The sequence below is a fragment of the Juglans microcarpa x Juglans regia genome, chromosome 8S, assembly GCF_004785595.1.
Source record: "Juglans microcarpa x Juglans regia isolate MS1-56 chromosome 8S, Jm3101_v1.0, whole genome shotgun sequence".
In the NCBI taxonomy this organism is placed as follows: Eukaryota; Viridiplantae; Streptophyta; class Magnoliopsida; order Fagales; family Juglandaceae; genus Juglans; species Juglans microcarpa x Juglans regia.
Window position 1 is genome coordinate 10,281,820 of NC_054609.1, and position 60,948 is coordinate 10,342,767.

The 60,948-nt window shown below is 37.3% G+C and overlaps 1 protein-coding gene across 2 annotated transcripts; it reads left to right on the plus strand.

The window, feature by feature from the left end:
• Positions 1 to 48,612: 48,612 nt before the first annotated feature.
• On the plus strand, positions 48,613 to 60,205 carry LOC121244865 (fatty-acid-binding protein 2). Of its 2 annotated transcripts, XM_041143092.1 has the most exons (13): positions 48,613 to 48,840; positions 55,320 to 55,680; positions 55,774 to 55,877; positions 56,002 to 56,224; positions 57,147 to 57,222; positions 57,323 to 57,425; positions 57,755 to 57,823; positions 58,797 to 58,833; positions 58,927 to 59,001; positions 59,075 to 59,126; positions 59,457 to 59,501; positions 59,761 to 59,851; positions 59,991 to 60,205. In XM_041143092.1, exons 2-13 carry the CDS (start codon positions 55,393 to 55,395, stop codon positions 60,013 to 60,015), a joined length of 1,188 nt encoding a protein of 395 aa, XP_040999026.1. In that variant the 5' UTR covers positions 48,613 to 48,840; positions 55,320 to 55,392; the 3' UTR covers positions 60,016 to 60,205. The 2 variants fall into 2 exon arrangements, with proteins under 2 accessions (XP_040999026.1, XP_040999025.1); XM_041143091.1 differs by having other exon boundaries at positions 48,616 to 48,840; positions 55,320 to 55,877.
• Positions 60,206 to 60,948: the final 743 nt, after the last annotated feature.

A 60,948-nucleotide genomic window follows, 5' to 3' on the forward strand; every position in this document is an offset into this window, starting at 1 on the left:
ACCCACGGTGATAGAAACTGCCGGCCGCCCTAGTCCCGTCGCACCCACTCCCTTCCGGGTAGCCTACCGCCGTCCGCCACCCTCACCTCACTCTTTTCCTCTCGGTAAACATCACTCTCTCTCTCTCTCTCTCTCTCTCTCTCGGTTGCACTGCCGCATGGTTCACTTCCTTCGGTGTCGCACCACCTCAGACGAGCCCCCAGTCGCGCCGCCGTGACCCCTGCCAGCAACCCAAAACCGCCGCACGTCAGCCTCTCTCTCGGTGAGTCCTCTGCCTCGCACGCATCTCCCGTTGCCTCTGTTTCTCTACATAACGTATTAGTTGCTTTTTAGGTTTATTTCACTCAGTGCAAGTGTTTAAAGGAGATTACTTTTATACCCTTTGTAACCCCTTCCCATAGTATCTTCAGTGTTTTTAAGTACGATTACATTTATAACTTATTGTTTAAGTGTATGTTAATTTATGAATATTAATATGTCATTGTATTGAAGTTGAGTTTATTTTATTAAATAAATATATTAGTCATGAGCTCATTTTACAAGAAAGTGTTTAAAGAATTGGAAATATATTTTTTAAGTATACTTTTAAGTCTAATATTTTAGTTAATATTTCCTTTATCAATTTAGTAAGATTTTAATAAAATTATTATGGTAAGAATATTTAATAGAATTTATTAGGTTTCTTATAAGATATAATTATTATGTTAAGAAGTAAAACTTAGTTAAGAATTTAAGTTTAATGAATTATTTTAAAATAGCTCGAGTATTCCACTATATTATAGATTAGTATTTTAGTAATTTAAATATTATGATTTATTGATTAAAGGGTTAAACAAAAGATTTGTTTGACTACCTATTATATTGTGAATTTGATTTAGTAGGATATTAGTACATATTGTTTCCAAACAGATTTAGTGATGGTTATTATTGCGTATAGGTGTTGAGTTACGAAGTGATATTCAGGAAGAGGCACAACGAGGTAAGTAATTTGATCATAAATTAGGATCATCACAATTAGTTTATATGTATGTATTATTGAAGCCAGTTCATTGACAGCCATTATTTATAGACCGCTCATATCATATGCAAACATGTCATCCAGCATAGCATACGATCATGTCATTCCGCATCATGTTTCAGATTTAGAAATTATAATTATGTATGTATTATGTCATGCATCTCATGTGTATAAGACACGTAAGCCATCTTAATTTCAAGTACAAGATAAGATCAGATCAGTTAATAAGATGGCCATTCAGATGCATGGTACCAATGCAGTTCAGTTCAGTTCAGTTCAGGGTGGTGTGCAAGCCATGAACTTAGTCGTGGTCCACCATAGTATGCTAGAATACTATCAACGGTTCCCTTTGCTGCAGCGGGATGTGGGGCCGGTGCACAACCTTGCACACAGGGTTAAGTGTGTTGGACAGTCAGATAAATCAGTTAAATCAGATAAACCAGTCAGATCAGTCAGTTAAAACAGTCATACATAGCATAATCATCAGTATGAACAGTCATGAATTTTAAGCTCAGCATGAAAGTTTTTATGAAAATCTTATGTTTATTACGTTTACGTTGTGATGGATTTCTTGCTGAGTCTTCGACTCATTTTAGTTTGTTTTCATGTTTTTTTTAACCACCCAGGTGAAGATGATGTTTACGAGCAGGCAGGCCAGGAGTAGAATGAGCTTTTATTTTAAGTTCAGACTTTCTAAAATAAAACATGTTTTTATGACATAAATTTATTCAGTTTATTTCATTAATGTTTTGGAAGACAGTTTCATTAGACTTTTTTCCGCTTAATAAATTTCAGTTTTTAAATTATGAAATTATGGGATCTATTGCCGGGTTTATTTTATGAAAAACACGTGACACACCTAGCCTACGGGAAGGGGGTGTTACATGATCTTTTGCTACATTATTATTTGAGAACATAATGCCGTCTTTAGATCTAAAATTCATTTTTATATATGAAAACTGTGGTTTGTAAATGGAGAATAGATTCTAGAATTAAATTTGAGAAAGTAAATGAATATAATTTCATATCTTCCAATTAGGAATTTGGTGCTATAATTCTTAATTGTGTATATAGTTTGAATTGAAAAAGTCAGAGTATTGGATCTGGTTGATGGAAGCCCAAATCTTTACTTGCCTTCTTATCCATGCCCTAATCCCATTCTAATTATGTGCTTTAGGTAGAATTTTCAGATTCTTGTCATATTGTAATTTGATCTTTCATTTTAAGCTTGCATCTTATTGTGTTTCTTTCAACTCCCTATGGATCGACACCCTGAACTATATTATAATATCGCATACTAGTTTGGGCGTAATCAGGTTACAAGGAACGTCAGTGTTTTCAAAGATAGATCTGCGATCAGGTTATCACCGGCTCAAGATCAAGGATCAGGATATACCTAAGACTGCCTTTCGAACTCGTTATGGACATTTTGAGTTCATAGTAATGCCTTTTGGATTGACGAATGCCCCCATCAACATTTATGGATTTGATTAATCGAATCGTTAGCTAGTACTTGGATAGTTTTATGGCAGTGTTCAGAGATGATATACTGGTATATTCTTGCAATGACGAGGAGCATAGGGAACATTTGAGGATAGTGTTGGAGACCTTGCAAGAGCATTGGCTTTACTCCAAACTTAGTAAGTATGAATCTTGGCTTCAAGAAGTGAAATTTTTGGGTCACGTCATTTCTAGTGGAGTTGTAGTAGACCCAACTAAGACAGAGGTTGTGACAAAATGGCAGAGACCTACCAATGTCTATGAGATATGTAGTTTCCTTGGTTTGGTAGGTGACTACCAAAGATTCGTAGAAGGATTTTCCAAACTCTCTAGTCCATTAACGACATTAACGAAGAAGAATGCCAAGTATGTTTGGTGCGAGGAGTGTGAAAGGAGTTTCCTGGAACTAAAGATGAGATTAACCACAACACCGATATTGGCTTTACCTGAAACGCATAAGCCTTAGGTGGTATACAATGATGCCTCTAAGGTGGGATTAGGATGTGTTTTGATGTGGGAAGGACAATTTGTCGGTTATGTCTCGTGACAACTCAAGGATCAGGAGCAGAATTATCCTACTCATGACCTAGAGTTAGCTGCAGTAGTCTTTGCATTAAAGATTTAGAGACATTACTTATATGGAGAAAAGTGCGAGGTATATACAGATCATAAAAGTCTCAAGTACTTGTTTAGTCAAAAGAACTTGAATATGAGATAGAGAAGATGGGTCGAGACGATTAGTGGTTATCAGTGTGAGACAAAATATCATCCTGGAAATGCCAATGTAGTAGCAGATGCGCTTAGTTGCAAGACTCAGGCTAACATGTCATCGATATTGGCAGGAATGAGGAATTTGTTGATCAGGAACCTGCCAAGAGATGTTGTGTTAACAGTAGTACAAGAGATTGTACCATTAACTGAGGTGGAGATCCTAGAAGGGCAGAGCAAGGATGATAAGCTGGAGAAGTTTCGATAAAGGATTTCAAGATCTGAAGGACTGCAGCATTTTACGATTGGAAGGGACGGAATGTTGTGTTACAAGGGTAGGAAAGTAGTTCCTAAAATCCCATAACTGAAGGAGAAAATCTTAAGGGAAGCATATTGTACCCCTTACACTGTTCATCCCTGCAGCACAAAGATGTATTGAGATCTGAAAAGTCAGTTTTGGTGGGACTGAACCAAAATGGATGTAGCAGAATTCATTGTGAAATGCTTAGTTTGCCAACTACTGAATGCTGAACATCAAAGGCCAGTTGGAGAATTACAACCATTGCCGATCCCAGAGTGGAAATGGGAGGATGTGTCAATGGGTTTTATGATAGGTTTGCCAAGAACTTCTTCAGGGAAGAATTCAATTTGGGTTAAAACCGATAGGCTTACGAAGAGTGCGCATTTTCTACCCATAGCTAATATAGACTCTATGGATAAGCTTTCTCAGATTTATGTCAAAGAAGTTGTTCGATTGCATGGAGTACCTACGTCCATAGTATCGGACCGAGATGCACGATTCACTTCACATTTTTGGCAGAGTTTGCAAAAGATGTTAGGCACGAATTTGAGATTTAGTAGTGCAGATCATTCACAAGCAGACGGACAAATTGAACGTACCATTCAAGCATTAGAAGATATGTTGCGTGCATGTGTGTTGTAACTAAGTGGTGATTGGGAAAGCCATTTGTTGTTGATATAGTTTGCTTACAACAACAACTTTCAAGCCACGATACAGATGGCGCCTTACGAAGTAATATATGAAAGAAAGTGTAGATCCTTGGGACGAAGTTAGAGAAAGGAAGATTGTAGGGATTGAATATTTATAGGAGGTATGAAAGCAAGTAACATTGATCCAAGAAAGGATGAAAGCGGCAAAAAGTAGACAAAAAAGTTACGCCGATAAAAGATGAAGAAATCTAGAGTTCATTGTAGGTGATTGGGTATATCTTAACATCTCACCTATGAAGGGAGTCATACGATTTGGCAAGAAAGGAAAATTGAGTCCCCGTTATGTAGGACCATATGAAGTCATGGAAAGAGTTAGTGTAGTGGCATATCGACTAGATCTACAAATCGAAATGCAAGGAGTGCATAATGGCTTTCACGTATGATCTTTAAAAAGAGCTTCGGAGAAAGAAGACCCATAGTGATGGAGCCTAGAAATATTCAGCTTCAACCTAACTTATCTTATGAGGAATGGCCAATGTAGATTGTGGATAGGAAGGAGCAAGAGCTAAGGAATTGAAAGATATCCTTAGTGAAAGTGCTCTGGAATAATCCAGATTTTCAAGAAGCGACTTGGGAAAGAGAGGACGTGATAAGGACTAACTACCCTCATTTGTTTGTATCTTAGATTTGAGTTTTTGTAAAAAAAGAAAAAAAAATATGTATTACTGATTGTACTTTGGTTTGTCTTTTACAAATTCTTGTTTGTTTTGATTGATCTCTTAGTGACGTTGTATGCACCAACCATACCAAGACATGGCACGAAATAAAAAAAACCCCACATATGTCTGTGTCCTCAATGACACAAATTAGAGAAAGATGAGAACGTAGTCGCAGGAACCAGCGTGAAAGAAGAGATCAAATGATGGCTGCTTACTAATGACAGATGGAAAAGTTTGAGTATCATCGCACCCATGTGATGGATGCGGATTTTCGAGAGAATATTTTCCTACGACAAGCATTACAACATGAGGAGTGACAACCTCCACACGACCCATTGGTAGGGAAGGACGCCGAGAGAATACGCTTGCTCAGACTTAATCAAGAAGCAGAGTCTAATCGTGCTGCTGAAGACCGCGCAAATAGACATACGCCTTTTGAGACCTCGAACACGTCTACTGATTGTATTCATTTTTGTGAAGAGGGTCAACCTATCGAAGATACCAAACTCGAGATAGAGCATAAGTTGAATGAGATGCGGGTGAACATGTATTTTGACTATGATCTAAACGCGATATTCTATTTTTCGCAAGATTCGGTGACAAAGGAGGAAAACGACATACCACCCCCATCATCATTTGAAGATTCTACGGCAGCTAGTGCTCGAGGTAAGGATCAAGGTTGTACATGCTACCAATTATTTTATTGGTGGTTACGGTGCCAATTTTGAGGACGAAATCTATTTTTAAGGGGGGAGGATGTGACATCCCGAACTTTGCCAAGTCCCCTTTCATATTTTTATTTGGATATTATTTTAGTTATTGGATCGTGCTAGGTGTTAGAGGAATGCATTGAGATATGTTCTATTTATTTGGACTTTAGAATCTTAAGCATAAGAGCCCACAAGAAAAAGAAGAGGAAAAAGCCAACAAAAAGGCCCATGTGGATTTCGGCTAACCAAGCTAGGATTAGAGTTTGGAAGCCCAATGTTGATCACTAAGGATAGAGGAGGAGCCACATGGTATGAGAAGATCTTTATGTTTTTCTGGAAGCTCATCATTTGAAACCTAGGAAAGTAGTAAAGTGTGACACTTTTCCAACATGCCACCTAGAAGGAATTGAGTGGCTGAGACAGAGAGAGAATTTAGCCACACATAGACATCATTCCCACCAACCATATGCCACGTGTGTCACATGCATAACTCACTTTTAGGTCACTTTGAATCTGGACGTGAAAGAAGGCAAGGGGAGTGAGAGAAGTTTAGGGTTTCGGTGAACCCAAGAGACCTACACGCCACCCACAGGGTTTTGGCAAGTTCCAATAAGCTTGTAATGATTTGAGAAGACAAAGAGGCACCTAGGAGCACTACAAATCAGATGGCACAAATACTAAGGAAGTTCTAGGGTTCGGCCATGGGGATTACACGCTCCACATGCAAGCCAACCATCTTGGTTGACACTTGTCATGCATGGAGGAAGGGTTTTAGAGTTCCAAGAGATTTTGCTTGAGAAGAGCAAGAGACTCGTGGGAAGACATGCACCTAGATTCTAGAATAATCTTTGTGGAGGGAAGTGCAAGGAGCGACGGCAAGGGCAAGCCAAAAGGCACACACCACCTACCCACCTAGGGAAGAAAATAGATTTTCTTGGGGAGGGGAAAGGGTTTTCGGCCAACCACAAGCACACACACACAACCCCACTTGCCACATGACAAACATGCACACATGTAGTGGTTCAAGATTAAGTTAGGATTTTGAGATTTAACTTTTTGCCACCAAGTACATTAAACCTAGACACATGAAGAAGGGCACGAAGGGAATTAGGGTTTTGGATTGAAGAGGCCACAAGCCACTTGTCCAAGAGGACCTTTAGTCTTCCAACACAATCCCATCATGAGAAAGAAGAAGGGATATGTGACACCCCGACTCCCACGTACAAAAGAACGAGAATCATGACGTCGGGATGATGACAATACGGTCACGCATCCCAACGAAATGTACTCAAGTGTGTGTGAAACATGCAAAGGTGCACAATAAAAATTCGCAGCGGATATTATAATAGTCAACTAAGTACCAGAATTTTAAATACAAATATTGAACACAATTTATCTTTAAAGAGTTATACAGTCATCCCAAATATATTACAAAGGCAATATATAAATTGATAAAAACATAACTCGCTAAACAGGAGCAATCCCAGATCACTCCACCAACGGAGCCAAGCTAAGGCTCGTCATCATCATCTGCATCAAAATCTGCGATACCATAAAATGGTACCACAGGTAAGTATAAACCAAACAACTCTCGGAATAAAAATACATTAATGCAACCAACAATATGACAAAATATATTTAGTCATAAAATACCATTTTTCCCAAAAAATGATTATTTCCAACACACGCCAAAAATCTCATTTTGGCCCAAAAATATAGTTTGTCATTTTCCCAGAAAATGATTCACACAAAACAAACCATTTATCGGACACTATAGGCGGGAATCGCAGGCGGGACTCTACCACCGTCCCTGCTTACCACCATCCCTACAGCGTGCACCGTAGGCGGGAATCACAGGCGGGACACAACCACCATCCCTGCTTACCACCATCCCTATCGCGTGCACCGTAGGCGGGAATCGCAGGCGGGACTCTACCACCATCCTTGCTTACCACCATCACTACAGTTCCTTTACACACAATGAATACTTAACAGAGCACTGTAGGCGGGAATCACAGGTGGGAATCTACCACCGTCCCTGCTTACCACCATCCCTACCGCGTGCACCGTAGGCGGGAATCGCAGGTGGGACACAACCACCGTCCTTGCTTACCACCATCCCTATCGCATGCACCTTAGGCGGGAATCGCAGGCGGGACTCTACCACCATCCCTGCTTACCACCATCCCTACAGTCTCTTTTCCTTTTAGTCACATGAGAATCCAATTTTCAATAAACACATGAACATGTATGCAATCATGCGAAAACCCAATTTTCTTTACAAACATGATCATGTGTGCAAAAGCAGTGAACAAGACACGACACCAATATCCAACAAATGTCAACACAATCCAATCACAAACCAAACATACAATCAACTCCGTCCGCAATCCATCCGACCCCCGAACTCCTCGGACTCAGTCCAACATAACCAACCAGTTCACAGTTAAAATAAGTTAGTGCAAAAATACATTTAAATCACGAAAGTTCTTTGAGAAAATACTTACAGCGTTATAATATGATTTCTGGAGGATTACGGAGTTGCAAAAGGTAGCGACTCAGCAACAACACAGTGTAAAATACACTGTGGCCGTGGGTCTCAAATACCCACTTTTCAACGGGGACAAACTAAGACCCAAAATTGATAGGGTAGGGCCTAGAGAGGTCGGTGAAGCCAATGGTGGTGGTAGTTTGCCGTGGGTGGCGGCGCAAGGGGTGGTTTTAGGCCAAAGATGCACAAATCGGAAATGGGCTTGGTGGGGCTTCACCGGTGACAGATCGGAGCTGGGGTTTGGTCCATTGGGTTGCTAGAAGGTCGGGATGAAGTAGTGAAGAAATGGTGGCCAGAGGTGGCGCGACGGAGGTGCAACGGGGCAAAGAATGCCGCGGCTTCGTAGGGTGCGTGCGGCTACCGGCGGCGAGGTAGGGGCTGGGATTTGGGGGTTGAGGTCACCGGAGGGAGGGGGAGCTGGTCGGCCGGGCGGTGTCGCGCATGGCGGCGCGACAGCGGCGGTCTGGGTGAAGGTGACGGACGCACGGGGAGAGAGAGGGAGAGAGAGGGAGCTGGGTCGCGCGGGGAGGGGGGGAAAGTAGGGGAAAAAGAAAAAAAAGAAAGGAAAAGAAAAAAAGAAAAAAAAGAAAGAAAAAAAAAAAGAGGAAAGAGAAAATGAAGTGAAAGAAATGAGGTCCAGTCCTCACATCTTGAGTCACGAAAATGATCCAACGGAAATGATTTTAAAACAGCAAATCAATTAAAATAATTTAAACGTAATGATACAATGAAAATAAAATAATTAAATTCCACAATCAATTAATTTTAAAGAAGAACAATTTAAATGTATAACAATAAATAAATATTAAGAAAACATAACAATTTAATTCCCACAATTTAAAGATCATAAAATAACCCATTTAAAATACCCGATAATTATAAAATAAGAGAATAAATTTTGAATAAATAAATAAAAATGCTTCATTAAAAATGCACTAATTTACGGGGTGTTACAGGATATTTCGGCCAAGGAGCCAAATGGCATCCATGCACCAAGGCTCTTGGTATTCCAAGGGGGGGAGACACCTATAAGAAGGTGGGAACCAAATGTGGGCACTCCTTTGGTCATTTTTAGATTTCTCTTGGTGAATCATGGCTACACCATTCTCTCCCACTTTTCATCACTTTCTCTCCAACCAAACATTACCCACATGCCAACCGTCTTCCTCCAACCACCGTTTCTAACTCACCAAGGAGTACCGACACCACCTACAAAGGAGAAGCACACGGGGTAAGAATCATTCTTCTGTTTTTTACACACACACACACACGACCAAAGAAAAAGAGAGTTTTAGACTTCAAGGGTGTTACATGCCCACGAACACCCACACACACAGTACTCTCTTGGAAAAAGCTACGGTTTCTGTTCAAGGGGGAGAAAGGGACCCAAACACCATTTGCCTTGAGCAAATAAAAGATGAAACTTTGAAGAGGAAGAGCCACAACCATTACACTTAGAAAAGTTAAGGTTTATTCTTACATGGAGTTTCGGTTTTGAGAAGCTGAAAGTGTTGGAGTTTTCTTACCGTAAGGATGGACCTCAAAAACCACATACTCAACTCACACATTCACCAATAAGATTATGGTTTTTCATATGACCTTGGCTAATGATCTTTGAATTATATTTTCAGCTTGCTATTTGCACTCTTGATAACACTTGTACATATATTGTGAACTTGTGTTTGATTATTCTTGTTTGAATCTAGTTTCTCTTGTATTGTATGTACTTGGTTTTCATTGGAAAGATATGACGCCCTGTTGTGGGGATTATTGGTTGAATATTATCTTCTAATATGCTATGTTTTGGTTTTGGTTTCTACATGTAAAGGTGTTTTGTTTGCTAATAAGATCAATCGAATGTGTAGAAGAATGAAAGCATATGTTGTGATGATGAAAATTTATGTTTTGAGGACCTATATGAATCAGCTAAGGCTAGAATTTGGGTTTTCAAATATGTTTTATGCTTCATTGATCATGAATTGGCTATGTTTCTACATATTCATCATGTGATTGCATGTTCTGATGGTTTCAGGCCTTATCACGAGATCATGTTGCTTCTTAGTGATTTTTGCATGTTTCATGAGCATGAGAGTGTACCATCATAAGTCCATGTCTCATGCATTTGGGTATATGTTTTTGAAAGAAGAGTCAAGGCATGTTTTGTCACGACCCCTAATTCTAGGACAGGGAAATGCCCTAGTGGAACTCCCTGTCCACTCTAGAGTGCTTACAGTCTTGTGGAGACCCCTAAATCAACGAAGCAAAGTCGATAGGTCTCAAATGGTTCCTTGAAAGCGAGGTTGTACCTAAAGTTAGTGGGTGCTACATGGTGAAAGCGAAATAAGCGAACTGTCGTAATGAATATGTTTAAGAATATGATGTAGTCACCTTGATCAAAGTGGGTCATTGGATGATGTGGTAACTAGCAAGGAACACACAGTGCTTAGAGGAGCCGTGAGGTGTCCAACCATGTGTTATAAGAAATGATTAAGGCATTTAAGCTCTGTGACATGATATGGTACGATATGTTATGATATATTATGATATGATATGAAATGACCTGAAATGATATGTTACGATCATGATATGGCATGATACGTTATGATAAGAAATGGCATGATATGTTATGACAAGAACAAGAACCCGAGCTCAAACGATATAAACATGTGTTAAGAGATTAAAAGATGTTTTAAGGTCTATGTTGCATATGCCAAGCTTTATGTCAAAGTACATGTCCATACATTCATTTGTGGTTCGCTCTTATATACTTATGATATCTGTCGTATGTTGCTTGTTTACTTACTAAGATTTCTTGAAATCTCACTGTGATAGCTTTCACTACCATTCTTCACCCGAAATGGTAGAAATTGTTACAGGACTGCAAGAAAGCGATCATGCGGAAGCTCAAGAGGCCGGCTCCCTGGATAGTCAAGGAGACCCTAAAGAGCTGTGAAAGCTCATCGAAGCCATCCTTACTAGATAGGTTGGAAGCCACCAACCAGTTCATCATTGAAGTTTTGCAGCTCTTTAAAGAGCTAAAAAGGATTTTGAACAAGGACAAAGTCGATTAGAGATGGCCTAGCAAGTTGTATTTTGAAAAGGGATCAAAAAGATAATGAAAGAAAAGAAAAATTCTTAAGGTTTATGGTGAAAATTAATCTTTAAAATGGTCTCGTGTTTTGAGAGACTTTTGAAAACAATATATATTTTGGGAGTACCTTAATGAAGTTCAAACTTTTGGGATGCTTACACTTTGGTACTATGATTATTACAGTACCACCAGTCCTATGTAGCTAAAAGAATTTTTTTCGCTACAAATTACTGCATACTACTAGATTTATAGGTGCATTGCATCTTATCTGTTATGTACGAGGGGTATGTAGGCTTGAGTTACATGCTTCGACGCTTCAGTCACCACCCAATCCCAAGCGGGGGCTGGGGGCGTCACAAATCACTTGAACAAACAAAGCTTAATATTGGTTCTTAAGATTTTCCAACCTGCAAATCTATCAATTTGTAGAAAATTCTAACTTGACATTCCTAGATAATTACAATGAAAAATATTATGTGTCACTTATTTGTCATGCGTGCTAAGTCCAATCCAATGAAAATACGTTGTTGGATATAAAATAAGCCCAAAAATAAGGCAAGTTGACTTAAACACGTACATGGAAAAGGCTTCATAAGGCTAATATGACTCAATCACTCTAAAGAAGGAAATATACCTCTATAAAGAGGGAGAATCTCCTTAGATTAGGAAGGAATCTACCACACACAATGACTCAAAAGATCTCCTCTCCTTAGAAGGATGGCATCTTCTTCAACTTCCAGAATTTCTAATTTCCTCTATTATATTGTGAGATAAGTAAAGCAATGAGAGACTGTAAAATCATCTATCATAGTAGATTTTACCTCCAAACAACTTGTGGACATAGGTTTTTATACAAAACCACGTATATCCATATGTCTCTCTATTTATATTTTACGTAATTAGTTATTGGTTACTACCATGGATGAACATTCAAGCATAGTATTGACTTTCAAACCACCATCGTGGGGAGCTTTTTGACTGCTTCATCATGGCACGAATCACCTTCGTCAGCTGGGGATGACTATTTCCTCCCGTTACTGCCTGTTGTGCAGATTTACACATTAACAATTGGCACCGTCTGTTGGATCGATTTATTCTTTACATTGGAAGTAAGAGAGGAATATTATCTACCAATAGGTCGGAACATGAGGAGAGAGTCATCTCCAATCAAAAAAGGTGATTGGTGCCATGATGATGCAATCTAAAAGCCCAAGATGGTGGTTTGAACGTCAATACCGTGCTTGAACGTTCATCCATGGGAGTAACCAATAAATAATTACATAAAATATAAATAGAGAGAGACACATGAATTTACACGGTTCGACATAAAAGCCTACGTCAACATGTTGTTTGGAGGCAAATCTACTATGATGGATGATTCTATAGTCTCTTATTGCCTAACTTATCTCTCAATACAATGGAGAAATTGGAAATTTTGGAAGTTGAAGAATATGACATTCTTATGAGGAGAGGAGATCTTTTGAGTCATTGTACGTAATAGAGTCCTTCCTAATCTAAGGAGACTCCCCTCTTTGTAGAGGTTTCTTTCATTCTTTGGAGTGATTGGCTCATATTTGCCTTATGAAACCTTTTCCTTGTACGTGTCTGACTCAACGTGCCTTATCTCTGGGTTTGGTTCTTGCCCTTATCTCTAGGCTTGATTTTTGGTTGTTGATTTTATACTAAACTGATGCCCGCGATTCTTAAGGTTGATTTATTCAACAAGAAGGTCTTGAGGGTCTTCAAGTCAACCATGATAGGGATAGCCTATAGAAATAAAATTTGGGATGTTTGTTTGCGTGAACGTTTTGCTAGTAATCGAGTGTTCAACAAGCAGAGATCTTTTGAGCCATCCTTTTGAGTAGTGGAGATCTTTTGAATCATTGTGCGTAGTAGATTTGCTCCTAATCTGAGGAGATTCCCCTTCCTTATAGAGGCTTCTTTCCTACTTTAGAGTGATTGACTCAACTTGCCTTATGAAGCTATTTTCTTGTACGTGTATGGCTCAACTTGCCTTGTCTTTGGGCTTGATTCTTGGGCTTATCTCTGGGCTTGATATTTGGTTGTTGATTTTATACACAACAAATGCCAGAGATTCTTAAGACTAATTAGTTCAATGAGAAAGCCTTGAGAATCTTCAAGTCAACCGTGATAGGGGCAGTTTATAAAAATAAATCTTGGGAAGTTTGTTTGCATGAATGTTTTCCTGGTAATCGAGTGTTCAGATGTGACTTTTTATTGTGAGCAAAGACATTTCCATATTTAGCAACATTTTTGTTTTTGTTGGTGCTAGTGGATTGTTTTGCCCCTTGAGGCAGTTTGTTGTTTGGAAGTTAGGGTGTGTTCATTGTAACCTGCACTTAGATAGTTAGGGAGCCCATCAACTCAATGGGTCTATTCTAAGAAATTGTTGAGCCCGTCGACTCATTCCTGAAGATAACTCATGTGATGCAATTGTGGAGCTCGGAAGCTCGTTTCTAGAGGTAACCCATGCAAGACGGTTGTCGTATGAGTGTCAACACTCAACATTTGTTGGCAATGTTGCTCGCCCGTTCTAGCGTTGATGACCAAGTGCGATTGTGAGAACACTTAACTTTGATGGGAGGCAGGATATGAGCTCGACCATGCTAATGGGTGAGTGATGCACTCAAGGGCATGGCATCATCCTTTGATAGCCAAGTGTGAGTGCGAGGGCACTCAGCTTTTAAGATAGGCGGGAGATGAGCTTAACCACGCTAATGAGCTAGGAATGATGTATTCAAGGGAGGGGTATTATCCTTTCATTTCCTAGTGCGAGTGTGAATACACTTGGCTTTTAAGTTAAGCAGGAGATGAGTACAACCGCGCTAATGGGCGAGGAATGATGCACTCAAGGAGTAGTATCATCCTTTAATCGTCAATTGCAAGTACGAGGGCACTCAGCTTTTAAGTTAGGCAGGATATGAGCTCGACCATGCTAATGGGTGAGGAGTGATGTACTCAAGGGAGTGACATCATCCTTTAATCACCAAGTGTGAGTTTGAGGGCACTCGGCTTTGTGGGCAAGGGGTGATGCACTCAAGGGAGCGTCATCACTCATTGATCACCAACTACGTGTGCGAAGGCACTCGACTTTGTGGGTGAGGAGTGATGCACTCAAGGGAACGTCATCACCCGTTGATCGCCAAGTGTGAGTGCGAGTGCAAGGGCACCCAACTTTGTTGGCGAGGAGTAAACCACTCAAGGGATTGTCATCACCTGTTGACCGCCAAGTGCGAGTGCGAGGGCACCCAACTTTGTGGGCGAGGAGTGAAGCACTCAAGGTAGTGTCATCACCCGTTGATTGCCAAGTGCGAGTGCGAGGTCACTCTTCTTTCACTAAAAGAGATGTTCGACCGGGTTAAAGGGCAACTCGTGTGCTCAAGTGGGGCTAGACTGGCGGCAGAGATGCTCGATTGCATTGAGGGAGGCTAGCCCAATTGCTCAAGTGTGTTTGAACCTAGTGGGAGAGATGCTCGACCACGTTGCTTCTGTAGGAGTCGTACTCGACCATGCTGTTGTGGCAAGAGGTAGAGTTCGACCTCTCTGTTGAGGTGGGTGGTGTACTTGACCACTCTATTGTTGTGACAAGAGGTAGAGTTCGACCTCTCTGTTGAGGTGGGTGGTGTACTTGACCACTCTATTGTGGCAAGAGGCATAGCTTGTCTGCACTGCTCCTATAGGAGACACACTCGACTGCGCCGCTATGGGAAAGCGATGCTCCACCACATCATTATGGCGAGAGACATACTCGATCGCCCTGAGAGGTTTTTTCCAAAAACCAAATTTGTTAGCATAAATAAAACTTAAATAGTGGGTTTGAGAAAAGTAAACCAGGGCAGAGTTAGCTGTTGCTTTCAACTCTTCCTTGAATGAGATTGTTTGCTGTTGAATGACTTTTGCATAGGAGAAGTTTTTGTCTTTAAGCACTTTTGTAGAGATGCAAATTGTCTAAGTCAAGCTTATCAAAATCTTATGTTTTTGTCTACATCCAACTGTTGAATTGTGTCGCCGAGCAAAATCCACCGTTCATAGGTTGGTGTGTTAATGCCCACCACCTTGGCACCTTGCACAAATTATATGGGTGAGAAACTGTGATGAGCAATTGGTTATGGGTGAGGAACACTATGTGGGCTAGCAACTATGGTGAGCAACTGGTTGTGGCCGAGGTTATGGTCGAGGAACACTATGTGGGCTAGCAACTATGATGAGCAACTGGTTGTGGCCGAGGAACACTATGTGGTGACCAACTGATTGTGGGCAAGGAACACTCTATGGGCGAGCAACTAGTGAGCAACTCATTATGGGCAAGGAATACGTGTGCAAGGTCATTGTGGGAGAGGAAAGGTGATGGGCGAATGGTGACAAGCAAAGTTTTTGTGGTTGCATACCACCACACCGGTGATGGAAGACGTCGGCGACTTAAGTGGTGGTCTCTAGTGATTTCACCAGCTCACGGTTGCCACAGGAAGTGTAGTATAGTGGAGGCCTTCGTTAACCTCTAGGTTGTCTAGCCATGAGGATCTAGCAGGGGCAAGGCTTCTGTGGTCGAGGACCACCTTGTCGATGACAAAAAGTGCTGGTGAATCAGTTGGTGGCACTGCCAGTGCTTAGCTTGTGTATCTTTGGCAACGTGCACCTTTTGTACACATTGTGCACGGATTACATAGCGCCCCACTGCAGTGAGGGACCGTATGGAAGAGGCAGCGAGGAATGGTTCTCATCAAAGGGGTGTCAAGCTTGGTGGGTTGTTGCCGATTAACATGGGCAGTGTTCCTTTAGGTGTGGCCATTTCCTATCTTTTGAAGTTGTTTCTCACCTTTGTGGAAGTCTGTCGATGATAGAGACTATCGTCGGTGGTGTCCATCACCTCTCACAATGAGCTTGTGGATGGTCGTGTCCCTATGCTACCACTTACGAGAATACAACCAAGGGGTGGTTTACCTGCTAGCTTCCAACGCCCGTGGTGTGCCTGCCACTGGGCATAAAGACATGCCATGCTCACTGGTGCTTTTTGCCAAGGGTGCACCGGTTGGCAATAGAAACTGTTAACAAGCCCGATGCCATCAATGGTGATCCCATTTCGCCATGAGCAAGCTGGGACGTTCCCTTGTGCCAAAAGGGAGACTGGTGGATTTCTAGTGAAGAGAAATGGTGAGGAGTACGTGGGAAAACCCTTGCCGGCAAAGAGCCAGCGTTAAAACCCCTGTCGACGTTTTCTCGATGTCTGGCCGTGGCTGTCGGACTTCACCAACATCGTGCAGAGGAGGTGAGTTGCCACACCATCCGCCAACGCATGGTTGTCACATGGCATGCATAGTGTGTGCCTTACATGCATGGTTCTTCCCTTCACGTGCACAGTGCATGCCATGTATCCCAATTTTTTTTGCTATAACAAAATTATAAAAAATAGTAATAATAAAATTAATGATAGATGAAAATTTGAGAGGAATCTTATCTGCTTCTTCGAAGATGACTTCAAAAGTTGGGGAATGTGACGACCAAGACTTTTAGGCTTTTGGGGTAATTATTTTTTTCTTTTTTGATAAGCCTATGAGAGTTTTGACCTTCATAGGAAATTAGGATTTGGAGTCCAATGGAACTAGGGCTCATGCCCAATTCAAAGTTCTTGTATGGCACTTGTCATCCAATGAGCTTATGTCTAGGACTTGATGAATCTACATGGAAATGAGGGAAGAGAGGTGAGAATGATCTAGGGTTTGGCCTTACACGCCTACCATAGGAGATCATCCATCTTCTTGCCATGTGTCACGCATGAAAGGAGGTTTGCTTGTAGGAAGAAGCTTTGTGACACTTGTCACTATGGGAAAGAGATTCTAAAAGGAGAATGATGAGGTTATAGAAAAGTGGAGCCTAGGGAAAGCCAAGAGGCCTTGCATGACAACCATGGGAAAAAGGGGCAGTAAATATTCTTATTTTTTTGCCATGTGCCATGCATGCAAAAAGGTAAGAGAGGATGTTGTCTTCGAAAGAGCCGAAATCCACTTGGAAAGGGAAATCCACATGTTTCTAGAAGAAATCTTGGTGGGCAATCCTTAAGATGGACGGCTAGGGCAAGGGAGATTATGCATGCTTTTGACCAATCACATGCTTGTCCAAAAGTTTGGTGAAAGAAGATCTTCTTGGGAAGAGAGGGAAGTTTCGACAGCCACCATGCGCACACACACTCCTCACATGTCACTTGGCACACATACACACATGTAGGAGATTGAGGAAGATTTTCAGCTTGACAAAAACCGTTTAGCCACAAGGTTCATTAAACCAAGACATGAGGTGAAGGGGCAAAGTGGGAATGAGGTTTCAGTTTTGAGGAAGGTGGCGCCACTTGTCCAAAAGGTCATATTGGATTTCCAAAAATGATGAGATAGAGGAAGAGGCCTTAGGGTGAGATGCCACTTGGCAACCATGCAATGAGCCAAGTCTGCCTCAAGCAAGAAGCGTTCGGCCACCACCTTTTCTCTCCAACTTTCTTTCATTTTCTCACCATCCAAACACTCTTCACATTGTTTTCTTCTCAAACATCTTTTTGAAGATAAGCAAAACTAGAAGATACTTCCAAGAGGAGAGTCATAGAAGGTATGAAGCCAACATCACCCTTCCAACACACACAGACACACGGTTTTAAAGGGGTGAAGTTTCGGGTTCCAGTAAGTTCATCTAGAACTCGTACTCACACACACACATTTGAGCTAGAAGAAGTTAGCCCATGTTTTGAGAAGCTTTCCACATGAACCCAGGCCTATGTACACATGGTTAGATTAGGATTTTTCTTCAAAGAGGGTGGATTCAACCCTACTTGCTTTAAGTTCATAAGCATGATGTTTAGAAGAAAGAGGATCACGGCCTTAGTGTTTATTTTGAGATAGGGTTTAGTTATATAAGATTCAGACTTGAGGGAATGGAGGTTCGAATGTTTGTGAGTCTTTTTCTTGGAAAAAGATGTCAAGAGCACAACACTTAATCACATGAATTAGGGTTTTTCTTGAATGATGAACCTAATGATTACTATATATATTTTTAGCTTGCTTGCCATCTATTATGGATTTTTGTAAGTAAACTTCTAGCTTGTAGTAAACTTCTAACTTGTACTTGGATATTTTGTGTATATGTTATGTGAACTTGTTGGTTGCTTAGTTTTATGTGAATACTTGTGATATTGATGTTTCTTCCATGTGATATAATCTCTTCTTAGCATGACAATCTAATGTATGAATAGAATGGCCTATGGAATTTATTCATGTTATGAAAATGGATAAGAAGCCATCTTAAGGTTCAAATTGCAAAATGTTTGACTTGTATATGAATGTTTACTACTTGACTGCACTTGTATTGGATTAAAATGCTTGTCTATGATCACTAGAGTGTTTCGGTCACCCATGAGTGTTCATTGTTAAAGGTTTTACTTAACACATTAGAAGATTCTGAGTTCATGAAAATTGATTGGAATGCATGCTTTCAAACTTAAAGGTCTCGGCTATTACTATGGATGAGGTATGATCATTTGGTGATTAAAGTTTAATGAGCTAAGACCGATTCTTGGATGTACTAGGGTTTACATGTTTTGGCCACTACATGTAAATATTGAATGTTTGATTCTTGATTGAGATTCAATGTCTTAGAGTTCTTACAAAGGAACATGTTCCCATGTTCTAATATTTTCAAGCCGTAAAGAGAAATATATTAGAATTAGATATTTGAATGTTATATGGTTATGATGAAGTATTCAGCATTGCATATGTCTTATGAAAGTCTAAGTGTCATTGTCATGTCACATGCATTGGGATTGTGAAAATCTTTTGAAAGAAAAAATAGTCTTTTTAAAGCTTTTATCACGACCCCAATGGCTAGGATGGAGAAATATCCTAGTGGAACTCCTCTATCCACTCAGGAGAGTTTAAAATAGAGTGGTAACCCCTGGGTCGATGAAGTACTGTTGATGGATTTCGAATGTTTCCTAAAAGAAAATGATATCGAAAGCTAATAGGTGCACCACCTTGGTCAAAGTGGCTAGAGGTTGATGCGGTAACTAGCGGAGAACACACAATGCATAAAGGAGCCGTGAGGTATCCATTTATATGTTAAAAGTCAAGAAAAGCCTCGAGCTCAAAGCTATGTTATATGATCAAGAACCGAGCTCACAAGTATGTTAAATGAACAAGTATGAAATGAAGAAATAATGTTTTATGAAAGAAAAGGTTATGAAAATCTTGATTTACACGATGTCTTTTTGAAAGGTCAAATGCATAAGTAAAGTCTCATGTCCATGCATTAATTATTAAGTATATGCTTACGATATCTGTTAGATGTTATTTGTTTACTTATAGAGATTTTTCGAAATCTCACTGTTTTAATTTTTCACTATCATTCCTCAATCAGAATGGTAGATGTTGTGCTAGGTACACAAGACCTTTAGACATGGATGGGATTTGTGAGATAGTGGAGGATGAGTTCACAGTGGAGGCTTGTCATCAATCCACTCTAGAATTGCTTAAGGTTACGACTCAGTGGCTCAAAAAATTTTTAGCAAACCTCAATGAGTCCAATGTTGGGATTTCATCCTTGGATCCTAAGAGGGTTTTGAGATTTAAGAATGATATGAATTTTGTGTTGAGGTATATGGACCAAGCCATAAACTCTGATGTAGAAGCTAAGGAAGTCGCTACTGAGTTGGGATTGTAGGATTTGGACCCCCGGAAGACTAGGGGAGTGTTCTTGAGTTTACTTGAGGATGGAACCTTGGTTCTAACCCATAAAACTTTTGGGATGTGACGTATTTTGATAACTGGATGTATTGGTCCCGTATTTTGGGAGTTCCTTTTGGAAACACTTAACTACTTTGATGACTCTTATGAGATATGAAATATTGGGATTTTATGTTCTTCAGTACCATGATTATTGTTCTATTATTTAACCTAACTTGACTTTTTGTTGCGATATACTGCATACTGCTAGTTATCATTAGATGCATTGCATCTTATCTGTCATGTACGAGTAGTATGTAACCTTGTATTGTATGTTCCAACGCTTCAATTTCAGCCAAATCCCAAACGGAGGCTAGGGGCGCCATAAGGAATTATCCCTCTCCTGTTTCCAATGTAGAGAATAAGTCGATCTCATAGATGGCTCCAACTGTTAATGTGTAAATTCGCATAAGTCGGAATGGGAGGGAAGAGTCACACCCTGCCTACAGAGGTGGGACCACAATGATGCAATAAAAAAGCCCACGATAGTGGTTTGGAAGTTGATACGGTGTTTGAACGGTCATCCAAGGGAATAATCAATTAATAATTACAAAAAAATATAAATAGAGAGACACATACACGGATTTATGTGGTTCAACATAAAAACCTACATCAACGGGTCGTTTAGGGGTGAAATCCGCTATGATGGAAAATTTTACGATTTCTCATTACCTCACTTATCTCTCAATATAATAGAGGAAATCGGAAATTTTGGAGGTTGAAGAAGATGCCATCCTTCTAAGTAGAGGAGATCTTTTGAGTCATTGTGCATAGTAGAGTTCTTCCTAATATGAGGAGATTCCCCCTCTTTATACAGTCCCTTTCCTTCTTTAGATTGAACAATCATACTTTTCTTATCAAGCTCTTTTCTTCTACATGAATAAGTCAACTTGCTTTATCTCTATGCTTATTTTTTGCCTTATCATTGGGCTTGATTTTTGGTTGTTGATTTTATACCAGACAATAGCTGAATTGTGCATAATTTTACTATTTTAAATAAAGCATTATCACAATTATGTAGTGTTAATTTTTATATTTTTATTAATTTTGAAATATTTATTTTTCTTATCGGAGTAGTAAAAAAAAAATGATTTAGACATAAATGTAAAAGGAAGAGATGACGAAAAAAAAAAAAGCAAAACAAGGCTGGGACATTGACAGAAAGCTAACGTGAAAGGAAAGAGAAGTTGGATACGAAAAAAGGAAATAAGCTAAAGTACGTGCAATTAAACATGAAGGAAGTAACAAGAAAAAAAATAAAAGAGGCAGTAAACGAAAAAGGAAATGTGTTTTCAAAGTCTATAAATTGTGCAGTCTCTTACACAACTACGAAAAAGGAAAAGTTGGTTTATATTTGAATTGTTTCCTATGTTCTTACAAGTCGTCGTAGATTCGACCCTATTTTTGCTAAACTATATTTTAATATGATTCATGCACTTGCGAATATATTTAAAATTTCACAACAAATTTTTTACGCCGTTGTAGGGGACTTGGTTAGGAAAAACATTAAATATTGACTAAATTTATTCTTCTACAAGTTGTAGTTAGTTTTTTTAAAATTAAAAAAAAAAAAAAAAATTGCAATATTGTGTGGTGGATAAAAACGTGAGTACGTGATCATACACACTGTCTTACTAGTCTAGATTTTGATTCCTTGTCTACAATGGGGGAAAACTTCAAGTATGCAAAAACTCTTAGAGTTGTTTTCACGCATTGCCACCAACCCTCCATCATGTATAGTGTTGCCAGCAACTAAAGCGACATACATTGAGTTGAAGCCACAAATAATTTAACTGCTTCCTACTTTTCATGGTTTTGAGAGAGAAGATCCTTATATGCATGTAAATGATTCTCTCAAAATATGTGCTACCTTTAGGTTCCAAAACTTCAATGATGACTCAGTTCACCTAGCTTGTTTCCCTTTTTCATGGCTTAACTCTGACTTCTAGATCTATTACTTCTTGAGATATTCTTGTCACAAAATTTTTCTCTAAATTTTTTTGATGTCAAAAACCAATACTTTATGGAGAGAAATTGCTAATTTTATCAAGAAGACACTGAGAAATTTTATGAGAGTTGGGAGAGATTTAAGGACTTAATTATAAAGTGTCCCCTCCTTGGTTTCCTGTAACACACGTCCTTGTGATGAGATTTTAGAAAATGAGACGAGAATTACTGACCCTTTTAAAACATTTTTCCTTTCCTTCCCAAGATATGAAAGGTTCTAAGTGTAAGATAAAAACCTACTCTATAAGTTAAAAGAAGAGAGTTTGCAGCGGAAATTTTTAAATTAAAATGAAAGGACTTTTACAAAATTTCCTACTTTGGTAGATACTTTTATCTACGGGTTCAAGGGATGGCGATACTCTTGCTAGATATGTCCATAGACCCGTTGAAGAACCTAGAGTGAAAATGAAATTTGATGAATTTATTTATTGTGAGTTGAGTTTTACTTCTCTTGTTCTTAATTGAACTTTTGAACTTATCAAAGGTAAATCACAACCTTTGTGGCGTTCCTTCTTGTAATCTGGGTTATTGAAATAGGTTCTTCAACAGGTCTAGATTTTAATATAATCTAGGTTCTTGAAACGAGTTCTCATCAGGTCTAGATTCTCCATCCATTAACTTGATTTTGACTTTCTTGGATGAGTTTTTAAATTGATTGTGGGCTCAAGGTATTCCATTCTTGCGGGTTCATATCATTTACTATTCAGAGCAAGATTTCTAATCAAGTTTGATTCTATCTTTTAATTCTTGTATCTTTAAATTTAATTCTAGGGCTTCATTGTTCTAAAGTTGCAAAAAAAAAAAAGTAGCTCGCTGAAATTCTTAGGGTTTTTGGTTTGGCTGAAATTTGCATCACTTAAGATTTCAGAATTCTAGGGTTTCTTGTATCTTTAAGTTTGTCAATTGCTTGGAGTGTCGTTTCATTGTTTCTCTTCTCCTTCATTGTCAATTTTTATGTGTTTGAATTCACTTGCTTAATTTTCACAATTGAATATTTCTGTTTGTGATTGAATTAGAGAAAAGAAAGGAAAAGAAAATGAAAGAAAAGAAAAGAAAAGAAAAAAAAAATCTAAGAAAAAAGAAAAGAAAAGAAGAATAAGAAAAGAAAATGTAGCATATTCAAAGGTTACTACATAGTTACAACAAAGAAAAAGAAAAAAAAAATTGTTGATTGAGCTTTATCATCAAAGGAACTGAATATATCTTTCTAGTTGATATCTTATTTTATAATTACTCTTTCCCTCGTATAAATTTCTCGTGTCTTGTGTCATTTTATTCTTTCCTTATTTCTTATTCTTGTTTCTTGGATCTATATTACTATTTGGAATAATACAAGTTGTATTATCTTGATTTTGTTCAACTAGTTCTTAAAGAACTTGAGCGGGAAAACTATTAAGGCAAGAGAGTGTGAGACTATTATCGAGAAAAAGCCAATTAAGAGTGAAACACGAGTGGAGTGTCATGATTCAAGTGTAAATACGAAAGGGAGTGTGTGGGGTTTTCCACTAACATTCTTTTTGTGCAATACATTACGATGTCTCATAGGAGTGACTCATCACTAAAAGGGATGGTAGATAACTCATCCTATGTGTCGCAAACCATGCAACAATAGTTTAAGTGGTTAAACTTGATGTTAGGTGAAGTAAGGGATAGAATGGATCATCAAAAAGCAGTAATTAGAAATCTATAGGGCATGAGACATAGCAGGCGATGTGAGTCTAGTGCTGAAAATGGGTATGAGAATGAAGAGTATGGTGATTCTCTTATTGCCAAGTGTGCACTCAATACACAAATTAAGATGGATGATACAGAGCAGCAGAGCGAGAACATTTTTCATACTGCATGTCATATCAACAACATGGTATGTAGTATGATCATTGATGGGAGGAGTTGTATTAATTTAGTTAGCACTACTTTAGTAGAGAAATTGAATTTACCTACCTTGAAACACCTTAAACTATACAAGTTTCAGTGGTTGAGTGATTGTGGGGAGGTTAGGGTAAATAAACAAGTGCTAGTTTCTTTTTCAATTGGAAAATACAAGGATATGGTGCTTTGTGATGTAGTGTCTATACATGCTGGCCATATTTTGTTGGATAAGCCGTGGCAGTATGATAGGAAGGTGATTTATGATGGGTTAATGAATATGTACAGTTTTGAAAATGATGAAAAAATAATTAAACTTGCTCCTTTAACTCCAACACAGGTCCATGGGGGCCAACTGAAACCGAAAAGTGAGGTTGCTCAAAAAAGAAAGAGTGAAAATGAGAGTGATCAAAAAAGAAAGAGTGAAAAAAAAGAGTGAAAATGAAATTTGATGAATTTATTCATTGTGGGTTGAGTTTTACTCCTCTTGTTCTTGATTAAACTTTTGAACTTATCAAAGGTAAATCACAACATTTGTGGCGTTCCTCCTTGTAATCTGGATTCTTGAGACAGGTACTTCAACGGGTCTAGATTTTAATATAATCTATGTTCTTGAAACAAGTTCTCATCGGGTCTAAATTCTCCATCCATTGACTTAATTTTGGCTTTCTTGGGTGAGTTTTCAAATTGATTGTGGGTTTAAGGGATTACATTCCTGCGGGTTCATATTATTTGGGTTTCAATATATTCCATCCATCTAGCATGCATTTTATTTAGCTTACCTTGACCCTTGAGATGCTTCAATAATTCATGATCGGTGTGGATCACAAATTTTCTAGGCCACAAGTAGTGCTGCCAAGTCTCTAATGCACAAATAAGAGCATAAATCTCTTTGCCATAAGTAGGAACCAAAGTGGGAACTAAAGTTATGAGAACCAAAATGGGCCTAGTCTTAAAGATCATTTGCAAGTTTCAGATGGGCCAATCACAAGATCAAGAGCCAAGAAGATCAAGGAAACAATGCAAGGCTTGGTGCAATCCTCTTAGAATGAAACTAGCAAGAGCCCAACACTCAAGATGGGCTTGAAAGAATGAGAACCAGTTTTGATCCACTTGATACAAGCTATGGAAGGCATGACTTAGAGTTATTGTTTGGACCCATTGTTATTAAATGCTTTCCAATTGTTAAAGGATTTATTTTATTAGTTTAGAATAAGTAGACTTGAGAATGCTTGGCCCACATGTTTTTATTTCTTATAAACTAGGATGTTTGGGAAGACTTTGTATTTTGGCCAAGAGTTTATTTAGAAAGTTTCTTTTTTAGAAACTATGGTTTCAAGAAATTACTGTAACATTACTGTAGCCACGGCACTATTCATCCAGAGGCATTTTGGATAAAATGGGTCTTATTTTGGCCTAGGGTTTTAATTAGGTTTTGGTTTAAATACTCTTTGTAGCCTCATTTTAAGTTTCAGACATTATTGAATTTTATTTGTGAGTTGAGTTTACTCCTCTTGTTCTTGATTGAACTTTTAAACTTACCAAAGGTAAATCACAACCTTTGTGGCATTCCTCCTTGTAATCTAGGTTTTTGAGATGGGTTCTTCAACGGATCTAGATTTTAATATAATCTAGGTTCTTGAAACGAGTTCTCATCGAGTCTAGATTCTCCATCCATTGACTTGATTTTTTACTTTCTTGGGTGAGTTTTCAAATTGATTGTAAGTTCAAGGGATTCCATTCCTACGGGTTCATATCATTTGGTATCAGAGTTAGGTGGCGATACTCTTGCTAGATATCAAATGATATGAACTCGTAGGAATGAAATCCTCTGAACCCACAATCAATTTGAAAACTCATCCAAGAAAACCAAAAATCAAGTCAATGAGAATGTAGACCCGATGAGAACTCTTTTAAAAAACCTAGATTATATTAAAATCTAGACCCGTTGAAGAACCCGTCTCAAAAACTCAAATTACAAGAATGAACGCCACAAAGGTTGTGATTTACCTTTGATAAGTTCAAAAATTCAATCAAGAACAAGAGGAGTAAACTCAACTCACAAGTAAAATTCAATAATGTCTAAAACTTAAAAATGAGGCTACAAAGTGTATTCAAACCAAAACCTAATTAAAACCCTAGGCCAAAACAAGGCCTCTTTTACTCAAAATGCCCCTGGATAAATAGTGTCGCTTCTATAGTAATGCGGCTGCAGTAATGCTACAATAATTTCTTGAAACCCTAGTTCCTAAAAAAGTAACTTTCTAAATAAACCCTTGGCCAAAATACAAGGTCTTCCCAAAAACCCTAGTTCATAAGAAATAAGACATGTTGGTCAAGCATCCTCAAGCCCACTTATTCTAAACTAATAAAATAAATCCTTTAACAATTTGAAAGTCTTTAATAACAATAGGCTGAAACAATAACTCTAAGTCGTGTCTTCCATAGTTTGTATCAAGTAGATCAAAACTGGTTCTCCTTTTTTCATGCCCATCTTGAGTGTTGGGCTCTTGCTAGCTTCATCCCAAGTGGATTGCACCAAGCCTTGTATTGTTTCCTTAATTTTCTTGACTCTTGATCTTGTGATTTGCCCATCTGGAACTTGCAAATGATCTTTAAGATTAGGCCTACTTTGGTTCCCATCACATACGTTACATAAAGCCTGCCTAGGCTTCAGTCATTCTTCTCTTCGGCCATGTCTATCCTAACGCTTCTTCTTCACTTTGTCCCTAAGAAGAGGGGAGACATTTATAAAAATTAACGTGAGTCGAATACTCAATAAGTATTATTTCATACAGTCAAAATATACTAACATAGATTTTCAGTCATGCACTCACATTCATCTACATACTTTACATAAGTATTCATTTCATTTAAAACACTATAAGATGGAGTTTTTCTTTAAAAATGTTTTCCTTTCAAAAAATATTTCTCACACCTTATACTTTCATTCATAAAGAAAATAAAGCATACAGGCATTCATTCATTTTTCTCATTTTTCCTCTGGTTGGTACACACTATTACGCCCCGTGTGTTAGGGTTAGCGATCTTTTGGACTTGGATTATGCTTGTGGCCACAGGTTGGGAATCCCTTTCAGTCAAGGGGTAGCACTGGGTGCACCGCCAATACTACTTGCTCGACATTGCAATTTGCCTAGTCCTTTGATACCCATTCATTCAGTCATGACCGTTACATATTTTCATACATTAAAACATTCATTTCCTTTCATTAATTCAGTCCTTTCCTTTTCATTCCTTTCATCAATCCATTCATTTCATAAACATCGTTTAAAAGCATAAGCTTGAACCTCAACATTTAAAACATCCTTAGCATAAACATAAGCATCATCGTAAACATCAGTTCATGGCATCATTTAAAATCATTTCATAGCCTCGTTTAAAATCCCTTTCATAGCGTCAGTTAAAAATATACTTTCATCGTGTCACTTTAAATATCATTTAAAAGCATCAAATATAAACCTCAACATTTCTTTTCATGAAAATAAGGATAATAACTACTACATATAGCATCTATTCATATGTATACAACTATTACTTTGGATGCATAAATAGGGACTATCAAAGAAGTCATTTACATACATATACCTTTAAACATTAATACTTAGCATACTTTCATAAAATATCATAAAGAGAAACATTCATTTTCATTTCATATACTTTAGAAAACTCTATAAGAGTATGAGCATAATACTTACCTGGATTCCATGCTATACTCATTTCATGTAGTCCATTCATGTGCGTGCCAGATGTCAACTTACATGCATACATAACCTCACATTATTCCTTTCCTCGAGTGCATAACTTAAATTTAGAAAATACATAAACTACTTCCGACTTGGACTTCATTCAAACATACTCTTCATCCTAGTCCATCTTCTATATTTTCCTTTATCATGTTTCCTCAATCTTAGGGTCGTAACTTGTGACCCACTTGAGGTCACCTTTCAAACACAGAGTCTCAAACTTCACGTTCTTATCCTTCAAAGTAAACATCCTTGATTCACTTTAAAGGCTAAGATACACAGTCTCCTCCATCATTCTCTCTACCTACAGAACCATCCACTTCGATGCATAACTTGGACAAGCCAAGTTACACACTCAACCTTAGTCAATACATACATTCATTCCTTCATTTATGTACAACTACCGACACTTCCTCGAAATCTTAACCATGCATATTACACAACTTTAATCTAACTGTGAGGCTTAAACATCATGTACTCATGCTTAAGACAGACTATCCATTACATATGGTAAATATGTTTGGCCCATGCGTCGAACCAATTTACACAGGTACCCCACTCTCTTATCACCTAAGATCAACATATAATCCACTAAAACGTCTGTTTGTTTACACAAGCCTCATACACTTTGACGATAGCATCCAACTCAAATCAAACCAACACCTCATGGTACACAGCACCTCCAAACTACTTAACTTATCCCAACACTTCACTCGACCCACATGACATACGACCACATCATGATTACACCACATCTAATCATTTTACACAGTTTGCAACCCTCAACTGTAGAGTGATCCCATCACCTCACATGGCATCAGGCCATTACGCAAACTGCGTAGTGATCACAACATTATTCAATACCAACTTCGCAACAGTATAATTCTTGGTGAAAAAGGGTTAGGAGTTATATCATAGCGAGAGGCTAAATCCATGCTATGTTGCTTGTTGTTCGGCAAGGTCCCATGACATAGGTTACACATGTGCGAGGAGAGGCTGGTTGAGGCATGAGGGTTTTGTGGTGGCAACAAGAGGTTGTGAGAGGTGGCTCGTGGCTGGCTTGGTTGTGTACGATGGTGGGGATGTGTGTGGGTACTAGAGGCCGAAGGAGAAAAGAGAGGGAGGCAAGGCCCCGACTGGCTGGGGACGGTGGTGCTTGGGCTGAGTCATGGGGCTAACCCAGGTGACCATGGGTGGCAACGGCCATGGGCAGTGGATGCGCTTGGCGGCATGACAACGGATCAGTGAAATCTGTGAGGGAGAAAGGGAGATGTGCAGCTGAGGAGGAGGTGGCCTACGGTGGGGCATGATGGCTCGTGGTGGTTCGATGCCATGAGCTGGGTGGAGCTGCGGCGACAATGGGGAACCCTAGGGAGTAAAGGCTACGAGGTGAGCCGTGGAGGGGAAGTCTACAGTGAGGGTGAGGCTGCGAAGGGGGGTTCAGTTAGCCGGCGAGGCTCGTGGAGGGGCTACTCATGGTGGCGGCGCGGTGGAGGGGAATCGAATGGAAAAGGGGAGAGAGAGCTATGGGCTTCAGCTTGGTTGTGGAGAGAGAGAGAGAGAGAGAGAGAGAGGTCTGTGGAGGAAGGAAATTGGAGGTGGGGAAGGTCACTGGTGGGGTGGTTTTCGATGCTACTAGCCACGGTGGGCGTGCGCGAGGGGGAGAGGAATTGGGGAGGGGGTGACAACTGCTAGGTAGGGGAGAGAGAAGGAGAAGGGAAAAGTGGGGAAATATAGGGTTTGAGGGATTAAATCCCTGCCCTAAATCTAGGGGTTCCTAATCTAATATAACAGTGGAGATTTAAACACCTAAAAATAAATTAACTAATAATAGGAAAAGAAACAGAAATAAAATGAAGATAAATAAAACCCAAACTTCATTTTATTAAAATTAATAATCTTCATCATAAAATAAAATGATGAGTTTTATAAATATTTCTAAGAGAAATAAATTCATCTAGATAATAGAATTTTTAACATAAAATAAAATAATGAATATTACATAATATTCTTAAAGAAATAAAATCATTTGAATAAAAAATGATTTTCTAAACTATATTATTTCGGGGCTTCAAAGTATAAAGAGACTACCTTTAAAATTAGGCTTGGTTCAATAATACCAAAAATACCCCTCTTAAAAATAATTTTGGACATTTAAAATATTTAGAAAGTTTTAAAACACCGGGTCCCATTTAAAAAATCACCTGCTAAGTTTAAAAAAACACAACTTCGAGATTTAAAACACAACGTAAGACTCGTGACTAATCGAAAGAAAATGAGCGGTTGGTCACAAAGACATGGAGACTGGTGTAATATTTTTATAATGGTTTAATTCAGACAAACCATAACGTGATTGAGTCGATGAATTGTGGTAGATTTTTAAGTTTGATGGATGATGAGACATATAAGTTTCTTGAAAGTTTATCAAAAAACTCTCAACAATGAGATTTTTCTAATCTTAGAGAGAGATCATCCCAAACAGTCAAGAAAGTATATTTGTATGAAATAAGTGAAGATCATGATATTAAGGTCAGACTAGACAATCTCACTCGTAAGGTAGAAGTTTGAACCTAAGTAGAACCATGAAATATGTCAGCCAAGTTTAGGATGAATTACGTTAGCTTTGTGCTAGTCCCATGCATATGACACAAATATGTCCTTCCACATAGGTCTACGTAGAGTGTTGTGCTGAGCAAGCAGATGTACTAAATAGTTTTGGGAAGCTGTTTGCTAGTCATTTTTTAGAGACATTCAATTCTAATTGACATAGCCATCCTAACTGATTGAACAGGTCAGTTATGTCATTCAAAGTAAATACCCGGTCAAATACAAGGACCCTAAATCTCCTACAATTTCATCTAAGAGTGGGAATCATCACATTGAGAAAGCTTTGTTAGATTTGGCAGCAAGTGTAAACCAACTAACATATTATGTATATTTGCAGTTAGGATTAAGGGAGCTAAAACTCACTCAACTGATAGTTAGTTGATAAGTCTATTAAGATCCCCAAAGGTATTGTTGAGGATGTCTTGATCAAAGTCAACTCATTCTACTTTCCAGTAGATTTTATGATATTAGACACTTAGCCCACTCAAAATTTTAGTACACAGATCCATGTTATTTTGGGACGACATTTCTTAACTACATCTAATGTTTTAATTAATTGTCGAAGTGGTGTGATGAGAATTTCTTTTGGAAACATGATTGTTGAGCTTAATATTTTCCACATAAGTACGCAAATGCCAGAGGATGAAAATGTCTGTGAGGTTAATATGATTGAGAGGCTTGTCCAGGACACTTGATAAAAGCAAGTCGTGAGAACTCTCTAGAAGCTCGTTGTACTCATTTTGGGTGCAATTTTGATATTGTCAAATCATATAAGGAATGAATGAAAATAGTTCTTGACCAAAACATATTGAGCAAATCTTTTGAACCGGATCAAAAGGTTCTTCTTTATAATTCTCATTTACATGTTTTCCGGAAAAATTACGATCTAGATGGATTCCGTTCATAGTGCACACAATGAGTTGAGATTGAAATCTTAAAAATGGTGATATTTTTTAAGGCTAATGGTCAACGTTTGAAACCATTTTTAGAAATCGAGAGCCTAGAAGTTGAAAAAGTGTCATTAGAGGATCCTACTTATCAGGATTAATCTACAGCTTTGTTATAGATTATTGCAACAAAAATTTGCAATTTTTTCTATCTCTTTTCATTTTCAATTGATCTTTATTTTAGTGGGTAGATTTTCTTCTTTCTTATTTTTAGCTAATATTTTGCATGATATAGTTTGTTAATAATTAGCTTGATCAGGTAATTTTCTCATCTCCTACTTCTATCGTTCTGAATTTTCGTGTTTCTACTATATTTTGATTTTGCACATTGAATACATCTATTTGAGCATATAATCTTCACATTGAGGACAATGTTCGATTTAGGCTGGGGGAGTTGTTCTATTTTAAGTCGGTATCATTTGCTGGTTATGATTTTTTTTCTTCTCTATTTTGTGTCGTCATTATTTTTCTTTTTGTCAACAAGTTTATGTGTAATTCATTATACTACTTATATATAAATAGTTCCACTATTTTCATACTCATTTTATTTGACAAGCACATAGCTACACATACACGGCCTCTTGTTGATGGATAAATGTGGTTAGAAAATCTTGAAGATAATAATGTGGAGACTGATAAGCCATATGAGTTTTGAGTCAATCCATTTTTTAAGAGGGTTATTTATTCTTCTACTCTAAATATTCAATTGAAAGCGCAGAAAAAAATTGTTGTTTAAGTCTCATTATTTCTTATTTTGGCCGAATGCAAAATCAATTTTTTATGCCAAATTTTAATCCCAAAAAGTCGTGGAGGTTGAAGAATTATGCTAGGTTTTGAGAGATGACATTAGGTCATATTTGTTTATTTTGAGTCACGATTTTCTTTTCTTGATACATTGCCGCTAGTCACCCGTTGAGCCTATTGATTAGTTTTTCTTTCTTAAACCTTTTTTCCAAAGTGTTTCAAGAATAAACTTGTTCAATCTTCATCAGTGTGGTGAAAGTGTAGTGAAAGTGTGGGGATTACCAAAAAAAAAAAGTAGAAAAAGAGGAAAAAAAAGCAAAAAAAAAAAAAAAAAGAAAATATGGTCAAATTGAAGAAGTGCACCATGAAAAACTATATATAGTGCTTGATTGAAAAATGTAGGAAAGATGAATGATATGAAAATATAAAAAAGAGTTGAAAATCCAATTATTCTTGAAAACACTTTATTATTTTTACCTTTACCCATCTATTATATGTTTCTGTTCTTTTACCCTACATTACATGCCAATAAAGTCCTTATTTGATCTTGAGGATCGCATAATTCAGATGCTGACATGACTATATAATGAAATGTGGCATAAATTCTATTATCGGCATCCTTTCAAGATCCTTTCCAAGTGACTATTTATTTTTCATTCAGACTGATTTTATTTGTATACACACTAGTGAGGTTTGAGTTGAAGCATACTTTCATATAGAAATTCGAGTCACGTTTATCCTAAACCAAAATGTGTGTATTGTGTTGGCTAAAACTTTCAGGATGAGTATTGAAAGCATGTGAAATTTCTTTATTATTTATAGTGTTTTGACCTTTCATTAAACATTTTGTCAAGGAAAATGAAAAGAAAAAATAATTTTTTATCTTTAATTTTGAATCGCACTAATTGCTAGACATTAGCAATAAGCTGTCGTTGGGGAGTGTGATAATAGCTGAATTGTGCTTTAAATTGGTTAATATCATGATTTATGCTTAATTTTATAATTTATGATTTAATTAGACAATGTTCATTCACATGCATAACAAATTTTTCATATTTATTATTCTTTATTTTATTTTATTTTATTTTTAATTTTTATTGTTTTTATAGGTCAAGAAATGAAAAGTTAGAGTAAAGTCAAGGCACTAAAAGGTAAGTAAAAAGGGACCCAACATATTTTTTTCTCTTGGTGTTTGGCCGGAAGCAAGAAAGGTCTTTTGGTTCTTTCTCAAAAACGCAGTTGGGTAGCATACGAAAAAAAAAAAAATCATACACGCATGCAACGGACTGAGGCGAGACACTAGCTGGGGTATTTTGAAAAAACAATTTACGTGGGATATGAACGAAACGTAAGGAGGATTTCTTTGTTTTTTTTTTTTTTTTCTTTCTGACCTCTAGAGACAAAATACACACAGAAGCGCCACACATTGAAGAATCTTGAGGGTCCAATGTCTGCCACTACCCAAGCTATTTCCATTGCCTACCACCTCCATCTTCATTCATTTGCTTACTATTTTCACTCCTTACTTTTGGTATATTTTTTTAGAGTTTTGGCTTAGAAGTTTGGACATTTTATTTGTTGTTTATTTATTTAATATTAGTATTTTCTTGCTTCTTTAAACTTCCATTAAATAAACATTACAATTGTCATGAATTGATTTTGAGAATTTATAATTTAAATGCAAGGATGAACCTTAGAATTTTAATTTTGGGGCTTTCCAATTTTTAACTCATATTGCATTAATTATTTTTTAATATAGCTTAGTTCTTAGTTTAATTTTGTTAATATCTTAGTTCTATTGCACACTAGGTTAATTAGGACTTAATTAATTTCTATTTTATTAATTAGTTTTCTGATTAATTGAGATTGTTTAACTTAGTTGATTCCTTGATTGTTAATTTCAGTTTATTAATCTCTTACATTTCATTTCGACACTCAAAAGAAAAATCCAAAGATATGAATCTAGTCCATGACTAGTGGTCTTTTTTATTCCTATTGCACTCTTCCATTCATTGCACATACTACCACCACTTTTATTTTCTCTTTGTGAATATTTTCACCATTTTAAATAAGTTTGATTTTAAGTAATTTTTCCTTAGAAGACGATCTAGGAATTTATTCCTAAGTATTACGCGACACCCTCCTACACTTAGGATAGCCTTTGTGCTACTCATATTTGAGTGAGTCAAGTTTTTGGCGTCGTTGCCGGGGATAGTTGCTTGCATAAATTTAGACTCGTTATTTTTATTTTTATCTCAAATGTTTCTTTCATTATCTTATCTCTGATTACACATTTCACTTGTCACCTACTATTCAGTCACTTGAACCTCACTTATGCTATTTGAACTGATGTTTCATGTTATGAATGAGAGACAATTCAAATAAGTTGGTTAGAGTTACATCGAGCACTGACAAATTTTGAGTTGGCTTGTACTACTTTTATCAATAGTCATTACTGATGAATTTATTAGACTTCGTTTATTTCCTTTCTCTTTAAGGGATAAAGTGAAGATTTGGTTTAATTCATTGAGGCCTAATTTTATCTCTAGTTGGTCTGATATGCAGCATGAGTTCTTACAAAAAAAAAATCCTTTTTAGAGAACTCAGTATTTATAAGAGTAGATCAGTCAGTTCAATCAGAAATCTGATTAGACTTTTTGGGCCAACTGGGAAAGGTTTAAGGATTTGGTGAACATCTATCCACATCACGGTTTTGAATCCTAGAGATTGGTGAATTATTTTTACACTGGTCTCACTCCAGAATGCAAGCAGTTTGTTCAGACTATGTGCAATGGAGAATTCTTTAGCAAAGAACCTGATGAAGCATTGCCATTTTTTTACTATCTCGCTGAGAGCACACAACAATGGAACACTTAGACTAATTGAGTTTCTTTGACAGCACAGCCACTGAGAGCTATGTCTGGTGGGCGCAGATATGAGCTTAAGGAGGACATTAACGTTCAAGCTCGAATAGCTGCATTGACTAGAAGATTAAAGGTCATAGAGATAGAAAAAGCAAAGGCAATGAAAGCAGTAGAGGTATATTCTTTATGTGATGATTCAAACCACAAGACTCAAGATTGCCTAATTATGCTAGTATTTCATGAGAGTGACTCTGAGCAAATGCAATCAGCAAACTGAGTAAACAGAGCACAAAATCAGCCTTTCTCCAATGCATATAATTTGGGGTGGAGGAATCACCCAAATTTCTCATGAAGGAATGATTAGTTTGGTCAGTCTCCGCCACCTGCTAAACAGTCATTTCATCAGGGTGCTCCTCAGCACCAGTATCATCCATATCAGAGTTCTCAGAGCTATCCTTTTGTAGCACCTTCAGGATTTCAGTCTCATGTAGAGTTCTCAACCTCAATCATCTGCGAAGAAGACTTTAGATGACAGTATGACACAGATGGCCAATACACTTCAACAATTCATGCAAATTCAGGCCACCACAAACAATCAGAACACTCAAGCCATAAATGACTTGCAGGGCACCATCAATAAGATGACCACGACATTGAGCACTCTAAAGAGAGGGAAATTTCTAGCATAGCCTCAGCCTAATTCTCAATTATACCGGCAACAACCACAACAGGTACATAATGTCTCAGGGGATTTTTTTGAGACAGCGAAGGTCGTTATTACTTTGAGAAGTGGAAAGGAAGTTAACCAACCAAAGATGACCATTGACAGATAGGTAGTTGCTCCTACACCTGAAGATGTAACAGATACAGATGAAGCTGAAAAAGAACCAGAGATAGTGAGACCAGAGTCGAAGAAACCTGTGAGTGCAGATGCTGAAACTAGTAAGGGGTACCAACCTGTGGTTCCCTATCCTCAGAGATTGGCAGCTGGCCAAAAGAACAAATATCACACAGATTCAGGAGATCTTCAAGCAAGTAAAAATTAATATTTCACTCTTAGATGCCATACAACAAGTTCCTTCATATGCAAAATTTCTGAAGGACTTGTGCATAGTGAAGAGGAAGTTGAATGTAAAGAAGAAAGCTTTCGTAACGGAGCAAGTCAATGTATTGATATTGATCGAGACTACTTAGAAGTTTGGAGATCCCAACTCTCCCAACATTTCCATTATGATCGGTGAGTCACGCATTGGGAGAGTTTTACTTTATTTGTGGAGTAGGGTGAACTTGCTACCGTTCTTAGTGTATGAGCTGTCGGGATTGGGTGAGCTGAAAGACCTCCATCATGCTATAGTTGGCTGACAGATCAATTAAGGTGTCAAGGGGTATTGTAGAGGATGTGCTAGTTTAGGTGGACAAATTTTACTACCCAATGGATTTTGTAGTTCTTGATATGCAGTAACCAGCCTTCACTATTTGCCAAGCTCCGGTCATCCATGGAAGACCATTTCTAATTACGTCAAATGCTTTGATTAATTGTAGAAGTGGAGTTCTGAAACTTACTTTTGGGAACAGGGCACTCGATTGAATGTTTTCAATGCTTGCAGGATGCCAGCATGTGAGATTCCTAATTTTCATGTGTTTTAAATCCCTAGTTTTTATTTAATTGTATTTGTTTTATTTGTGTTATTTATTTATGTTTAATTTTGTGTATTTTCGGTTGGATTTTTTAATTTGTAGTGTTTTTATGGGCTGTGTGTGTTTTAAATAAGCCGAACCCGTGCGCAAGCTGTGAGCCCAGCCCATGCGTTTAATGAACCCAGCCCTTCATTTTTGCTGAACGGCGTCGTTCCACATAGAACCCTAGGGTTCCATCATGAACTTCATGCGCCGTGCACTGCTTTCTTCTTCTTTCTTCTACTTTCTTCTTCTTCCTTTAGTTTTCCTTCTTCCTTCCAGCAGCTGCCATGAGTCACCACTTTCACTTCCACCTCCTCTTTCCATTTTTCTTCTCGGTGTCATTCGGCTAGAGATTTTGAAAGCTTGCTGTCAAGCCATCGCCCCACGGCCACCACCTCCTTCTTCTGTGAGCATCTCTGTGGCATTGGGCATGGGCTCCGTATGTGTTGTCTTTGCTGCCGCGCCACACGTCCGTGCCACATCCCCTCACTTCTCCATGGCTTGTGCTGCCATTTTTCTCTTCTTCTATCGTGCGACACGCAGCCTTGCAAACTGCCATGCTTGGCCTATAAATAGGCCACGGCTTTTGCAAATAAATTCTTCTGAGTTCCTCTTCCTTCCTCTCTTGTCTGAACCATCTTCATTTCTAGTTGATTAGTGTTTTGTTGGTGAATCCGAGAGGTTGTGAAGTGGTTGTAATGTTGTTTCCCCTGGTTGTTTGACCACCCCTGAGAGCCACCCGTGTCTGTCCACTTGTAATTTTACCCAAACCCGTGAGTTGAGAGCCTTTTTGGCATTGCTCTACCGTGTGCCACCATTGTGCTACCACCTTGAGCAACACCCTTTTCAAGCGATCTTTCAAAAATTCTCATCTTCATGTGTATGTAATTTTTCATCGCAACTCAAGTGATTTAAATTGGCTTTATAATTGTTATTTAATTGTAAATTGTTAGTTTGTTGGAAATTGGGCCTTGGGCCATTGAAGTATTGGGTTGTGATTATAGTTGGTTTTGGTATTGGGCCTTGGGCAGAATTGGAGGATGGGATTATGCGTGTAGTTGTGAAACTGTATAATTGTAAATAGAGGGCTATTTTATGTAAATGAGTTATTTAATATTTTATCCAATAAATTGTTGTCATGCATATTTATCGTCTTAAATAAATTGTGCTTTGAGGTCACGTTGTCTATTTTGGAAAATGAGACTGAATTATGTGGGTACGTGTGTATCACGACCCCAAGCCGAGATGGGGCATTATCTTGGTGGAGCTCCTCTAGTCACTCGGAGTGTAACAGACTGACGTGACGTCCCCTGAGTTGTCACAAGGTGACAACGGGAATGGACGAAACGATAACGCTCTCGTACCGATTTCGTGACCTTTTGGCTGGCAAGGTTAGAGGATGCTTGGCTATGTACGCGCTAGGCGCGGAACTAGACATCGTTCGTTATGAAATCTCATGCACGGATGTTACCCGTAGTGTGACGATGAGAGCCAAGGTGTGCGGATGGTCCATAGGGGAGACCGCGGTGCATGCATAATAAACTAATGATTATGATTGGGCCAAAAATGAGATTTTTGGCGTGAGTATTAAAAATGTATTTTTGGGAAAAAGAATGTGATTTGTTTTCTGCATATTTGTCCGTATAGGGACGCATGATTATATTAATATGTTTGAAATCTCTTGGATGTTGTTTTGATTAATTACTTGCTGAGATGTCATAATCTCATTGTGGTGTTTTACCCTACAGTTCTGTCTTATGGTGTCGTAGACTCTGACGCATAGCCCAAGAATGAGCCCGAGGGATCAGCTCCGCTGGAGATTTGAGTTGCTGATATGTTGATCAGCGTTATAGGATTTGTTTCCCTTATGTTATTTCTTGTCTTTAAATTATCTATCAGATTTATTTCTTGTCTTTAAATTATCTGTCGGATGACTGTATAAATCTTGTAATAATATTTTACTGTTTTTGAACAATTCTGGTACTTAATAAAGGAAGACCCTTTTTATTTTTCCGTTCTGAATATTATTTTGTACACGTATTGCATATTGTACCCACTTTGAGCACTGGTCGTTGGGGTACGTGATCCGTGTGGTAATCATCCCAGTGTCACAAACTCCACAAAAATAACATGTGGGGGTCGAGGGCGCCACACAACACATTTTGATGACACAAGTGATTTGAATGCTATAGAGAATTTGACACCAGTAGAATTTATTTACTCAACTTTTCCTTTCTCTGATGATAATTCTATTTTTTAGACACATAAATTTTTACTTGATGAAAAAACTGATCATGTTGATGAAAATGTCCTTGAATTTTTGGATTGTTTTGCATATTCTTCTTTACCACTTTAAGTACAATTTGCAGGCACAAGATGGCAACCACAACTTGAAACTCTACCACCACCAGACATACTTAAATCTTTAGAGGAAGAAGTTCTCCAGTTAGAACTGAAACCACTTCCTCAAGTTTTAAAGTATGTGTTTCTTGGTCCTGAAGATGGCACTTTTCCTGTGGTGATTTCCTCAAAGTTAAATCAGAAGGATGAAACCTAGTTGATTAAAGTCCTATGAAAGTATCGAGGAGTAATTGGTTGGACAATAGCCGATATCAAAGATATTAATGCTGCTATTTGTACCCACAGAATCCATCTTGAAGATAATACTAGACCAGTTCGTGATGCTCAACGCAGGCTCAATCCTATCATGAATGAAGTTGTCAAAGCGGAAGTGCTTAAGCTGCTCGCAGTGGGTATCATTTATCCTATCTCAGACAATAAGTGGGTAAGCCCAACTCAAGTAGTACCAAAGGAATCTGGTTTAACTATTGTTCAAAATGATAAAAATGAGTTGATTCCAACTAGAATGGTTACTAGCTGGAGAATGTGCATTGATTATAGAAAACTTAATTCAGCTAGTAGGGATGATCATTTTCATTTACCATTCTTGGATCAAATTTTAGAAAGAGTGGCTAGTAATGCATTTTATTGCTTCTTGGATGGATACTCTGGTTATTATCAAATTGTTGTATCGCTTAAGGACTAGGAGAAAACCACTTTCACCTGTCCTTTTGGCACATTTGCTTTTACCAGAAGTCTTTTGGTTTATGTAATACCCCAGCCACCTTTTAGAGATGCATGATGAATATTGTTTTTGACATGATTGAGAATATTTGTGAAATTTAATGGATGACTTCTCTGTTTTTTAGAAATCTTTTGATAGTTATTTGCATAATTTGGCACATATTCTCCAGATATGTGCGGAAAAAAATCTTTTACTCAATTGGAAGAAATGTCAATTTATGGTTACTTAGGGCATTGTCATGGGACATATTGTTTCTTCTGAAGGTATAAAGGTCGACAAGGCAAAAATTGAATTAATATATAAACTTCATATCCCTAGGACGGTTAAGGATATTTGTTCTTTTCTTGGCCATGCTGGCTTTTATAGGCTATTTATTTGAGGGTTAGTTCTATTCTAAAACTTTTGTGCACTCTTTTACAAAATGATATTGAATTTGTTTGGACTGATGAGTGCCAAAAAATTTTTGATACCCTAAAAGAATCGCTTACCACCGCCCCCATTATGCAACCCCCGCAGTGGGACATTCCCTTTGAAATTATGACTTATGCAAGTGATTATGCGTTGGGTGCTGTTTTGGAATAACGTGTGGATAATAGACCTTTTGTGATTTATTATGCCAGTAGAATCTTGAACGATACGCAGAAAAATTACACCACTACTGAAAAAGAATTGCTTGCAGTGGTTTTTAAACTTGATAAATTTCGGTCTTACATTCTTGGTTCTCTTGTTACCGTTTTCATTGACCACTCTGCATTGAAGTATTTGTTGACTAAGAAAGATGATAAACCATGCTTAATCCGCTGGATTTTATTATTTCAAGAGTTCAACATCAACATTAAGTACAAGAAAGGAGTTGAAAACGTGATAGCTAACCACCTCTCTAGATTGCCATCATCCTCCTCTTTAAATGTCATCCTTCCTCTTAATGATAGTTTCCCAGATGAGCAACTATTTGTAGTTCACAAAGCTCCCTAGTTTGCTGACATAGTCAACTATTTGGTGACTAAGCAAATGCTCTCTGAATGGTCTATCCAAGATAAGTGTTGATTTCTCTCTGAGGTACAACACTTTTACTTTGATGATCCATATCTTTTCAAATATTGTTTGAACCAATTGGTTCGAAAATGCATTCTTGATTATGAGTTTTCTTCTGTGTTGAGATTTTATCATATAAGTGCATGTGATGGTCATTTTTTAGCAAAGAAAACAGTTCCTAAAATTTTGCAAAGTGGTTTTTACTGGCTTTCCATGTTTAAAGATGTTTATAATTTTTGCAACGCTTGTGAGCCTTGTCAAAAATTGGGATCCATTAGAAAAAGAGACATGATGCCTCTTTCCCTTATTCTTACTTTAGAAATTTTTTACTGTTGGGGAATAGACTTCATAGGACCTTTTCCGAGTTTTTTTTGAAAACACATTTATTTTATTGGCTGTGAATTATGTTTCAAAATGGATGGAAGTCGTCGCTTGCAAAACAAATGACCATCATGTTGTCCTAAAGTTTTGCAATCTCTGTTTACTCGCTTTGGCATGCCCAAAGTTATCATTAATGATAGGGTTCTCATTTTTGCAACAAACCATTTTCTACACATAAAAAAATATGATATCACACACCGAGTTTCTATCCCTTATCACCCTCAAACAAATGGACAAACAGAATTAGCAAACAGAAAGATCAAAATCATTTTGGAGAAAACTATCAATCCTAATAGGAAAGACTGGTCAGTTAAGCTACTTGATACTTTGTGGGCTTATAGGATAGCTTTTAAGTCCCCTTATCGTTTAGTTTATGGTAAACTTATCATTTATCTATTGATATTCAGCATCGAGCTCTTTGGGTTATAAAACATGTTAACATGTCACTTAATGAAACTTCGGGATTGAGAAAATTACAGATCAATGAACTAGATGAAACTCGTCGGGATGCATATGACAACACTCAGCTAGCGAAGGAATGCATGAAAATTCTACATGATCAGAAAATTCATCCCAAGCATTTCATACTTGGCTAGGAAGTTCTTCTTTACAACTCTTGCTTACACATTTTTCTTGGTTAATTGAAATCCCAATGGAGTGGGCCATTCGTTGTAAAGAAGGTTCATCCTCACAGGGCGATAGACATTGTCAATCTGAAAAATAGCAACAGCTTCACTATCAATGGACAACGTCTCAAGCCATTTATTATTGCCTTTGATTGAAACGAAGAGATCTTGCTTATGCAAGACCCCAGGGAAGTATCTTGATTTTGATTTTGATTTTGATTTTGATTTTGATTTTGATTTTTTTTCTTCCCTTTACAGCTTTGTTTAATTGCATTTTGTCTTTTATATTTATTCGTTATTTTGCTTTGATTTTATATCACGTTAGGTTGTCTGTGTTGCTTACTTATTCCTGTGCACTTTGTTTTCTTCCGCTCGATTCATTGAGGATCATGTCTCGCACTAGTTAAGAGGTAGTGTGTGTGCACAGATTAAAAAAAAAATGCATTAATGTGATTTGCATTGATACACATGATTGACAAACACTCTATTTCTAGTATTTTATGAAATTTGAGCATCTTGGTGGGGTAGTTAAGCGGGATTCTTTTTGTGAAGATTTATTTTCAAGCTTAAGCATAAAACATGATTTTTTATGCATCATATTTTTTTGATGTATGGCTTGAAGTACCGGGATGCTATACTTAATGAGATGAGATTTGGTAAGATTTATATAAAACGAAGGGCAAATTTTGAAAGACATTTTGCACATGCTTATATTTATAGTGTTCCTTATTTACTGTTCACTGATTTAATATAGAAGAAGTAAACTGCAGGACTACCGAGCCATGCTTCCAAAAAAAATAAAAATAAAAATAAAATAAAATAAAGGAAAAGAAAAAAAAAAGAGATTTGAAAAGAATAGAAAAAAACCAAAAAAAAAAAAGGATAAAGGCGGCTTAATAAGCTTTTCTAAATTAAGGGCTAGAAACAGTTACCCAAGATTTTGGGAATTGAGTGTTCAACCTTTAAAAACAGAGCTGGCGTGAAGACTGCTAAACTCTTGGATTTTGAGGTAGTTAGAATCAACAATAATTAATCTTAAGATTGAAAAATCTTATGACAAATTATGGCTAATAATGAGGAACACACGGCCAGTTTAGTTCCACACACATTTGAGTTCTGAGACATTTGCCTCAATTCTATGTAAAAGATTGTTGAGATAGTCTTAGTGGTTATAGCCCCTGGGGCTTGAGTAGTAACGTGTCACTTTTTTGAGAATTCATAATTATGTTTGATTGCTTCTGTTTGAATTTCGATCTTTATGCAATATTCATCTAAATTAATTTTCACTATTTTACTCAAGAATTAGCAAAACGCTAATTGGGGGTATGATTGAGCTGAGTTATTGCATATTTTATACATTTAGAACCAATATATTTTATTTATTTCATTACATTATTATTAGTTTTAGATGGAAAAATAGTTAAGATGAAAAAATCCAAGTTGTGATTTAAATTGTTAATAGCATGATTTATGCTTAATTTTATAACTTGTGATTTAATTGTTCATTCACATGCACAACATATTTTTGATATTCTATTATTTTTTTTTCTAATTTATATTGTTTTTATAGGTCAAGAAATGAAAAGTTTAAGAAAAGTCAAGGCACCAAAAGATAAGTCAAAAAGGGACCCAACATATCTTTTTCTCTTGGTGTTTGGGCGGAAGCAAGGAAAGTCTTTTGGTTCTTTCTCAAAATGCAGCTGGGCAGCACATGAAAAAAAAAAAGCCACGCACGCATGCAACAGATTGAGGCGAGACGCTAGTTGGGGCATTTTGAAAAAGCAATTTACGTGGGATACGGATGAAATGTAAGGAGGATTTCTGTTTCTTTTTTTTTTCTTTCTGACCTCTAGAGACAGAACACACACAGTAGCACCGCACATTGAAGAATCTTGAGGGTCCAACGTCTACCGCTGCCCAGCCTATTTCCATTGCCTACTACCTCCATCGAAATTCATTTGGCTTGCTCTTTCCACTCCTTACTTTTTATTTAATTTTAATTTAAAGTTTATGGTGTATTTTTGAGATTTTTGGCTTAGAAGTTTGGGCATTTTATTTGCTGTTTATTTACTTAAATTTAGTATTTTACTTGCTTCTTTAAGCTTCCATTAAATAGACATTATAATTGTTATGGATTGATTTTGAGAATTTATGATTTCAATGTAAGGATGAACCTTAGAATTTTAATTTTGGAACTTTTCAATTTTTAGCTCATATTGCATTAATTATTTTCTAATCTAGCTTAGTTCTTAGTTTAATTTTGTTAATCCCTTAGTTCCATTGCATATTAGGTTAATTAGGACTTAATTAATTTCTATTTTATTAATTAGTTTTCTGAGTAATTGAGATTGTTTAGTTTAGTTGATTCCTTTATTATTAATTTCAATTTGTTAGTCTTTTACATTTCATTTCTACACTCAAAAGAAAAATATAAAAATATGAATCTAGTCCATGACTAGTATTCTTTTTTTTTTTCCCATTGCACTCTTCCATTCATTGCACATACCACCACTTTTATTTTCTCTTTGTGAATATTTTCACAATTTTAAACAAGTTTAATTTTAAGTAACTTTCTTTGAGGAGACGATTTAGGAATTTATTCCTAATTATTACGCAACACCCTCATGCACTTGGGATAGCCTTTGTGCTACTTATATTTGAGTGAGTCATAGGGACGGATTGAAGGATTGAAGAAAAAATTGGAGTTATTGTGACGTCCCTAGATTTTGCTTGGAATCGGACGAACTTTGAAGTGTCGGAACATTCAACACAAGGATTATCTGCCCCCGTTCATGAAAACTAGAGATGCAATGCACCTAACATGCATATAACAATATGTATTATTTGCAGCGGATATTTTTTTTTTATACACAATACTATGCACTAGACTTGTTATATCTCATACATAAAACATATTTCATAAACTGAAGATAATAGACGTTCAAGTTACAATGTAAGTCCAAAATATCTGTAACCATTACTGGAGGCATAGCTCCTTAAGTACATGCATAAACTAAAGTAACTATTAGGTTAATCCATCGAGTAACTCACGCAACTTGTTCAAAGATGCCATAATACTATCAATAAAAACAGAGCATCGAAACGATGAGCTCCGCGTTGTATCGTCGTTGTCTAATCGACCGTCTCCTTTCATTCATCCTTAGTTGTGCCTCCTGGTCCTGGCACATGATCTACCATTCCGGAAAAATGGTAATTGGGACTGCCAAGTGAGATTTGATTACAAATCTCAGTAAGTTAACAGTTTAAAGCATGCATGACAATAAGGGCTCATTTTTTTTAGAGATGAGATGAGATGAGATTAAAGTTAAAAAGTTGAATAAAATATTGTTAGAATATGTTTCTTAATATTATTTTTGTTTTGGGATTTGAAAAAGCTGAATTGTTTATTTTATTTTGTGTGGAGATTTGAGAAAGTTGTAATGATGAAGTGAGATGAGATGAGATGTTTCCTGAAAACAAATGAGGCCTAAAAGTATGAATGCAAAAGGTGAACATGAGTAACTTGACGTGATATGAAAAGTAGCATGACATGTACTGACATGACTTGAATTGACATGAAATAAATTGAACTAATGTGAATTGAAACTGAATGTCACATAGCATGGCTTGAACTTGAACATGAAATAACTTGATCTAAGACTGAAATGAACTTAAATTGAACATGATTGAATTGAATATGAACTTGAGTCCCCTAGAGCCTTCTGACCTTCTCGATATTGCATCACATGATAGGTATCTGCATCAGTTGTGAGTGCATTAACATACATATCAATTCACAAGTATTTGCACCTGTTATGAAAAACGTAATGTATGTATCCTGTAACAAATATCTATACCCTCACGAGTACGTATAACATAAAATTGAAATGTGGGTGGCACTATCGGCATTGGTGCCTAGCTGCGCTTCGGTGACCAACTAATTAGGCCTCATTTGAAACCTGTTGATAGTACTTTGTTAACGCAGGAAATTTCACACCAGTTTAAAGACTTCAGCGTGAACATGGAGTTCTACTAGAATATTACCACATCGTAGTACTTGGAGTTGTGAAAAATGTAAAAGACTTTATTGATGTGAAAATACTGTTTTGAGGTACTCTGTACTTGAGACATGTCGTGACGTGAAATGGAATGACTGATAAGATGACATAACGTAACATGACATGTACGTGAGATGAATGAAAATATATAACATGAAACAGATAAACATTTCATGATATGGTATGATGTGTAACTTTTCATGACATAAAGTAACGTGTAACAGATACATTTTCATGATATGACATAATATATAACAGATAAACATTTTCTGACATGACATAATGTGTAACTGATAAATATTTCATGACATAGTACAATGTGTAACAGATATACATTTCTGATATAGTATAATGTATAATAGATATACATTTCCTATCATAGTATAATGTGTAACTGTGACACCTCCAGATTCTGCTTGGGATTGAATGGATTCTAAAGCGTCGGAATATGCAACACATGGTTACATGTCCCCTGTTCATAACAATTAAGAATGCAATACACCTAGCATGCATCTAGCAATATGCAATATTCACAGCAAATAATTTTTTTTTTCTTTGAGCAATACATAAAGTACCAGAATGCTAATCCCAAGCTTAACTGTTTATTCATAACTATTTATATATACCAAATTCACATAAACCATTTAGAGACTAGTTTACACCATGCATGAAAAAAATAGGGTTCCTTACAACATAGGCCCTCTCAAACTTTAAAAGAGAAGTACTTAGAACATATTATAATATCTTAGTCCTTATCCTGTACTTCCCAAAAGTTCTACAATCTCCAAAATTTTTGCAATATCCTTCACTAGCAATATAGTAATATTTGTGTAGTAGCCTATTAGTTAGAAGCGATCGCCCACAGTAAAATCAGTACTACTCAGTTCTGGTCATGGCAACCTTAGTCTGGTCCAATTTGGTTTCATCGATCCCTGTCGTAGTACCAACCATTCAAGGAGAATGGTAATTGAGACTACCACGGTCAAATTTGAATACAATTCTTAGAAAGGTAATAAGAATGATGTGACTTAATAAATAACATGACATGTGCTGACATGACTTGAATTGACATAAAAAAAATTAAACTGACGTGAAATAAACATAACATAAAGCTGAACATGAAACTGAACATGAATTGAACTTGAAATGAACGTGAACTAAACTAAAACTAAACATGAACTAAACTTGAACTAAACGTGAACTGAACTGAGACTGAACATGAATTGAACTTGAACTAAACGTGAAATACATGAATTTGAAATCTTGTTCAATAATTAAACATGATTAATAAAGTGAACATATGAGTGCTACACGGTTTCTCTTAAGCCGTGTGTCCCTATCGATACAGCATCATAAAACAGGTATCTGCACCAACTATGAGTATGTTAATATATGTATCAGTTCATAGGTATTTGCACCTATTATAAAAAAGGTAATGTATATATCCCGTGATAGGTATCTGCACCAGCACGAGTACGTATAACATGAAACTAAAAGTGTGAGAGGCACCATTAGCGTCAGTGCCTGACTTCGGTCTAGTGACCAGTTAATTAGGCCTCATTCGAAGCTTGTTGATCTTTACCATATCAACACAAGAAATTTCACACTAGTTTAGACACATCAACATGAACAAAAGAGTTTCACTAGGATATTACATCATCCTAGTACTTAGGGTCATGATAAATATAAACAGACTTGACTTGACATGAAAAAACTATTTTCCAGACACATTCTGTACTTGAGACATGACTTAACATGAAATGAAAGGACATATGATCTAACGTAACGTAGGGTGATATGTGCTGAGATGAATGACATGGCATAGCATGAAACAAATGAACATTTTGTAACATAACATGACATGTAAAAAATGACGTTTTGTAACATGACATAACAAGTAATAGATAAACATTTCGTGACATAATAAAATGTGTAATAGATAAACATTTCATGGTATGATAAAATGTGTAATAGATATACATGTAGTGACATGACATAGCATGACATATATAATAATATAAGAATATGGACAACTGTTCCCTTACCAACACAATACACAATATTTTGATAGTAAGTTAGAAGCTATTTACAGTAATCGTAACATGACGAATAAAAATGCACTAATTACAAGAAACTATAAAGAAAGATTTCTAAATGTTAGAAACTCCTCACTAACAATTTAGAAACATAAAATTTCTATCTTAGAATAAAATTGTCATTTTACCCTTCTACATGTGAAAAAATAACGATTTTACTCCTAATTTAAGGGTTTCGTATCCTAACTCTAAAATACATCAAAATATAAATAATGTAAATTTTTATCCTAAATCCAAATATCTAATTAGAAAAATTTAAAACACATCATAACTAGGTTAAACGTATATAGGCCGAAACATGCATAGGTCAAAATCCTAAATTTTGTTGCAATTCTATCAAACGTCATTTCTCTTACTTAATCTGAAATTTTGCAACATGCAAAAATCATGTCTTATATTCAAATAACATATTAAAACAACTAACAAAATTTTCATCACAAAAGTCACAATTTTCTTCAATACAAAACTTGGCTAGACCATTGCAGGGCTTTTCGTTTTCGTTTTCGTTTTCATTTTCGTTCCTTTTTTTTATTTTTTTAGCGTGTCACCTTCACGCGGATCGGTCCATCTTTTCGGCTCATTCTATCGGTCTCAGTAGCATTTTCTAACTGGAAACGGAGTCCATTTCAATGCCCGCGAGACGGCAAAATGTCATTCATCTTTTTCTAACTAAAACGTGTCAAACTTTGTTTGGACCCAAATATTGTCGTCGCTAAAAGACGCAAACTTTTTTGACCTATTTGAGCCAATGCTAAGCTAAAAAACAAAAAAATAAAGCATGTGAAAAAACGTCCCAAATTCTTTTAAGACACAAACTGTCTCGTGGCTAAAAGAGGAAGTTTCTTCCGGTCGTTTTTGGCCTCTTTGAATCAACTCTGCTGGCTTGTTCTTCTTTCACACCCAACGCATATTCCCTTCTCTCCTTTCGTCATCTCTCTTTTTATATATTCGCGAGGGGAAAGAAAAAAACCCTAAATGCAGAAGGCGAATCCCCAATCAATCTCATATAATCCTCGCGATCTCGTCATTGCTTTGCCCTTGTTTCATATCAGGTTCTTTTTTTTCATTTATTTTTTCCTTTTATTGTTGCCTTTATTTTCTGTTTGGCTTCCTATTAAAGAAAGGCCCTTTTCCCACACTTTCTTGCATTTTTAAAGGAACCTAGAAGGTCATTAATTTATATTCTCTTTTCTTTTCTTTTTTTTTTTTTATTAAAAATGTATAAGTCAGAACGAGAGGCGTAATGCCGCTTTGATTGACCGTAATCTAGGGGATAATGGTATACATTGTTTCCTTTAGCTTCCGTAATATCTGAGGTTTTTCTTTGAGAATGTTATGATCTTTGTGGTCCTCGATATTTTAGGAAATTTCTGATTTTGTTGTATAGGGGTGGCTGGAGTACACCGTTTCTTCATATTTTCCAAGTTTCCCCTATTTCAATTTCTTTTTGGAGAACACTTACATGACCATGATAAGTTTGGATTTCGGGAAGTTCTAATGGCTCATGGTGGAAGCATTTTTCTTTTCTTTTTTTTTTTTTCTTTTTTTTTTTTTTTTTTATAAGTAAGAAGATATTTTATTGATATTGAAATAGACATAGCCCAAGCACTCAGGAAGTATACATATTACACCTAGTTAGGAACTAGAAATGGTGTTCCTAACAATGGGTGTAAGGGATTCTTCGAGGGAACCCAACACTTACAGATCAAAGCTATGATAATTTTCCAAATGATGCCTCATTCCAGTCCCAAATTCCTACAGCCACAACTCTCTAATAGAAAGGAAAAATAACTAAAATGATTGAAATAGTAAAGACTAAATGACAGACATTTGAAACGCAACACTTAAAGCTCAAAATGCATAACTTCACTAATGCTAACCAAAACACATCGTTTTCCTTCACTCTTCGTACGAAGGCGTATTCCTTTAATCCTGCACAATACTGTTTCATCTTCAGGTGCATAACAATCTCCTCCCCTTAAAAAAAACCTCGCCCACAAGGTTTATAGCATTGGTGCCATTGTCACACACCACCTCTAAAAGAAGAGTATATAACTGAAAAAGACATTATCCATTGTCAGGATACTGACATCAATTGTCTAACCACCGGGGTCAAAAACAAGAATATTCTTTTCACCCTTGTCAAACTGCCCATGGCTTGTAGTTGAAGCAGGATCAGTTGTTGTATGATCGGGTACACCCTCAGATGATGGTGGAAAGGGATTTCAAGTGACAAGATGTAAGGTATGCCCATCTTCAACATGATAGGAAGAAGGGAGTTGATCATCCTTTAGAACCCTTCCGCAACATATTAGGCGTTGCTGCTCTGACAACACACCAATGATGGAAGCAATCCACTGTTTTAAATCAGGAAGTGACACTTTTTTATCAAATGTCAGAGTATTTGTTTGAGAATCCAATATTTTTATTTTTATTTCAATTGTCAGTTCAGAACCTCCAATATCTGATAAGTATTTTGTACTCCCACAGTCATTTCTAGATTCATTCCTACTTTTGTACGAAAAGCGGCCTTGCTCATCACCCACAATGATAGTTTCCATTGGCATAGCATAATCCAAGACATCAATAATTGCTTTCATGTCAACAAGCCTTTCTCTAAACATTATAATCCCAATAGGGGATGCACAACCCGAAACGGAGGCTGTGTAATCCTTAATATCCGTTACAAACTGGTCAACCATTGCCACTTGAGGTTCCTTTACTGATCGTAAAAGTGGGATAGCATCAACTTTTAATCCTGGTAGATACCAAACATTCAAAACAATAACATTATTTAAATCTTTTGCGGGTATGTAGCCATCTTCATTGTGGAAATCACCACCAATATCTATTCACTTCACCTCTCTATATTCATTGGTGAGAGAATCCCTTCCAAATATTCCATTAGTTGAAGAAATAATAAAAGGCATACGAGCAATCTTTTCGTTATAAGCCAAAAAGCCTCGATCAGGCTGAATCCATTGCCAAAGTTTGCGATAGCGAAATGCGGCCGAATGGGCTCAGAGAGCACCTTCTCAAGAACCTCTTGCACAACAACCTTGCTTTCTGAATCAGCTCCATCAAATTGACCAAGTAACAGAACTACTTCCCTTTAGCTCTCCAGAAAGTAGGAACTAAGCAATCTGATAACAGGTTGTAAAGCTCCAGCGAGGAGAACATTTTTTTTAACCTTTGGGAATGAGTGCACCAGGTTCCCTACCACACCAACCAATTTATAATGTATAGTGGCATCCTCAGACCAAAGCAGTAGTACAAGGGTTGGTAGAGCATTGCCTTCTACAATCTGAGTTTTGTTTCCATCATTTTTTAATGCAAAGGTTTGTAGGACCCTTGCAGCTGCTCTTTGTACCGTTGTACCCGCATACTCGAGCACTTGAACAAGAAAAGGGATACCACCTTCAATCCTGACACGGGTTTTAATGCAGCTATTTTCATGAGGTAGGGAGTTACCACCATTCTTTGGCCTCTTTAACAAATCCACAAGATGTGGTAGAGTTCCAACATCAACTATGAGCTGTTGATGTGCTGGTTTGATAGCGAGAAGTCCAAGCGCATAAGCGCTTCCTTTCTCCACCTCATGCTCACAAGGCCTTGGACTGCTGTCGTCTTTTACTACTGTTGGTGCTTGGAGATGCCTTACCAAAGCTAGAACAGCTCCACAGTCCATTATCACGTTTACCATGTCCTTAGAGCACTTCGGTTTACCCATTAAAGCTTCCACATGGGCTTCAGGTATGCCACCAAGCTCTGTTAAGCATCGAGCAACCGAGAGGAGGATGACAATAGTCGAAGGTTGTTCAAGGTCAAATTCGGATAATATGGTGCAAGTATTGGCACCATTCGTAAGGGTAGGATGGTCGCTGCCCTCCGAGAATTGCTATTCCCTATTCGGAGTGCTTCCTATGGTACCCAATACAAAGCAATGCTATAATAGCCAACAATGCTCCAATCACCACCCCTTCAGGTTCCAACGCAATACCAAGCGGCAATTGAGCCAAGAGAGGGAAAGGGAGCTCTAGATCGGTGTTGAGCAGAGAAAAAGAGGAAACTTCCACCTTGGAACTTCCAAAATCCTCAGTCATGGTATAAAACCAGATTTTGCTGCGAAGGTGATGGAATGGCTAGCGATGGGTCGGCAAACGGCGATGGAGGCTCCCATGGCCCCTATGTTGTTCCATGCTCTGTGGTTTTGAAAGGAGGTGCGAATGTCAGGGTCAAAAATCCACAACCCAGAACATGAGATCAGAGTGTTCTTATGTTGCCTAGGCCACTTCACTTGCTTCACTGGGGAGGTCTTGCCCAGATTTAGCTCTTCCATTCCTTTCTTGTTCATTTCCCCCTTCTGTCGACAACCATCCATATAGCCTTGTCTTGATTTGACCATGAGTGAGGTGTGGAAAGAGACAGAGATCCTTAGGGACGATTGTTTGTTTAGAAGGTTTTCTCTTAGGGAAGACGAGGAGAAATGATATTTAGAGGGATTTGCAGGTTGTAATATAGTCAGACTGGTTTTTTTGTGGTGAGGGTGAGGGATTTAAGGGAAGTGAGGGAAGAGCTTTGGGAACAACTTCTGTGGACACCGCTGCACTCTCCTCCACCTCTGCTGCCTTTTCTACTCCCTCCTTCGCAGCTTGGTATTCCCAGACCAAGAGGTATTCCTGTACTTGTTGTGTGAAAACCTTGTGATTTTCATGCATTCGGTTGATTAATTCTGTAATGTGCAACATTTTTTCAAGAATCTTTTCCATCAACAACAAATTTGCTTGTTGTTTGTTGAAGCTTACCCCTTCCATGAAGAATCGGTGGCTCTAAATACCAATTGTTAAGAACCTGCTGTGATTGTTGTGATGTAACTAACAAAATGAATGGAGCTGTAACAATGGGTGTTGTAATGTAAATAAGAGATGGCTGAAAGGTGTTTGTGAAAATGCTAAAGAGAGTCACTTGTATATTGATAAGGGATTCTTCGAGGGAACCCAACCTCCTTACAGATTAAAGCTATTGATAATTTTCCAGATGATGCCTCATTCTAGTCCTTTCTCTGACTTATACCCCCAGATTCCTACAGCCACAACCCTCTAACAGAAAGGAAAAATAACTAAAATGACTGAAATAGTAAAGACTAAATGACAAACATTTGAAACATAACACTTAAAGCTCAAAACACACAACTTCACTAATGCTAACCAAAACACATCGTTTTCCTTCACTCTTCGTACGATGGCATATTCCTTTAATCCTACACGATACGGTTTCATCTTAGGTTCATAACAAACAGATACAAGGAAATCATGAAAGTTGAGACCATTATAGTCTATAACAATGGCCCACATAAATAGTCTTCCAGAAGAAAACTCTTAAACTCTTCCAAAGAGCGCTCTCGATCCTCAAACTTTCAGCCATTCCTTTCCCTCTAAATGCACCAAAGTAGACAAATGGGAGCCAACTTCCTCAAAATTGCAATTTGGGGTATCCCCTTGATCTCTCTTCAACTAGCTAGTAGGTCAACCACCCTCCCCGGCATAACCCATGCCAATCCCATTTTGCTAAGAAAGTAATTCCATGAGACCCTTGCAAACTCACAATGTAGAAGTAAATGATCTATTGTTTCGCCACTTTCCATGATTACTAGCTTGAGTAGTAAGAACCTCATAGAAAGAGCATGCAAGAAATTTTCCTTTACTAGAAAGAGTCCAAACAAACTTATCCACCACTTTATCATCAGTTCCAATGGTGTATAACAAGTTGAAGAATTCAGCAAAGACACCAACCTCCCAATCATGTGCCTCCCTGATGAAACTGACATTCCACTGTTGTGAGCCATTGGTAATTTCCCTCAAATCAGCCACCAGAGCATCTTGTTCCCTTGCAATTCTGAAAATCGAGGGATAAGCATCCTTAAGAGCCGTATCTCCAACCCAAACTAGGGGTGCTACCTGCACTCCCCGGACGGTGGGTACATGGGCAAGGCAAGGGGGACAGTTTGGGCCCCCAAACCCCGGCACTACCCCCATGGCCGTTTGCCCCATCACACCCACCCAAGCTCAAGCTCTCTCTCTCTCTTTCCCCCCCCCCCCCCCCCCCCCCCCCCCCCCGAGTTTGTCTCCAAATGATCTACCTCCACTTCCTACAACTAGATCAAATCCCTTGGTTCATCAAAGAAGAAAGGCCTCCACTTATGGATATCACTAACTAAAGGAGTAAGATGGCAAGGAATCACCTTTGGTAAGAGAGTGGAAACCAACTGGAATTTTGCTTCCTCACGCATTCCCAACTAAGAATGTTCCTCGTTCTCGCTCGCCGGTGACTCTTTCATCAGAGGGACGACGGTAAAGGAACCTATAGGATCCAGCGAACAAGTCTATTACACCTTGGCCTTGGGGGGCTGATCTAGCCATCGGCGTGCAGAACGTAGAAACCAAGTTTGAGCCAGCTTTGTATACACCCATATTTTGCTTGCCGGCAATACTTCCATCTAAGTGGCAGCAGATTAATCATCGGCAACTAGTGAACATATCTGTGACATCCCGGAGGGGTTGCAGAACTACCATCATCCTAGGGAGGAGCAACCATTGGTGCGCAGTGGGGAGACCTCGAGCCTAAACCCATTTCTAGGTTCTTGGCCGCCAAACGTGCATGGGTTGGGTTGGACACTGGTCCAAACCAATTTTAGTTTTAGCCCTATCTGTGATTATAAGCCACTAGTTTTACAATTAGAGCATCCCATTTGAAGCCCACTAGATCCAACGTTCTCTTTACTCCACTCCAAGCCCATACCTGAGCCCATCCCTTCATCCACCTGTATGATTAGCCCCTCCACCATCTCTTTTAACTCCGAAAGCTGGTCCCTTCATTTCTGATCGGAAGCATTTTTCATCACCACCTTGGTATTAGTTGAAGCATCTAGTTTTTTTCTTTTCTTTTTTGTTATTTGTAATCTAGTGTTAATTTAGAAGTTATTTTCATCATATATCAAATTGATTTAGAATTGAAATTTAATCTTTTGAAAATTAAGTTGAACAGGAAAAGTGAGGTGTTCAAACTCTTGCATACCTGAACTTCTTTTTTCCTCTGATGCTATGGTTGTGACTTTTCTTTATATGTATTTTTTGAACTGCCCTACAACCCTTTCTAGGTGTCATATATAAAGGAAATATGGCCATTCCAACTAAATCTTGTAGGGATGTATAACATGTCTTGTGATTATTCCTCCTTCCGCCATTTGGTTTATTTGGAAGGGAAGGAAGGATAAAATATTTGCCGACTGCAAATGGATGCTGGAGGAGCTCAACTGTTACTTTTTATTGATACCATTTTCCTTTGGACTGCTTTTATGGACTTGGGCTAAACATGCATGATTTTCTTAAATCTTTTTTTTCTCCTTCTGGATGGGCAATCTCCCTTGTATGTATTCTATGTACTTGGGTTGGCCAATTTGCGCTTTTAATAAAGATTTATTGTCCAAACATAAGTCTTGTGGTTCTTATGTTACTCATAATTTATTGTGCAGGACGTTTGAATTCCCCATACCCCCAATATTGTACAGCACCTAAGTTAATAAGTGCAATCATTGGTTGTTTCTCATGGATCTTGATGGTGGCTCGCCAGATATCATTCCAATTGAATCCTTCGTGTTGCACAATTTTGGGGGTCATTTATTTTCACAGATTAGCTCATTTCTTGATAATTCGATGCACCAATCTCAAAACATGTATGTCCCTGGAAGTTTAGCTCTCCGAGAAGCATTTAACTGTGTGTCAAAGTTAGCCGGTGCTTTGCTTTTTTGGTTCTCTAGTACTTCTACTTCAAATATGACTCAGAATATAACTTCGCATGGTTCAAAACCCAGAAGTCCTGCATCTTCTACACAAGTTAAGCACCTTACTTCTAGAAGGAATAATCTTATTGGATTTTGCTTCAATAGATTGAAAGAAAAACCTGACACCCCACTGCTTTTTGATAAGATGTCAAGTCTCATGATGAAGATTCGGTTTAGAGAAGCCAAAATGCTTCAATCATATCCTTTGTTCTCACTGGCTGCAGTGCTTATACCACCATTTGATAACTTGTAAGAAGTCATTAAATATTTCTTAAGTAGCTTGTCATGCGCATGCTCCCTGTTGTTTTGTGGTGTGATTTTGACATCACTCTAACCCTAGGAACTTGTTCCCTTTCTGATTTAATGCCACCAGATCATCAGAGGTACTAACTGTTTCATTGGAGAATACTGATGTACAAGTGCATGGATGTATGGGTCAAAGATCTTGTGAGGTTGAAAATCAAAGATATACTGGTCTAGCTTTGCCTGACTTGAACCGGACAAGACATGCAGTTGAGCCCAGAACTGGCATTGAGTTTCCTATGATTTTGGACAACATTTTAGCTGGAGAGAAGAATTCCAGTTTAAGTTCAGAGGTAAGCATTTCTTATTTTCCAAATGGGTGCTTGATCTTTCCAATCTCAGTTATATTACTCTACCAACTATAAATAATGCACTGTAATTTGTAAATCTTGTGTTATTGTTGCTACTTATTTATATATTTGCTGCTACTTTTTACTTATTAAAAAAAACTTATTTATATATTTGCTCTGTCTACACTGGTGACTACCTGATGCTTAAACTGGAATTTTTCAAAGCTTGATAAGTACTTCTCTTGTGTACATCGTGTACTTGGATTGTGCCTTTTAATGTAGTTTTATTACTTCTAAAAAGAACTGCATGAGTAATTCTGATTTCTAATGCTCCTTCAGTAATTTGGGGTATATAAGCTATAACCACTGGCATTAACATTGGCCAATTTCTAAGATCTTGTACAGGTTGGTGATGTCTGACGTATTAACTTTCTAGAATTTGCAGAAGTCTAACAGTTTTGATTCTGTGCCACTTCTAAATTCTTCCACATTTTTAAATGAAAATCTATTTTATGTTGGACTGCAAAGTTTTTTCGTCCTCGGTTTTTTTTAGATACAGAATTTATGTTAAGAGCCTAGATAGAAAAGAGAAGATAGCAGCAGCAGCCAACAAAAGTCAAAGAAAGTAAATCTCCACCTTGGCATCAAAATTAACATCAACCTGGTTCACTTGTGTTGCTGAGACTGAGATTTTACCATGGTTGGAGATGATGGATTTAATCAAATGTTGGCATTCTTTTCTGGATTTATATCTTAAAATGAGTTTTGGTAACTGATGACCCAAGATACATGTACAATTACTTGTATTGAGCTCTCTATTAATATTTATTGTTACTTCTATGTTATTTTTTGGTATTGTGTTTACCAGCCCTTTTTCCCCTTATCAAAACTTGTTTGATGTGAACAACTTCTACTTGCACTTCAGGTCCTTGTGGGAACTGGATCGAGAACTATGAAAATTCTCAAGATCAAATCTCTAAAGATCTATGCGTTTGGTTTCTGTAAGTGTTTTAAGATTTCACTTGATGCTTCTGTTATATATAATTTTACTCAATTATTTTGCTATTCACTAAGTTAATCTTTCTTGATTCTTTCTTATAGACGTTCATCCTTACTCCGTTTGTGAGAAATTGGGTCCAAAGTATGCCTCAATTTCAGTGGATGAACTGAATAAACGCAATGATTTTTATGAGGATCTTCTTAGGTATTGAGAAATGTTCATGAACCTAGAGAAGTTCTTTAACCGAAGTTCATATCTTTTTTTCTCATTTTCACCGATGGATTAAGGATGCATTTGGTTGCAAGACTCAGCTGAGCTCAGTCTAATTTTAAGCTGAGTCTAACATCCAAATATCCTACTCTCAAATTATCAAATTATTAAACTCATCTCAACTCAAAATCTCTTTATACATGAGACTCATAACCTTTTTCAACTTAACACATCTTTATATGTGAGACCCACAATTTTTTTTTAACTTTCCATAAAAAGTATACATCCAAACTCAGCCTAAATTTGTTTTCATGCTGGTGCAGGGAGAATATTAATATGGCTGTTAGGCTTGTGGTCAATTACAATGGTATTAAAATCAATACCGTTAAAGAGTAAGTTACATATCTTCTTTTGGACATACGCTTTGTGAATTTACATGTTTGGATGCAAACAACTTCTACGGGCCATCGGACTGGAGATTTTTCCCTTAAATTACTTTAGGTGCACCTGCGGGGAAACTCCTTACTGAGGATCTATGCACTCCCAAGATTAGTTGGGACGTTCTTAAACACTCGGTGCCAATAAAAAAATGTTTGTATATTTAGGCCTCGTTTGTTTTCGCAGATGAGATGAGTGAGATAAATTGAGATAAATGTTGAAAATTGAATAAAATATTATTATAATATATTTTTTTAATATTATTATTGTTGTGGGATTTGAAAAAGTTGAATTGTTTATTTTATTTTGTGTGGAAATTTGAAAAAGTTGTAATGATAAGATGAGATGAGATGTGTTGTGAAAACAAACGAGGCCTTACTTTGACTGGAACAATCTTGACATATGCAATGTCTTTAACACTTGCTGCATGATCTTTCCCCATGTTGGCTTGTGAAGATCTGCGGAACCGTATGTGCTATGAACTTCACTAGGTTAAGTTTGTTTTAAGCAGTTGTGGTATTGATTGGATTTAGGCATTCTAGCTCTAGGCTTGTCAGTTCCCCCCCCCCCCCCCCCCCCCCCCCCCCCCCCCCCCCCCCCCCCCCAAGAAACTCTACTCTCTCTGTAGGCTTAGTTTGTGATGTGAGTTTATGTTCATGTAAACCAAGCTGAGCTTCAAATAGGCTTGATTTTTCCTTGCTTAGCTCAAGTCTCTTGACAGCATTTTTATTAGTTAGTTTTTAGAAATGGGAGTTTATATTCCTGTAAACCAACCTTAGCTTCAACTAGGCTTGATTTTACCTTGCTTATCTCAAGTCTCTTGACAGCATTTATATTAGTTAATTTTAGAATTGTAAATAGTGGCAACATATGTGAAATTCATGTATATTCTTGCTCATTCATATGCCTCAAGTACATTTCTTGCAGTGCTTTTGAGAAATCCCTTCGAGCCAGACTAGTGAAGGTATTTGATCACCATTGTGAAAATACATTCTTATGCTGTAAATTAATTTTTTTGCAAATTCTTGACTTTTTATTTTGTTCTTTGGTTTATCAGATAAACCCAGACACTGACTACCATTGCGTGAGAATCTTTGGTTCACACTTCACCCAAGATATTCCAATACCTGCGGTAATTTGCTAATCGCATCTGTTTTCTATATTGGTATAACAGTATTAATGTCAACCTTACCGGAACATTTCAGGGAACAACAATTGATTTTCGACGAACAGCTGATGGACAACTAATTACTGAAAGTGAGTGGCTTGGCTGGAAAAATTATGCACTATATATGTTTGACATCATAAATGTGTGTATCGTAATGGTAAATTAGAGAAAGTAGAAAGTAGGGGTTTAAAATATCTATTGATTCCATAAGAAGCCCCTCAGACATCTCCTTTTCTTCTTGCTGTACGCAATAAGTTTTAAAGTGTTTTTTTTTTATTTATTTTTATGATACTGTGCTATTAATTATAAATTATAGTCAACTTGATGCTTCAAATCCGTACTGGATGAGGTCTGAACGTGATTGATTTTACAAACTTTCTCGGTGTTATTTAACTTTGAAGTTATGTTTGTTTTTGCAGTTGGGGGTAACAAGATTGGAGTGGTCCATAGCAAGGATTTATGTAGTAAGTGAATTCTTCTATTCAATTTCTTGTTTCAATCTGGTCACATTTTTACTCAGTAATCTGTCCACGATGCTTCAATATAGATGAGGAATGAGGTTCATGACAGAAGGCATTTATTTATCTGCACCTGTTTTTCAGTGTTTTTCATTTTGTAGCTTTTTTAACTTTTAATATGTGCTAATGAATAATGGTTTCAATTATAATTTCTGCATCTTTATTATTATACTGATAAAACAAAAATCTGCATCTTTACTATTAGGGGCTTTCTTCGACATGTACATCGGCGATGTTCCAGTGTCAGTTCAAACAAAAGAAGAGATTGGCAAAAATGTTGCTCATCTCATTAGAAGGTGCTGAACTTTTTGATTTTTCCTACTCCATTATTCCCCCTTTTATGTGGGAAAGTGGTTGCTGATTTAATGAGCTTCTTCTGGTGGTCGGTTGCTTAACAAAAAAGTGGCTCAGTTGTGGAGTGATTTGTTGTGGCAGGGGGGACCAGCTGGTCACTAGGTGAATATGCCGGATATTGGCATACAGGTTATTAGAGTAGTTCAAATTCGATTACCCTCAGCAATTCTTTGTAGCCTTTTATTTGGAATGGCATCAATCTAATTGTCAGGTATATATGTATCTTTTCTGACAAAAATACTAAACGAAATTTAAAGAATAATGTTGCTACCATCTTTGTTTCCACATTTTTGAAACAGTTGTTCCCTGCTTCCATGGGAAAGGATTGGGTTACTCTTAGAATTGTAGTGTTTGGCAGTTTTCTGCTGCCACCATCTAATCTTTCATCTTCATCCTCAACATTGTGACTGAATATACCCACTGCACGTTGAAATTAAGCTCACACGAATGCCAACATGCCATCGGTCTCGAGCAATATTGTAGTGGCACTACTACTTTTTATCTTAAATTTTTCATTTCTAGTCGTATTTATCGACGCGATATGTTTTAAGTAATTTAATGTGTCAGTCACCTATATGGCATTTACTTAAAATGTTGGGAATACTCAGTTGTGATTTTAATATTTTCCTTTATCAAATTTTAAAAAGTCAAAATTATCTCATTTTATCTCACTATCCATACATACATTTTTTTACAAACTATTTCATCTTGTCTTAACCCAAAAAATCTCATTATTATTCAAAATATTTCATCTCATCTTAACTGTGGATCCAAGCCGGACCTAAATGGGTGTAATTTATTTCTAGTAAAATAGAGTTGGTGGATTACAAGAATGCCTTATCTTCTCATTTCATCTCATTTTTATCTTATCTCATCTCATATTACCTTTAATTTCATCAGCAAAAGGTTTCTAAAAGTGAGAAGTTGCCTTCCACAATCTTCAACATTTCCAAACCTCTTTTCAGCTCATACATTCTAATAAAAAAGGCATGAGTTGCTGCTCAATGTCGCTTGTTGATGGAGAAACAATATTAGTTTT

Coding starts and splice junctions, on each gene's coding strand:
- LOC121244865 (XM_041143091.1), top strand. CDS start 55,393: ATGGATCTTGATGGTGGCTCGCCAGATATCATTCCAATTGAATCCTTC. Junction 57,223..57,322: donor GATCTATGCGTTTGGTTTCT/GTAAGTGTTTTA, acceptor TCTTTCTTATAG/ACGTTCATCCTTACTCCGTT. Junction 57,824..58,796: donor AAAATCAATACCGTTAAAGA/GTAAGTTACATA, acceptor CATTTCTTGCAG/TGCTTTTGAGAAATCCCTTC.